Source organism: Prionailurus bengalensis, chromosome B1 (genome assembly GCF_016509475.1).
Source record: "Prionailurus bengalensis isolate Pbe53 chromosome B1, Fcat_Pben_1.1_paternal_pri, whole genome shotgun sequence".
Taxonomy (NCBI): domain Eukaryota; kingdom Metazoa; phylum Chordata; class Mammalia; order Carnivora; family Felidae; genus Prionailurus; species Prionailurus bengalensis.
In genome coordinates, this window is record NC_057344.1 from 34,578,521 (window position 1) to 34,650,609 (window position 72,089).

At 44.6% G+C, this 72,089-nt stretch overlaps 1 protein-coding gene across 1 annotated transcript; it reads left to right on the forward strand.

The window, feature by feature from the left end:
• Positions 1-20,815: 20,815 nt before the first annotated feature.
• NKX3-1 (NK3 homeobox 1) lies at positions 20,816-25,232 on the forward strand. Its single transcript, XM_043561443.1, has 2 exons — positions 20,816-21,150; positions 22,244-25,232. The coding sequence occupies exons 1-2, from the start codon at positions 20,874-20,876 to the stop codon at positions 22,660-22,662; spliced, it is 696 nt and encodes a 231-aa protein (XP_043417378.1). The 5' UTR covers positions 20,816-20,873; the 3' UTR covers positions 22,663-25,232.
• The last annotated feature ends 46,857 nt before the right edge of the window (positions 25,233-72,089 follow it).

Here is a 72,089-nt window from a genome sequence, read left to right on the forward strand (position 1 = left end):
CCTGCTTGTGCTCTGTCTCTCTCTTTCTCTCAAAAATAAATCAACATTAAAAATGTTTTTTAAAAAAATCATAAGGCAAGGTGAGGGGATGGGTGAAATAGATGATGGGGATTAAGAGTACACTTACCGTAAGGTATAGAATTGTTGAATCACTATACCGTACATCTGTATGTATGTTAACTATACTGGCACATTAACAGTACTGTGCCGGGAACAATCTGTGTATCTCGTGGACCCACGTAGTTCAAGCCCCTGTTGCTCAAGATTCAACTGTACCGTAAGTAGTGCTGCCATGAACATTCTTGCGCATGTCTTTTGGTGAATATACACCTCTGTTGGCTATATTCTAGAAGTGGAAATTCTGGGTCCTGAAGTGTGCATGTGGTCGGGTTTAGTAGGGTCTACTCTTTATCCAAAGTAGTTGTGTTAAGGGGCGCCTGGGTGGCGCAGTCGGTTAAGCGTCCGACTTCAACCAGGTCACGATCTCGCGGTCCATGAGTTCGAGCCCCGCGTCAGGCTCTGGGCTGATGGCTCGGAGCCTGGAGCCTGTTTCTGATTCTGTGTCTCCCTCTCTCTCTGCCCCAACCCCGTTCATGCTCTGTCTCTCTCTGTCCCAAAAATAAATAAACGTTAAAAAAAAAATTTACAAAGTAGTTGTGTTAATTTACATTTTTCACGAGGACTGTTTGAAAATTCGGGTCCTTCCATCCCTCAACACCTCTCGTCAATTTTCCTTGTACTCAGCTTGTTTCCTCGTTTCTTTTACTTTCGTGTCCAGAACATGGCAATGCAGGCCGGTAAGGTGTGCCCCGTGAATATTTGTGCACTGGTGTCGTTGCCTGGAACCACTCACTGGAGAAGTGGAAGGAAAATTGAAGAGGGGCATAGTCAGTGGGCAGAGAAAAATAATAAATGCTTATTAAGCCCACGCTAAGTGCCCACACTAAATGCTTGACATGCATTATATTAATTAATCACCATAATCCCTCCCTAAATTCTAGCGCCCAAAGAGTCCAATAAGCTCCCAAATTAGGAAACTGAGCCTCAAAGTGACTAAGAAACTTATCCCAAATCACCACCAATGATAGAGGTAGAACTTGAGCCTCCAAAGGTCATTTACTTTCCATTATACTGTTGCCATTTCACCTGCTTTCTCAGCCGCTGCACCTCACTGTGCTCTAACTACCTAAACAGACAGGTGTAGTTGCTGATGATTGAGCACTCATCACATGCTCTCTGACTGATCTTGGTGTCGTCCTGAACCTGCTATTTCCATCCCAACCTCAGAGAGCATCACCAGAGGGAAAAGGTCTGGCCTAACGAGCACCTTCAGATACTGGAGACGTAAGAGATCACAGAGATTCCCATGGCATCCTGTTCTCCACTGAGGGACATTGGCATTCAGAATAAGTCCCGTAAACACGTTACTTAAAAGCATTGCATATAACCCAAGAACATCTGGAGATAATGGCACCGATGGAGTAATCCACAGCCACGGTTTGCAGTACTGACGCTTCCCACCAGGGGGCACCATTGCCTCCAGTTTCCCGTCATAGGGGGAAAAAGGGAATTCCCCAAATTCCTTGGGACTCCACGCAACGCCTTCGCTTTTGGCTGTAAGCAACGTTTCAGATTTCTTTTTCAGGTCAAGCCCTTTGCCTTCCTGTTTGGATACTGACAGTTGGGAATAGACGGAGTGAATCAATAGACTGAGGGCTCCAGAGACTCCAGCTGTTTGCCATGGCTTCAGTGTGTGTGACGAACACCAATGCTGGTGATGCCGGTGGTTGTGAGATGTGTGTTTTCCATGCACAAATGTCCTCTATAAATACTGTCCCTCATTTAATCCCCATGTGTGAAAGTACGATTCCCATACAGCTACAGAAACTAGGGAAAGTGAGGGACTTACCCAAGGTCGCATAGCTTGTAGGTTAGGGGTCCGAATATAACCCCACTGCTCCTGTGTACAAATCCTCTGTCTTGGTTTGAACTTGAGTATCTAAAATAGAACTGTCGGGCTCTGGAATACAACTATTGCTGGTAAATGAGCCACTCCGGCCTCCGGTTCTCCTCCCCAGGCTCTTACTCAAACACCCAGAAGGGAAAGTGATCTGATCGGCTCCTTCAAAACGCACTGCTCCGACCCAGAGCAGAGGTTCTTAACTCCTCCTGAGGGGAGAACTGCTTTGAGAATCCACATAATTGAATCTACTGGATCCTGGCTTAGCTCTGCCACTGACCGCCTCAGCGATGGAGGGCGAGGTGGTTTATCTCTCTGGGCTTCAACTTCACCTTGTGTGAAACGGGGCTGGTTAAACCAGCGGTTATCTGTGACTCTTCTGGGTTGTAAGGGATAGGAACCCAACTCACACCAGTATGAGAAAAATAAAACAAAACAAAAGTCAAGGCAACTTGCCGGCTGGCCCACGTAGCCAAATGGCAGGAAGGCTTAAGGTGAAGCTGGCTAACAGCAGGGACTTGAACTCATCCCGCCTCTCCCCATCCACTTCTCGTCTCTGCTTCGCTCTGCATGGTCAGCTTTGTCATCTTGGGCCGGCTGAAACCATGGCCCGCCACCCAGCTACTGGCTCCTCTGAATCACGTCCTCACGGTTCCAAAACCGAGGAGGAATCGGCATTCTCCTGCCAAGTGCTGGTTGAAGAGCTAAGCTCCTCTGCATCACAGGGGGGTAGGGTGCACCAGGCAAGACGCCAAGGATGGGGGCGCTTTAGAAAAGTCCAGCTCACCTGCCGGATATCTTCTTCTTGAGTTATCTGCCCCAGGGCAGTTCACGTGCCGATCATCCTCAATTGATATAGGTCAATACCAGGAACTCTTAGGTCGTATCAGGAATGTGAGGGACTCTCAGCTCCTCATAAGAGTCGGATTTACAGGGGAGGGGGTAGACTGGCAGTGTGATGTGTTTGCATCCTCTCTTTCTAGGCCTCAGCCTGTGGGGTAAGGTGGGTGCCTCCATGGGTCTAACACTCCATAAATCTAAAGAAAGTGACCCAGCCAGACCCGTCACCCCGAGACGGGGTGCATCATTTCATTCTGTCTGTGAGGGGCCACATTATCATCTCTGAGGCAGCAAATGCAAAACAGGGGCAGTGGAGACACCCCCACGGCCGAAGGCCCCCCACTAATGTCACCTTGGTGTTGCTTGACCTCTCCCGGAGAAGTAGAGTTCATCTCTTAGCAGCGTCCTTGCAGACCACGAACCTCGTAACCTGCCACCCTCTCAAGGAATCCTGACAATCACGGCCCTTTAAGAGCAGCAGCTCTTATCCTTAGGGGAAAAGAAATGGGGCGATGCAACTCTTGCACCTCTCTGCTCTCCTAGACCTGACAGAGAAATGTCTTCCTGACCTACAAGTAGCCTTACCCGCGGAGCCGGGCCGAGGCCCCGGCCCGGGGCGGGGGGTTAGGGGGCAGGCTGTGATGCACCTCCCGGCTCGCCCCTAGGCTGCAGGCAGTGGGAACTGAGCAGTGACACAGAAGGGCTGTAAGAGGAGAAGCACAAGGTTCCACCCAGGAAGGACAAAAGTCAGGGGCTCACGTGCATAAACACCAGGAGTAAGGATCAGCCTGGACGAGTGCACACACCCACGGTCCCTGGGACAGCAGGACACTCCCTGGTGCCAACCACCGCGGCCTCCAGGTCTCCAGTGCTCCTCTGCCAGCTGCTGTAGCCTCTGTTCTGACCTGGCCACCCCTCTGGGTACAAGTGGCCGATACACAGCAGGACTTGCTTTGCTTCCACGCCGCCTACACAAAGCTGTTCCTTGCCTCCCGCTTCGCTTCCCCTCAGCAGCTCCCCTCACCTCTGAGCCCCAAAGGACCCCAGCTTTCAGGACAACTGTGTATCCAGAAGCAGTACATCTGTGACTCATGCAATGATGCTACCCAGGTGGAAAGCGACTTCACACCGATTCCTTCTTGCTCCTTAACACTCTCAGCCTCGAGGCCAGATAAGGGAACTGTTGACAGCGTTTTTCTGGGGCGAGTCGCTGGGAGGCCTGGCCTGCTCTCTGCTTTCTCCATCCTGATGGGGGATGTGACATGACCCCCGGGAGCGTCAGGGACCGTGTTGGCTACAGCTCTCCTTGGTCTGGGACCTGACCTGAGTGCTTCACGAACGTGACCCCATGTGATCCGTGGGACATTTCTGCATGACGTCTATTACCACTCCCATTTACCAGAGGAAGTAACTTAGGCCAGGAGAGGCCAAGAATGTGCACCTCAAAAGCGGAAAACTGGGATTTAAACTCGGCCTCTTGGAGCCTAAAGCCCACCCTGTAGCCCCGTATCTGCGGTTACTTTGTGATACCTCCTGCTTGGGCCCTCTTCTCTTGCCTCCCTCACTACGTCGGCCTTGGAACTGGCCTCCTGATTACCTTCTTGCACTCTGTCATTGTTTCCAACTGCACTTTTTTTTTTGGTAAGTTTTTATTTAAATTCCCGTTAGTTAACATACCGTGTAACATTAGTTTCAGGTGTACAAAGAATGATTCAGAACATCCATACAACACCCAGTGCTCATCGCAACAGATGCACGCTTAAATGTGTTTTCTATAGTTAAGAGTCTGTTGGGGTGCCTGGGTGGCTCAGTCAGTTGAACATCTGACCTCGGCTCAGGCCACGATCTCATGGTCTGTGGGTTTGAGCCCTACATCAGGCTTGGTACTGGCAGCGAGGAGCCTGCTTAGGATTCTCGGTTTCCCCCTCTCTCTCTGCCCCTCCCCTGCTTGCACTCTCTCTCCCTCTCTCAAATATAAATAAACATTTTTTTTTAAAAAAGGGTCTCTTTCTTGTCTCTTTTTTCCCTCTCCTCATCTGTTTTGTTTCTCAAATTCCACATATGAGTGAAATCATATGATGTTTGTCTTTCTCTGACTTTTTTTTTTTGCTTAGCATTACACCCTCTAGCTCCATCCATGTTGTTGCAAATGACAAGATTTCAGTCATTTTTTATGGCTGAATAATATTCCATTGTATGTATATATATTACCGCTTCTTTATCCGTTCCTCAATCAATGGACACTAGGGCTGTTTCCATAATTTGGCTCTCGTAGATACGCTGCAATAAACATTGGGGCGCGTGTGTCCCTTCGAATTAGTATTTTTGTATTCTTTGGGTAAATACCTAGTAGTGCAATTGCTGAGTCTAGGGTAGTTCTATTTTTTAACTTTTTGAAGAACCTCTATACTGTTTTCCAGAGTGACTGCACCAGTGTGCATTCCCAGCAACAGTGCGGGAGGGTTCCCCTTTCTCCACTTCCTTGCCAACATGTTGTTTCTTGTGTTGTTGATTTGAGCCATTCGGACAGGCGTGAGGTGGTATCTTATTGTGGTTTTGATCTGCATTTCCCTGAGGATCAGTGAGGCTGAGCATCTTTCCATGTGTGTTGGCCATCTGGATGTCTTCTTTGGAGAAATGTCTGTTCATGTCTTCTGCCCCTTTTTAGTTGGATGATTAGTTTTTTAGGTTCCGAGTTCTGTAAGTTCTTTATATATTTTGGATAATAACCCTTTACCAGATATGTCATTTGCAAATATCTTCTCCCATTCTGTAGGTTGCCTTTGAGTTTTATTGATAGCACTGCCTTTCTGAAACACAAATTTGATGGTATGACTTCTCTCTATTCCAGTACCCTCCTTAGCTGCCGAGTCACCAATTGTGTCTAGACCCTTCTGTGTGGTAGTCAAGGCTGCTTCTCTTACCAAGCAGATTTCTCCCCCTCCTCTCCACTTACTCCAAACCTCTCAAGGTGTCCAGGTCCCTTTGAAGGCTCACCTCCTCCATGAAGCCTTCCATCCTGAAGCTGCCAGTGCTTGAAAGTGAGTTGAAGAGACCCCTTGTCTAGTGGTTTTGAATCCGGGTTCTGAAACGCTACAGAGGTTCTTGGGACAGCACTGGGACAGACAGATGCTGGGCATGGGCTGGGGAGAGGTCTCCAGATCCCTGCCTCTGGTGAGCAGCCAAAGATTCACCTTTATCTGTCATGTATTTGGGGTCCATGTAAAATGTCATCTGAAAAGGATCCAGCTGCTTATGTACTAACATACATATTATAATAATATAGTAATAATAGCATAATAAACAGCTCCCAGCCCAACCTTCTAATTTTAAAGATATGAAATTCCTACCGCACCTGCTGTCCACTATTGATTTGACACTTAGTACGTACTATCCCTTGCAAGTTTGTCTTTTCCGATAGATGTTTGTCTCCTCAACTAGTATATAAACTCCTCATGGGCCAGGACCAGGCCTTCTGCTTGGTTATCTCCAGGGACTAACAAGGTTTAAGATGTGTTTATTTACCGTGACTATTTTCTGCTTGAGAAATTTCCCTGAACACATAAAACTGCAGCTACCACTAAAGCCCCACCTAATACCTCCCTCTCACTCCCTCCCCAGAGGTAACCACTCCCTTAGTTGGTGTGAACCATTTCGCTGAGTTTTTAAAATCATATAGAAACGCATTCTTATGTTATGTGATCTGTCATTTCCTGAGTTTCGCGGGTACGCTCAGAGACAGGTGTGAGACGAAGGCTGATTTACCATGTGCTCCCCGCTTCCCAGTTAGATTAGAAGCTGCTAGAAGGCAGACAGCATGTCCTAGAACCCCCCTCCAACACACACTCCCCTCCTCAATTTATGTCACACGCTGACTCCAAGGACAATTTCTACGGGTGCCTTGAGGAAGTCACATTGTCTCCTCTGCGGGGACCCTGGCTGGGAGAGCTGCTGGAAAAGATAATACCACCTGTTGGTTAAACACGCGAGATCCCGGTCTCGCTTGGTACGAATCTTGGCTTTGCCGCTTTTTAGCTGAGTGCCTGCAGCAAAGTTAGTCAACTTCTCTGTGCCTCTGGTTTCTTCTTGTGTAAAGTGGGGGTTATTTATAATAGTATCTATTCCTAGGGTTCTTGGGAGGACTAAGTGGGTTAATATAAGAAAAGTACTTCAAAGAGCACACTTTAAGTGTCAGTTAAGTGTTAGCTACCATTGTTTGGTGCTAAACCAAGGATTTCTGTATGGCTGAATCTCACTAGTTTAGAAAGTTCTATTTCATTCAGTCCCTATGCAGTGCAAGGTCACCCTAAAATGCCTGGACATTAAATGGGGCAACCTCCCCTCCCCCCTTGGCCCTGGGCCCTCGCTGGAGGGAGTGGGTTCCCCTATCTGCTAAGAGCAGGCATCTCCCCTGGCCTCCTTCCTCTCTTGTTTTCTTTCCGCACTTTTCCTCCTGCTCAGAACTCAGTGCCAAATGGCTTCCATCCTGTGTGAGGAGATAACCATCAGGAATACGCCAGACCCACTGTGCCCATCAAGCCTAGTTTCTCAGGGGACTTGAACCGGAATCTGCAAGGAGAGGCCAGTCCCGCAAACCCAGCCGCTCCTCTCAGAACACCTGGTTAGGCTGGGCTCCTGTCACCCCACTCCACCCCCTGGCCCCACCATGTCTCCTCCAGCTGGGGCCGGTCCTGCCCAGAGGTCTGGGGAAGAAAGGGTATCATGCTGGATTTGACCCATCAGTTTTTCTACTCACCAATCAGCTACCCGCTAGCCCTGATGAGAGGTGCATGAACAATTGTTGCTGTTTCTTCTTTTAATGCCTTAACATGTCCATTAACATCACAGATTCAAAACAGTGGCGTCGGTTATTTCTTCGTATAAAATGTATGAAATGAATTAAATTATAGAAATTCTCTCTGCATGTGTTGATTGCTTTAAACATTTTATAATGAAAAGCCTCACATGTGTTAGGAGACAAAAACAAAAACTGACCTACGCATTGACAGACAAGTTCTGACGTGGTCGCTAATGTAGAATTTGAGACGAGCCGTTTAGATTCTCAGCACCTCCGTTCCTCCACTTCTAAAATGCTGGTTAGTTGGGCGCCTGGGTGGCTCAGTCAGTTAAGCGTCTGACTTCGGCTCAGGTCATGATCTCAGGGTTCATGGCTTCAAGCCCCGCATTGGGCTCTGTGCTGACAGCTCAGAGCCTGGAGCCTGCTTTGGATTCTGTGTCTCCCTCCCTTTGCCCCTCCCCTGCTCTCACTCTGTCTCTCTCTCTCTCTCTCTCCTTCAAAAATAAATAAATAAATAAATTAATTAATTAATTAAATGCCGGTTAAGGTCTCTCAACATTTAATTCTGTGAATTTTTAAAATGGAATACCACAGTATCTCCTGGTTCTGGACATTTCTCTGTCTCTGGCCTACCTATCTCCCTGCCTTCCAGATGATTCTCTATTTCCTCTCTTCTCCCCACGTCCCTCCAGAGGGGGTAGAAACCTGGATAAATACATAAGTGGGATGGATGGCTTTGCTGATTCCCATGGGGTACCATGAGATGGTCTGGAAAGATCTGCCCTTCCTTCCCCGCCAAACCAGGGTGGCCATTTCCCCTATGGACTGTGAAAACACCAGGACGGCCTTGCCTCCCACAGGGGCAAGACTTGCCTCAGGCCAAATATGAACCCTTGACTCAGTGACTCAATCCCTCTTCAGTGATCTGTGGCTTTATTGTCCCAAATAATTCTCAAGAAAACGTCTGCCAGAGAAGTTCTAGTCAGCGGGTCTGGAAGAAAGCAGTTTTCTTTGTGGGACAGCCTCTCTGGGTCCCCAGGTCCTATCTAGTCACAGGGGTCGGGAGAACCCCCCGGAGAGCCAAGCATAGCCTTACCCCCACCCCTCATCCCACAGGGCCATGCACCTATCCCATCCCCAGAGGTTGGCTCCGCCCCCTTCTCCGACGCTCATCCTCCCTGGATACCATGGGATACCAGGGCACCATCCATGACAGCCTGCTCGGTTTTATGGGGGGCATCCGGAGCTGGGGAAGTGGGCGAGAGGAGGTCTCAAATTTCTTCCAGCAGCAAGGAGTGTGGGAAGGTCAGAGCCTCCTTCCCTAGACAAACAGCCCCGGTGGGTCTCCCCACGAGGGCCTCCGTTAAGCTGTTGAGCAGACCAGGCACAGAGGGACCATGGCCACCCAGTTAGTGCACGGGGAAACTTCTGCAGACGCAGCCCCACAGCCTCGGGCTCTCCAGAAGCCGGCAGCCATGCAGGGACAGGGGAGGTGACCGAGGTCACTGTTAGCAAAATACTCCTGGGTTCCCAGTGCCCAATAAATCTTCCCCGGCGGCTCTCCTTGGGCGATCAGCACTGGCGAGGGGCATCAGTGATGAGGTTGAGTTGTTAGCTACTAGCCAGGTTTCCCCAAATCCCAACCCACGTGGCCACCATGCAGAGAGGCCTGCGGGGGACCTGGCTTTAACAGCCACAAGTTGGAGGAACAGACTCTTTTAAAAAAGTATTAGGATCGAAAGAGAGAGAGAGAGAGAGAGAGAGAGAGAGATGCCTTTTGCAGGGACAGGATTTGAAACCTGAGTGGGTTTCCGAGTGGGATAAATGGCACAGACACACAGGAGGTCTGGAGTCTTTCAAAGGAAAAATGGAGCAGATCACGTAGGTCCACAGTGGCTCTCACACCCCCTTATAGTATCTTCTACCTTCCCACCTAGAGCGGCTCAGAGCCCCCAGCCCTTCGCTACTCAAGGGATGAAGACGGGGTCTATTTTATTTATTATTTTATTTTATTTTATTTTTGGAAGTTCTTTTTTTTCTAAGTTTATTATTTATTTTGAGAAAGACAGCAACAGTGTGAGTGGGGGAGGGACAGAGAGAGAGAGAGGGAGGGAGAGAGAAGCCCAAGCAGGCTCCCCCACTGTCAGCACAGAGCCGGATGCGGGGCTGGAACTCACGAACCGTGAGAACATGACCTGAGCTGAAACCAAGAGCCGGATGCGTAACCGACAGAGCCACCTGGGCGCCCCGAGGATGGGGTTTGGACCAGCAATGGCATCACTTGGGAGCTGGGGAGACATCCGCTCTCAGGGTGCACCCAGACCCGCTGGTGCAGAGCTTGGATTTTAGCAGGACCCCTGGGGAGTCTGTGTGCACCTCACAGTCTGAGGTCAGAGCACCTTATCCCCTCCTGCCACCCTTCCCCGAGCCTGGTTTTCCTGGGCCCTGGGCTGGTCCCCTTACCTGTTCTCTCCGGCCACGTCTCTCACTTCCTGCAGCTCCGCACTCTGACAACCACCACTTGGAAAATTAAAGTCTGACCCATTCATGCCACTGTGCCACGGAGGGTAACTTCAAGTGTCGCCAAACTCACATAGCATTTTCACGCGAACACACACGCATCATGTTAACCCAAACACTACACAGAAACACGTGGGGTGCCGAGTGCCATCAGTGGGCTGGCAGTGCCTTTGAACCACTCTGGGGGCAGGTGCCTACGTCCAGGCTAACCTTGTGGAGGGTGGCTTAATTCATTCCCTTGCCCCTCTGCCTATAATGCTCCCATGGGAGATGCTGTGACCTGAGGACACGAGGCTACTGAACGCCTGCTGTGTGCCTAGTGCCTGGCGTGGCCGGGAAGGCACCGGCTTTAGACTCGGAACAATCCGGATTAGCTCTGAGAACCTGGGCACGCCACCCTCAATCTCGGAGCTTCAGTCTCCTTATCTGTAAAAAGTGATCCTCAGTGGGCTGTATAGTGCAGATTAAATGTCTCTAGTGAGTCAGTCCAGAGTGCGCATTCAATATATGTCAGTTTTCTCCCTGCTTTCCTGGTGCAGTGCAGGAAAAGGAGGAGTCGAGACATGGCCCTGACCTTCAATGAGGTTAATGGCAGAACTGGTAAACATGCAGTGGTTAAATTCTCCAAGGCAGTAGAGGGTTAAATGCCCAAACAGGCAGCAGAGCCACGGATGAAGTCTGGGGAGGTCTACAAAACCTTTTGGGTGGGAACTGAACCGGTGAAGGTAAACGAGAGACGAAAATGTACCCGGAGCATGCCTAGAGGCTCGAAGACAGGACTGGGCGGGACCCGGGTGGAAACCATGCTGGAAACAGTCAGTGGAACCAGAAGAGAATGTCGGGGAGGAAGGGGGACAAGAGGAGGCAAGGACGTTGAGGCCCACGTGGAAGCGGTCGGAAGGCGAGGATGAAGAGTTGGGAGATGGAGTTTTTATGGTGTAGACAGCGTGGTGGGAAAGAACCGCAGGACGGGACCCGAAGCATGGTCATCTATTCAACACGCTCTCCTGTCCCTCTCTTCCCCAGTTTTAGGAGGGACTCCTAGGTCCACAATTCCTATTTGCTCAGCCTCGTTGCAGTGTGCCTGGAAAAAAAAAAAGCAAATTTGATACACTGCAGAGGTGGGGCGAGAGCTGAACATGACTAGTAGAAGTAAACGAGCCAGCCCTGGGCAGGCTGCACGCGGGGCTCTACGGCTTTTCAGTATGTTCCTTCCAACGATGCTTAAGGGGATGCTGTTTTTTGCACCCATTTTGCATGAGGAAGCTCAGGCATGCTCAGAAAAGTTAGGTGACTTGCCCAAGGTCCCACAGCTAGAGCCTACTCCATAAGCCGCTGACTTCTTCCAAAATGGCAACACCCCCCCCCCGCCCCAGCTCTTCTGGGGTTCTAAGACACATTGGAAGCTGCTTCTAAACGATTCTTTTCGCCCAGTGGGCAAAAAAGTCTTTAGTTCTCCTGCAGGGGGGGCATGAGGATGGGGCGACAAACAGGAGCCCGTCCAGTAAGAAACGGACCCAGCGTTTTAATGTTCCCATCCAGCCTGGAAGGAAAAGGAAGGGGAAAGCCCGAGTTCCAACATCACTGATCTTCCAAGAACATAGAGGAGAGTGTTTTCCCATACATCCACCCCCACACCCAGGAAAGCAGGTTTAAGAATAGCTGGCACTGTGGTGCCTGGATGGCTCAGTCAGTTAAGCACCTGACTCTTGATTTCAGATCCCCACGTTGGGCTCTTCACTGACAGCACGGAGCCTGCTTGGGATTCTCTCTCTCGCTCACTCTCTCGCTCTCTCTCGGAAATATAATTTATTGTCAAATTGCCTTGCATACAACACCCAGTGCTCATCCCAACAGGGGCCCTCCTCAGTGCCCATCACCCACTTTCCCCTCTCCCCCATCCCCCATCAACCTTCAGTTTGTTCTCTGTATTTAAAAGTCTTTCACGGTTTGCCTCCCTCCCTCTCTGTTTGTAACTTTTTTCCCCCTTCCCCTCCCCCTTGGTCTTCTGCTAAGTTTCTCAGGATCCACATATGAGGGAAAACATGATATCTGTCCTTCTCTGACTTATTTCGCTTAGCATAATACCCTCCAGTTCCATCCACGTTGCTGCAAATGGCAGGATTTCATTCTTGCTCATTGCCAAGTAGTGTTCCATTGTATATATAGACCACATCTTCTTTATCCAGTCATCACTTGATGGACATTTAGGCTCTTTCCATACTTTGGCTATTGTTGAGAGTGCTGCTATAAACATTGGGGTACAAGTGCCCCTAGGCATCAGCACTCCTCTATCCCTTGGGTCAATTCCTAGCAGTGCTACTGCTGGGTCATAGGGTAGGTCTATTTTTAATTTTTTGAGGAAACTCCACACTGTTTTCCAGAGTGGCTGTACCTCTCTCTCTCCCTCTCAAAATAAATAAACATTAAAAAAAAAAAAAGCACGTTGGCACAATACCAAGGAGGCCTATTTTATACTGAGGATGGTAAGAGTCTTTACCATGAGAAATTCAGTCTTCTCTCACTGAGGCACATCTAGATCCGTTAGACGTGGGGCAAGGGGCCCGGGACTGGTGGCTATAAAAGGGAAAGGGAATAAGAGAAAGGTCAACCTCCAACCATCTCCTTTCTGTCAGGAGCAGGTGGCCTTACGGGAGCGAACACTGCACCCAGACATTTACCCCTGAAGCTGTGCCACCAACCAGGCTAGACCCTGGGATTGTTCCTCAACCCTCCTCACCTCCATCTGGACATCAACTGGGACTGCTACCTTCTGCGAAGTCTGATCAACCTTGTTGGCTGATGCAAGGTGCATAGTCCTTTGCGTTGCGGTGGTGGTTACGGTCGACGCATCTTGTCCCTTTCTTGATCTTCTTGTCTTCCAGAGTTAGCAAAGCCAACATCAAGTGTCTTCACGGAAGACACACATCATGATGTAGGGAGACAGAGCATCCGCTGGGCGTGGCTACTCCCAGAGGCCTTGCAACAGATTTTAAAAGAAAAATGGGCGCTGTGAAAATGGTGCGTGCCAGCAAAGCATTTTGTATTAACCGTGTTTGTTATTGTTTGTATTTTCTGATAGTCGGACACCTTGGGGCCTTGACGACCTGCGGAGGGCCAGCCACTCTCAGGGTTAGCAAATTCCCAGGAGTAGCAAACAACTTGCCTGCCAGCGTGAATTGCAAACCAACCAATCCTGCGCCCATATCCCCAACCCCCTCTGTTCTCCAGCTGTCGCCCACCAAGCCAATATCCTTCCTGCCCCAAATCCCCCCAGGGCCAGGTACCAGACAAGTAGAGACCATCCCTAGAGCCCAGAGCCTGCTGAAATTACTGAAACCATCCAACCCTAAGCCTTTCCCATTCCATCCCACAAAAACCACAATAAAGGCTTGAGTCCATGCTGTCCCCTTGCCCTTGCTGCCTCCCGACCCCGGTGATTTCCCAGGTGGCCCTACACTGTGTCACGCCTCCTGTTATTAGGGACCTGTGAGTATAAACCCTCCCTTCACGACAGTCATTTATTTATTTATTTGTTTATTTTGACTTTTAATGCTTATTTAATTTATTTTGAGAGAAAGGGTGGGAGCAGGGGAGGAGCAGAGATAGGGGGAGAGAAAGAATCGCAAGCAAGCTCTGCACTGTCCACGCAGAGCCCGACGTGGGGCTGGAACTCACGAACTATGAGATCACGACCTGAGCCGAAATCAAGAGTCAGATGGTTAACCAACTGAGCCAGCCACCCAGGCGCCCCATGACAGGCATTTCTGTGTCTGCACGTGTTACCATACATACTCGTCTAAAACAAATCCTGGGGACGTTTTAAAACACATTTTATACAGGACAATTCTTTTTTTCCTTAACTTTATTTATTAACTTGGAGAGAGAGAGCACGGGGAAGGGACAGAGAGAGAGGGAGAAAGGGAACCCCAAGCAGAATCCACGCTGTCAGCGCAGAGCCCAGTGTGGGGCTCAGACTCACGAAGATCATGACCTGAGACAAAGTCAAGAGTCAGCTGCTTAACTAACTGAGCCACCTGGCGTCCCTGTACAAGACAATTCTATAAACTCTGTTCCCACTTTCCATTCTGGAAGGTGGCACTGGAGGCAGGAAGGGGTCTGGTGGAAGGTGATACAATGGAAATGTTGGTGCCAGGAGTTCATGAGCCTGGACTTCCAGTTATAGTTCCATGGTCTCTGTAAACCTCAGGTTCTTCCCTAGAAAACCAAAAAATTATATTAGATGATTCCAAACTCTCAGCATCTTTGGATCTAGACGGCTTCTAATGTTAATTTTTGAGATAGAAAGGGAGAGACAGAGACAGAGCGTGGGTGGGGCAGGGGCAGACAGAGAGGGAGACACAGAATCCGAAGCAGGTTCCAGGCTCCGAGCTGTCAGCACAGAGCCCGATGCGGGGCTCGAACTCACAGACTGCGAGATCATGACCTGAGCCAAAGTCAGAGGCTTAACTGACTGAGCCACCCAGGCCCCCCAAATCTAGATGGCTTCTAAAATCTGTTAAAGGAGCAACATATGAATGCTTATACTATAATATGAAGCTGGGAGGAAAAAACAGGATACAAAATCACGCTTATCCTAAATCAGAATATGGCTGAAGAAAATATACAAGAAGGACTTTTTTTTTAATGTTTATTTTTGAGAGAGAGAGAGAGTGAGCACAGGCATGCAGGGGAGGGGCAGAGAGTGAGGGAGAGAGAGGATCCCAAGCAGGCTCGTTGTGTCTGCACAGAGCCTAACTCGGGGCTCAAACTCACAAACCATGAGATCAGGACCTCAGCCAAAATCTAGAATCAGATGCTTAACCAACTGAGCCCCACAAAAAGGGCAATTTTAATGAAGGGATGAAATTATGGGTCTAAATGTATATTTCAATTTTTTGAATAAAGGTCTCGAAGTTCATATCAAAACAGATGGTGGGGTGCCTGGGTGGCTAAGTCAGTTACGCATCTGACTCTTGGTTTCACCTCAGGTCATGATCTCACAGCTCTTGAATTCGAGCCCCACATCGGGCTCTGTGCTAACAACTTGGGATTCCCTCTTTCTCCCTCTCTCTCTACCTCTCCCCCGCTTGTGCCCTCTCTCAAAATACATAAAAAACAAAACAAAACAGAGCTGGGAATCCTCTCTTCATTTCTGCGTCCTTCCGTAAACGCCTCTGCATTCATTTTTAGAAGGCGGAAGTCCAGAATGGGACTAATTGGGCTAAAATCAAGCTGCCGGAAGAGCTGCATTTCTTCTAGAGGCTCCAGAGGAGAATCTGTTTCTTGCCTTTTCCAGTTTCTAGAGGCCTCCTCCATTCAATGGCTCAGGCTCCCCTTCCATCTTCAAAGTCAGCAAAGTGAGTCTTTCTCCCTTCCCGTCACTGTGAGCTTGCTTTGGTGTTACATCTCCTTCTCTGGCTCAGACTCTCTTGCCTCCTTTGATTTGTAAGAACTCTGTGATCACACTGGGCCCACCGGGAAGATCCAGAATAACCTTCCCATCTCAAGGTCAGCTGATTAGCAATTTTACTGCCACCTGCAGCCTTAACTCCCTTCTGTTATGTGTATGGCACGTTCACTAGTTCTGGGGGCGCCTGGCTGGCTCAGTCGGTTAAGTGGCCGGCTCTTGGGTTTGGCTCAGGTCATGATCTTGTACTTCGTGAATGTGAGCCCCGCATCGAGCTCTGCACTGACAGTGCGGAGCCGACTTGGGATTCTCTCTCTCCCTGTCTCTCTGACCTTCCCCCACTTGTTTTCGTGCTCTCTCTCTCTGTGTCAAAAATAAATAAACGTTGATGAACATGGATGCAAAAATCCTCAATAAGATATTAGCCAACCGGATCCAACAATACATTAAAAAAATTATTCACCACGACCAAGTGGGATTTATACCTGGGATGCACGGCTGGTTCAAAATCCACAAAACAATCGACATGGTTCCTCACATCAATAAAAGAAAGGACAAGAACCATATGATCCTCTCAATAGAGGCAGAGAAAGCATTTGACAAAATACAGCACCCTTTCTTGATAAAAACCCTCAAGAAAGTAAGGATAGAAGGAGCATACCTCGAGATCACAAAAGCCACACACGAGCGACCCAACACTAATATCATCCTCAATGGGAAAAAACTAACAGCTTTCCCCCTATGGTCAGGAACAAGACAGGGATGTCCACTCTCGCCACTGTTATTCAACATAGTGTTGAAATTCTTAGCCTCTGCAGTCAGACAACACAAAGAAATAAACAGCATCCAAATAGGCCAGGAGGAGGTCCAACTGTCACTCTTCGCAGATGACATGATACTCTATATGGAAAACCCAAAAGATTCCACCAAAAATAAATAAACGTTAAAAAAAAAAAAGCTCCAGAGATTTGGAGGGGGACATGCAGAGAGCGGGTATTATTTGTCTCTGAATTCTATTCCATCTAAAGAGTCCTAATGCAACTCTTCTGTGTCTTCCTGATTGCCCTTACTCATTGTCACCTGTGTCACGGCCATGGCAAGGGGAGAAGGGTAGACCTTACACTGATTTGCCTTGGGGCCTTGCCGTCCCTTATGGATAATGCTGCCAGCCTGGGAGATGCCTCCCAGTGTCTAAAGCTGGACATCCAGCCAGCAAACATTTATTGAGCAATTTCTGTGCGTCTGATCTAAGCCAGGTGTTAGGGACAGTACGGATATGAGGATGATATCGTCCCTAAGCAAGGAGCTCACCATCTAATAAAGGAGATGACCCCTCCACATAAACATCCCAAGTACAAAGCACGAAAGGAAGTCCCCGTGAAGCGATTTGAGGGCGAGTGCTGTGAGCGGTGTCCCCATTCCAAAGGGACATCTGAGACCTGAGGTGGCAGAGATGGAGGTGGTGAGCTCAGCTTCCATTCTACAGTTTTAATTTCTGCAATTGTACATTAGCAGAAGGAAATGCCCCCCAGTGAGATATTCACATCCTTTTAGGTGCATTCTACATGCAAAAAATGCTCAAATGTAAAATATCATTTAGACAACTTCTAACCATTCTTTTTTTTTTCCTTTACACAATGGTTTATTCTATAACATTATTTTGCAAACTTGAATCAGTCTCTGACAAACTCGAGGAGATTTTCCCAAGTAGTACAACGTACACTTGTATATTTCTAGGGTAAATGTCTAAACATGGAATGGCCGTGTCAAAAGATATGACCAGTTTTAACTCCGACAGATTTTGACAAGTTGTCGTCCAAATGTAACAAGCTGATCCACTTTTCCTCCAACTTGGCAGGGAAACAACATCCTCCACACCCCGCCCCCCCCGCCAACAACACTGCACGTTATCCGCCTTCTTAACTTCTACCAATCTGATAGGTGGAAAAAGGGTATATCAATGTGGTTTCAATTTGCATGTCTCCAATGATGAATGTGGGGAAACCTTTTTAGTTTAATATACGCCTGTTTATGTTTTAAATTTTTGAGCCATCTGGGGTTTAGTTTGTTATAAGAAGAGAATGTTATTTTTTTCCAAATGGCAGGACTAGTTATTCCATAATTCACATTTCCTCTACTGATTTGAAATGCCACCCAGCTCTAGATTTTAACAATTTCACCTCCACCTCCATTTCACACCATAGGCAAAAATAAACTCAGAATGGATTGTGGATCTTAAAATAAAATATAAAACTTAGAGAAGAGGGGCGCCTGGGTGGCGCAGTCGGTTAAGCGTCCGACTTCAGCCAGGTCACGATCTGGCGGTCCGGGAGTTCGAGCCCCGCGTCAGGCTCTGGGCTGATGGCTCGGAGCCTGGAGCCTGTTTCCGATTCTGTGGCTCCCTCTCTCTCTCTCTGCCCCTCCCCCGTTCATGCTCTGTCTCTCTCTGTCCCAAAAAATAAATAAAGTTGGAAAAAAAAAAAAACCCTTAGAGAAGATAACATAGGAGAGCGTCTTCAGTAGTAGGGGTAAGCAGGTAATTCTCAGGTATGACACCAACGTCATATGTAAAATTAATAAATTAGTAAGTTGGACTCTACCAACATAAAAAAACCTCCTGTGCTGTGAAATATTCTGTTTAAGCGATGAAAAGACAAGCCAGAAATGGGGAGAAAATCTTCGCAAACCACAGAGTCAACAAAGGCCCACATAGAGAATATATAAAGAACTATTAAGGGGCGCCTGGGTGGCTCAATCGGTTAAGCGTCTGACTTCGGCCCAGGTCATGATCTCGCAGTCCGTGGGTTCGGGCCCCACGTCGGGCTCTGTGCTGACAGCTCAGAGCCTGGAGCCTGTTTCAGATTCTGTGTCTCCCTCTCTCTCTGACCCTCCCCCATTCATGCTCTGTCTCTGTCTCAAAAATAAATAAACGTTAAAAAAATTTAAAAAAAAGAATTATTAAAATCCCAAAGAACTAAACAAATATTTCACCAAAGAGGAGATATGGATGGCAAAGGAGCATGTGAAAAGATGTTCAGTATCACTAGCCATTTGGGAAATGCAAGCTAAACATTAAAAACCGTAGTGAGATATCACCTCACACCTCCTAAAATGGCTAAGATAAAAAACAGTGATAATGCCAAATGCTGATGAGGATATGTAGAAGCTCTCATATATTGCTGGTGGAAATCGAAAGTGGTATAACCACTGGGGAAAACATGTTAGTAGTTTCTTACAAAACTAGACATGCAATTACCACGTGACCCAGAAGTTGCCGCCCTGGGTATTTATCGCAGAGAAACGAAAACTCATGTTCGACACAAAAAGCCGTGCATGACTGTTCACAGCACTTTCGTTCATACCAGCGAAAAAATGGAAACACATCGACTGTCCCTCAGTGGGTGGATGGTCGAACAAACTCAGGGAGATCCACACAGTGAGATACTATCCAGCAATGAGAAAGTATTAACTATTAACAACAATATATGTGACAACTGGGCCTCAGAGACATCACACTTAATGATAAAAGCCAGTTGCAAAAGGTTACATTGATACGATGTTTGGTTCCACTCGTGTAACGTTCTCTGAATGGTTAACCTATAGAGATGAAGAACAGATTAGTGGTTGCTGAGGGTCAGAGATGGACAGAAGGGGCTTGGATACACAAACACGAAGAGATAGCACAGGAAGTTCTTGTGTGGTGATGGAACAATTTTAGATCTTGATGGTAGCATTACAGGAATCTATACATGTGATAAAATTGCACAGAGCTAGACACACACAAAAACGAACGCAGGTTTTAAAATGATGAAAATAAAATAACGTCTGTAGTTAACGGTAATGCACTGATGTCAACTTCCTGGTTTTGATATCATGCTGCAGTCACATAATATGTCATTGGGTGGACCCGGGAGTACTAATTTTGCAAACTCCTGTAAATCTGTAATATTGCAAAAGAAAATGTTTGAACTTTTTTTTTTTTTGGAAATGAAAAAAAATGAGAGAAGAAGACCGTATTTGCCAAAGACAGCGTGGTTCTCCTTATACAGACAGCCTGGTTCTCTTTGGCGGTTGCTTTATCCACAATGGCCTACTCCCTCTCTTTCCTCCCCAGACACTCCACATGACCCCCTTGTGAAGTTTCCAGTGGAATGCTAGGTGCCTTAGATCAGGAGGTACAGAAAACTTGCATACATAAAAATAGTTCAAAAGAACACCAGCATACCAGATTCATCAACTGTTAATATTTAACTCATTCACTTTATCAGATGGCATCTATCCATCAACCTATATCATTGTTTCTGAATCCTTTCAGGCTGTTTCTTCCACCGTGGGCCTCCCCCTAAGCACTTTCATGTTTATTTCCCAAGAATATTCTCTTACACAGTTACAGTACTTACTATTCATTTCAGTAATTGTTTTTCTTTTCTTTTTTTTTTTTTTATTTAAGTTTTAGTTAGTTAACATACAGTGCAATATTGGTTTCAGGAGTAGACTTCTCAGTGACTCATCACTTACATACAACACCCAGTGCTCCTCACAAGTGCCCTCCTTAATACACATCACCCACTCACCTCCCTCCAGCAACCCTGCTAGTCCTGTCTTTAAGAGTCTCCCATGGTTTATTTCCCTCTTTTTTTTCACCTCCCATATGTTCACCTGTTTTGTTTCTGAAATTCCACATGTGAGAATCTCAGTAAATTTAACACTGATTCAATACTTTAATCCATCGTCCTTATTCCACTTTCATCAACGGCCCCAATAACGTCCAGTACAGAATCCAGCCTGGGGTCGGGTGCAGCACTGAGTTGTCCTGTCTCTTTGAAAGCCTTAGGAGATCCGGTTTTGCTACCCATCTCTCCTTGTCACGCAACCCCAGAAGTTGCGTCTGTAAACTGGGTCGTAGTAATTTCACCACCCTTCGTGAGCAAAGGCGCTTTAAACAATCTATGAGAGCTAAATCGGGTCTGTCTCTTCTGCATCATCCTTCCCCAGAAGGTCTAAACTTCCGATGTGGGTCGGAGCAGAGCAGACCCTCCTTATTCGGAGCCAGCGGAAAGATCGCAGGGCAGAGGGATGCAGGCCAGGGGCGAGGAGAAGGAACTGGGGGAGGAATCCTCCAGGGCAGCGGTGACGGAGACCCCGCGAGGGACTCCCCTCTCCACCCCCCTCACCTGGAGCGCCGGCGGCCAATCCGCGGCTGGGCCCGGCTGGCCGCGGCCAATGGGAAGGCGGCGCGGCGCGCTCCCCCGGGGCTATAAGTGCGCCGGGGCGGCGGAAAGTGAAAGTGGTGCGGACGCCGCGGACGCAGCTGACGCCGCCGGGGCTGCAGCCGAGCCGCCGGGATGCTCAGGGTTCCGGAGCCGCGGCCCAGGGAGGCGGGGGCGGCCGGCCAGTCCAAGCCGCTCACTTCCTTCTTCATCCAGGACATCCTGCGGGACGGCGCGGAGCGGCGCGGCGGCCACACGGGCAGCCCGCAGCCCCCGTGCCAGCCGGACGCGCGGCGAGAGCTGGAGCCGGAGCCCGAGGGAGGAAGAGGCGGCTCTGGGGCGCCGGAGGACGAGTGGGGCGCCCGGCCGCGCGCTGCGCAGGAGGCCGACAAGCCGGCGGCGAGCGAGCCAGGTGAGGCGGCCGGGCTGGGCCAGGGTGCGGTCCCGCAGGAGGGGCGGGCCGGCCTGGGGGCCGCGAGGGCGCGAGGGCGGGTCCGAGGCGGGACGGGCGCAGCCCCGGCTGCAGGGATGCGGGGCCCCGCGGCGACAGGCCAGGGGACCCCGCCGCCTCCCGCCGCGGGCGCGCCTCGGAAATTAACCCCGAGCCCGGCCGTCCGAGCGGCGCAGGGTTTTTGCATGGGCTGGACTCGCCGGGCACGGCGCTCTCAGCCCCGCGGGCTCTGGCGCCCCGGGCTCCCCTGCGAGCGCGCGCACCGCGTCCCCAACCCCAGAGTCCCCGGTGAAAACCCTGCCACCCGCTCCCAGCCACCGCGCGACCCTCGATCGGCGCCCGCCCCGCACTGCCTCTTGGCAGTTAACGATTACTACCATATAACAAATAACTGATCGCAACTTATTACTATCAATAAATTAGGGTTTGACCAGGGAAGACCCCCTCTGCTTCCCAATTCCATGGGCAATAAAACTGAGTTTGGAAGGCCCCTCGGGCCTTCAGGAAATATAACACCGTTGGACACCTCTAGACTACTCTTATTTCCTTTGCTGTCACTTCGGATAAGGCATCCTACAGGCTTGTTTAGAAAAAAGGGGACTCAAGTCAGAGAATGAACTTGTCCTTAGCCCCTGCCACCTCTCCTATAGCGCAGACCCTCTCCTGCCACCTGGAAGTTAACACTGATGTCTTTGGGTCCTGCTTTACCAGGTGTTTTATTTCTGTGTCTTGCCTGGGTCCCTTCTCCCACCTCAATACACTGATCCGGGACCCTGTTTAATTCTGCTGGACGATATGGCAGGAAGTTCCACCACTAACCTCTCCTAACTTTGGGTTCTTGATGACTATTAGAAAACGAATACATAATATACGGATTCAGTCACTCCCTACTAGGGAGAGTTCCTTAGTCATGTGAAGAAAGCGAAATGTATCCAAGATGACACTGGGCCGTTTGTTCACTACCAGGGAGATAAGGGTGTATTGAATTCCGTTCTCTACCCTCTAACATGTAACCTTTTCCTTCCCATCCCTCCTTCTCCCTTCTCCTCTCCAGATGGACACTTTGAGGCTTATCTATTGGACTATGAAAACAGTGCAGGCGCCTTGCCAAGCCTTCCCCAAACCCCGAAGCAGCCACAGAAGCGCTCTCGAGCCGCCTTCTCCCACACTCAGGTCATTGAGTTAGAGAGGAAGTTCAGCCACCAGAAGTATCTGTCAGCTCCTGAAAGGGCTCACCTGGCCAAGAACCTCAAGCTCACTGAGACCCAGGTGAAAATATGGTTCCAGAACAGACGCTATAAGACCAAGCGAAAGCAGCTCACTTCGGACCTGGGAGGCCTGGAGAAGCACTCCTCCCTGCCGGCTCTCAAAGAGGAGGGTTTATCTCAAGCCTCCCTCATCTCCATGTGTAACAGCTACCCTTACTACCCCTACCTGTACTGCTTGGGAGGCTGGAACCCGGCTTTCTGGTAATGCCAGCTCAGATGACAATCACGAATGATCAAAAAACACTGCCTTCCCCAGCGTGTCTCTCTGGATGGCAAAAGGGACCAGGCTCAGGGAGGACAGAGGAGCAAGAGGTATGCAGGCCGAAATTGTTGGAGGTTTGCATGGACATCCTAGGTTCTTCACTGGGGGGCTGGTGAAAGATCTGGGACAGTGACTAATATCCAGATGGCTCCCTAACACATAAAATGGGCCATTTTTGCTCTTAAAGACCTGCGTGAAGTGGGGAGGGACAAAGTCTAGTGCTGTCTCTAGCACTTTCTACTTCCGTATGAGCAGTCCCCATCACTTCCGAGGATGTTGTTTCAACTCCATCCTCTTGTGTAACTGAGCATCAGCCTGGAGGGATGCAAACCTGAAGGGAAACAGGATGGCCAGGATGAAGGTGTCACCTCCTGAATCCTGAATCACACCTAAGTTCAAAAACCTCTCGTTGGCCTTGGTTTACAACGAAGGTTTCTCCCTGTCCCTGTGGGAGAGTGGAAGCCAGAGGCTCTTACAGAGAAACCGGTCCTGCTCAGCACAGATCAGCATGGGATATGGAGATGGGTAGAAGGAGGTGAAAATATAAGCTTCTTATTATTCCTTTTTAAGTAACACGCCAACCTTAAGTATTCACAGGGTGGCCCAAGTAGAACAGGAAGCACTCACCGTGGTTTTAGGACAAGCTGTATAAACAGAACTCTGCTGCAAGGGGTGGGCCCGGGCCAGAAGAGTCTCCACATGTCTGAGACAGCAGCCTGAGGAGGGCCCTCGGCACTGCTGCTGGGCGGCATTACATTTTTATTAATAAAGGTTCAATAAAAGCCTCCCCTGGACCTTTTTTACCCCGGACCTGAGAATTCGAACGAGAAATTTCCTGGAGTTTTTGGGCTGTAATTCAGACTACATCATGGCAGATCACATAATCCTTTTCCTGTAAACTCCTGTCCTCCCTCCCTTCTTTTATTTTTTGTTCCTTCTCCACAACAATCACCCGCTGAAGGGCTTCTTTTCAGTCCAGACTTTTAGTCTGGCTGCACCTAACATATACACCTTCCTTATTTAGCCTGAGATCTGTTCTTTATCCCCCCTGCCCTCCCCCCGACAAGGCTTTATCTCTCCTGGGGTTAAAAAAAAAAAATTAGTGGAGGGGGCTGGAGATTCTGATTTAGCTAAAAGACATGCTTTTTTTTTTTTTTTTAACTAGCAATTATTTAAAAAAAATATATACAACATTAAATCCCAAATCCTATTTAAAGACTTGACAGCTCTAAAAGTTCACTGCTACCTTTATAAACTTTCTGGTGGCTCTGTTGTTACAGTTCAAAGTCTGACAGCCCTCTGGGATCCCCAGAGGAGAAGGCAGAGAAGGTAAGAGGTGTTGGGCTTTCAGACACAAAGAGAACAAAATGAAGAACCGGGCATCGTTGAGCCGTCCGGTGGAAATACAGGGTTCACGGGCAGGGTGCAGAGAAAAGGCAGCTGGCACCTTGGGGAGCTGGGTCTCCAGCCACAAGCTGAGGGGGCACTTTGCCAGAAGGGGCTAAGAGAAAGGAAACAGTTTTCAAAACATTATAGTGGCGTCCATCACCAGACAATGAAACTGTCCAAATACTTTGGGAACTGCGTTTAATGCCTATAAAGAACGGGTCCCCCAAAAGAGACAACTAGTGACTTCAGCAAGAATGAGAAGAAGGCAAAGCAGAAATTGGGCCACCCTTCTGTTCCCACCCGATTGTTTAAGGTGACCTGGCAGAGGGGAGACATCAGAGTAAAAGAAGCCAGTTACTAATGAGGTACCCTGAGGCCTGGAAATCTCTTGATCCCACTACTTAATTCTGTTTAGCGAGAAACCATTCAATTTCCTCCTATTAAAAGGGCCGATTTACTGTTGGTGGCAAAACTGCCAGAGTTGATAGAAAGTTGGCCCGTTTCACCCCATTTTCTACCGTTTGGGCTCCACGTTGAAATACTGTTAAATGCTCGGCTGCTGACAAGTACTCGGGGCACAGCCAGCGGACTGGCCTAGATTGCTTGCTCTGTTCACATGTCTTTTAAGAGAAGCATTTAGTGCTCACTCCCTGCTCAGTACCCATTCTCACCCACCCTCTCCATTTACTTCTTTTAACCCGCTGTTCTACAAATATTGAACATTGTACCATGATGGCGTGCTGTGTTGCAAAAAAAAAAAAAAAAAAAAAAAAAGTCTTTGTTGAAGGTCATTTGGTCTGTGAATCCGTCTTCCTTTTCCTCCACTGGAGCGAGGCACTCGGCCACATCTGAACTGGGAGAACAAGCACTTGAAGAACTCCCGTTGGGTACCTGGTGGGTGAACTCGAGGGCGCCCCTGGCCACTTCACCCAGACAGCCTGTTTTCCGTTTCGTACGTTAGTTTGGATTCTCCACATGCGTATCAAACCGTGCTGCAGTCTGTGATGGGAAAGCCTGTGACTTGACATTTAGTAAAGGACCCCAGCCAAACTTTATTTTTCTATGTATTTTTTTTTCCAACAGGAGTGTTTTTAAAATAAAGTACTGTGACTTTATTAGACCTATTTGCGTGTGGTTTGAGCTTGACCTATTTGAGGTCAATAGGTTTGACCTATTTGAGCTTGCACACTTGGGGTTACCGTGTTCTCCCTCCCTCAGCTCGCTTGACAAATCTACGGAGACCAAATAATCAAAGACGGTAGCTTAGCCAATGGCAGATGACGGGCGTTTTTTGTAAACGCACTGTCCATCCACACGCACACACATACATAAACGCGCGCGCACACACCCTGGTAAATCCTGTGGAAAGGGAAGCAATTGATGCCTTCGGTTTAAAAATCACCTGCTCCAGCCCCCGCCCTTTCGTTTAAATAGAGAGTCTCAGGTACTTACACGCATTTCTGGAAGACCCTGAAGGGAATATGAAGAGCACAGCGAAACTTCTTTTAAAATTACCCTTTCATCTGCCACCAGCCCCTCCCCACTGCAAGGGGGCTCCAGGGGCTCTCTGGCACATTCCTCTCCCTGGAAATGTCACCTCCATTCAGGGCAGGTAGACCCCTTGGAAGCAACACCTTTCAACTGCAGTCACCAAGTATTGAAAATAGGTTTAAAATAAAATATATACATAACACATCCTTCATCTGCCTGCACTTAAGCCTTCATCAAATCCCACAAGCAGAGTGTCTCATGCACCTGATTACCAGAGAAAAGTGATGGTTCCCCCCCCCCTTCAAGGAAATAGAAGCTTAAAGAGTAAGGTGCTTACTCCAGGTAAAACCTATCATAATTTCAAAGTTTGCTCTAATCCCTTAAGTACATTGTACACACAGGTGGGGCCTCCCGTAGCATGTTCGAATCATGAGACTTAACTCTTTGCATAAATCTGTAGCCATCCTCCCCTCCCCGAGAAGGCCATCAGCTCTCAAATTACAAAGGCTCTCACAGTAAATTAACAGATGTGGATTTTTTTTTTAACCATTAAAAGTAATCCAGGAACTTAAAAATCTCTCCTCTGCCTTCTCTTCCTTGTCGCTTTTCCAACTTTCCCTCAATATCTCTGCTAATCTCACACCCATCCACTTCCAGCAGCTCTCCTGAGCATACCACATGCTTCTGGTATCTGGAATTCCTTTGCAATCTATCTCTCAAGTTACTTCAGGTGCAAATTGCGAGCATCACCAGCTTTGTCACCAGTGGTGGCCCCGTTTGTCCTCCCCAGGCCTCGTTAGGAAGGCCGGAGCCGCCAGAAGAGGAAATGAACGGCCCAGAGCTACACCTGACAAAACGCGTTCCTAACAAAGCGTCTTTCCAGGGTGCTGTTCATGCCACACGTCTTCAAGCTGACCTCGGAGGGACCGGGGGCCACGAAGGGAAAGTCACTTAGCTCAGGTGCCCTGGGATAGAGAGCTGCGTGCAGGTTTACCGAGAGTGCACTCCGAAAATCCACCCAAGAGGAAGTGAGGACGGCACATTGAGGAAGTTGACCCATAATGCAGGTGCAACTGAGGCCCCACGCGACACTTTAAGAGGCTCCAAAGCTGATGTGTCTCGGGTTGAGGAAAGGGGATGGGCACTTGTATCGCAGCATCAGCGACTTCCTGAAAGTGGAGTAACCTTGGGCAATGCAGTTCCTTTCTGGGTAAGGTGGTGGCCCCTGAGAGACACAGTGTGGGTCGTCAGCGTCAATATCCCCAGCAGCTGGGAGGGTGCGTTTCCCCGGTATTGGGGGCTTGATGGAGCACTACAGAACTCACCGTGAGACATGGGGCCCTTTCCTTGCTGGCTATCAGGGCCGTACTCACTGCCATTTTTTGCAATGAGGAAAGCCAAGTCAAAAGGGTCAAACAAGGTTTAGAAGCGCTGAGTTCTGCACCGAGACATGCAGACTCTGCTTCTCCCACAGCCATCACGAATGTGTCACCAGGGCTTGTTTTTCAAGGTCAAGAGTTATTTACTGCCCAAGAAAAGGGGCAGGGCCGATAGTCCCGGGATATGAAGAGCTCCTAGTTTAGTCATAGACTTGGCCTTCATGCGAACTTTCCCAGGCAGACTACCCCGTCAAAAGTCTGCGAGGGAATCTCTCAGCTTCCATACCGTGCCCTCCTCTCACCTCTGCAAAGGCCACCTTCACTTATTCCCTGAGCTTGCTTTGGGCCCGAGATGGGATTTAGGAGAGGTCTCACATAGGTCCCCGTGTGGCCTCTTCTACCTGGGTCGTCACCACCTGTTCCCGGCCAATCCAGGGGCAAGCATAACCCTTACTGGGGAGATAACGGGGTACAGAGGAGGGGTGACACAGAGGAGAGTCCCATATTCTCCCTGGAGTGACTGTAGGACACTTGTAGAAGTTTTTTAAAGGCCTGGAAATCCCTGGTGGTGTGTGGGAAGTGAACGCTGATTTTGCTGTCGTGAAGGTAGGACTCCGGCGGCACTGAGTCTCAAGTATGGGCGTCCTCGTGGTCTCAGTTGTATTTGCTCCTTGGGCCCGTGGTCGCCAGCATTGGCTGAGTGTTGGAACACCCCGGGAATCTTCAACGGCGCAGCCCAACGCCAGCTGCCCTATAATCTCTGGAAGTAGGGCTTGGCCATCAATGTTTTGGAACACCGATGCCCAAGGTTATAAACCCCTTGCTCAACTCCTTTCCAGCTGGTTTCCCTCCTCAGCCTCATAGGTGCCGGGAAGGGAAGAGTGGCTTGGGGTGTTTTTGTTTTGTTTTGTTTTCTTGATCTCTCTCTTTACAGGGAACAGATGTTTAGCTTTTTTTTCTTACTTTCTTCTGAAACCTCCTCCTCTTGGAATGTCTGACATCATCAAAAGGCCCTCCACAATCCGGGAGAGCCCAGCTCATTCCGGTTAATCCCTCACTCAAAGCTGCAGGTACCCAAAAGACCGGGGGGTTGGCTAACCTGGTAATCCAGAAACACTTATTACCCGGCTCCAACCCAGGTCCACCCAGACTGACAACATACTCCAGCTGCCCACGGAAGACAGGAAAGAAAATTCCATCCTCGCCTCTTGCCAAGGAGATCTCACCTGTCCTGGAAGGACAGAGCCTTATTTGTGCACCGCCGGGGACAGGGGTGTCTTTTATTTATTTTTTTAGGGGCGTCCTTTAAATCTGTCAATGAGCGTCACGCTTCCCTGACAACGCATCTATCAGGATTAAGTCATGTCTTAACACTGACATAACATTTACACTTCCTTCTGCCAAATTGGTAATATAAAGCTTTTTTTTTTTTTTTTAAGTGTGTGTGCAAAGTGCATAAGGCAAGAGGATGGTTCAAGGGTGAGGGAGGGAACACGCCTGGTGGCAACGCAGTTTCTGACTAAAATTTGCATACAGTAAACACAGAGCTGGCGTCAGAACTCGTGCTCAAAGCCAGGACGGCTTAAACTGGCCCTAAACAACATCTGAAAATGGGAGTTTGGACGCGAGGTCGCTCTGTAGAGCTCTTTTATGGAGAAGAATGCAGGGAATATTCATAACATGAACTTGGGAGATGGGGAGGAGAAGTCATTCTCTCATGGAAAAGTTTGGAATCTCTCCTTCACTCCATGCCGAGAGTTTGTTTATACTTAGATCCTTGATGATTTTTTTTTTTCCCCTTCAAGGAAAATCTGACTCATCAAAGGCTCATACGCGCAGGTCTTGCGCCCTGCAAAGTGAGGTGTGGAGTGGGTCCTGAGCTCCGCCATGGGCAAAGGAGAGGTGCTTATTTGCCGGTAGCAGAACTCTGGTTGGAGGGACCACATCTTCCTGCCACAAAGCCCAGCATAAAGGACATGGCAGCAGGAGAGACGTCTGAATGAAATTAAAGAAGCAAGACACTCACAGAGGCTGCAGACTTTTCCTTTGTTGTTCCCTTTGTGAAATGTACAAATTGACGGGGTTAAATTGATGATGGAGGCTTAGGCCGAAGGTCCCCCTCAGTGTGACTCATACAACTGATGTCCCTGGGTTTAAATTTTCCTTACCTTATTAATAGGTAGTTGAGATCTATCGTCAATGTTTAAATCGCATCAAGAAATTCCCCTGGAAGGAACTCTTCGGGTCGAGAAGGGAATAGGAAGGGGTGAGGCAGGATGGTGTGGGTGCGGAAAGAGACCTGAGAGACGCCGGTGGTACAGATGTCAAAGTGCTGCAGCCCCTCATTTCCAGAATCCCGACTCCAGATAAATGCCTCTGAGACCTTGACTTCAATTGTGTGCCCCGTTACGGAGCTGTTGCCTTTTTTCCCTTCTGAGTCAGCTCAACTGCACGGAGGAAGCGGTGGGGAGGCACCGGATGGGTAGTTTTCCATGACCCATGGAAGCATCTTCCTGCACATGTGAGCTCACCACCCCTCTCGGTGGCTCCTGATTGACCCCAGAGCAGGGAGATGGCTCTGTGTCCTACTGATGAGGTTTTATTGCAGAGACAGACTGGGAGCATGTCAACTTTGGCATCAGGAAGGAACATACCTGGACCTAGATCTAAGGAAAGGTTCTCATTACAACCCAAGTAGGTTTTATAAAGGCTTGTGTAGGCACACACCCCAGAGGAACGGGATGGGCTTCCCACACAGAGAAGTAGGTTGGTAGAGAATGAGGTACGTGCTACAACAGGAGGCCATGGGAAAGGACTTAAGGAGATCGCTGACCGTAAGCCCCTAAAAATCAGAACTAATTTGATTTGGGGCAGCAACCAAAAATACATTGTGTCCCAGGCAATGGAGCTAAGCATCCATCCCTCCCCTGCACTGAACTGAGAGAAGTCTGATACCAATCAAATACATATGTCTGCTGAGTGGATGAACGAATGAATGAGCCCAGACCTCACCGCGAGCACTGCACTTGGCCCTGAGCCCCATACTTGGAGGAAAACTATAGCAAGTTCAGAAAAGCATAATTCAGAGGACGTAGGGGTTTGAAACATCGCATGAAGAGAATTGAGGAAACTAAGAATGTTTAGTCCGGAAGAGGAAAGTCAGGGCCAGGGGGAGCCGAGAAGAGGAGAGAAGGAACAGACTTCTGTGTTGTCCTAGGTGGAATCATCAAAGTGACACAGAGCTCAGATCAGTAATTTCTGAAAAATCACTGGGCTGATGTGGGTTGTCTGCCACTGGGGAGGTGACAGCTGTTTGGCAACAAGGTCATGAGGAGGTTGGACACGCATGGTGCAACTTCAAGATCCATGCCAGCCCTCTGGTTCTACAATCCTAGGAAGAAGTATTGATTGTAGACTGTCTACCACTTACTAACTGTGAGGTGAGGGGCAGGTCTCCCAGCTCTTCTGGTTTCAGCTATTGAATGGAGAAATTAGTCCTCGTGGTGGTAAACTCAATCAAATCAGCTCTGTAGGTCCCATCTCTGATTCATAAGGGAAACAAACAATGGTGGGACTTCAGGGCCAATGAAGATCAATTGATTGATGATAGATTGGAGGTCAACTGATTGATACTTGTAATTGATATCTGAAATCCCACCCTTCAAGATTCATTCTTGAAGCTTAAGAACGCATCTCCAGCTAAACTATGCATCTTCCCGAGAAAAACTAGTGAATTAGTTTAAAATTGGTGAACGCTTTATCTCTGCATCTGAAGAGGTTTATTAATGTCAACAGAGACCAACTTGTGATACTGAAAAGGGGCCATTATAAAACAGAGGGGAAAGCACAAGAAAGAACGCTGAAAGCTTGAAGAGAAAAAAAAATTTCTATTTCTAAATTTCATCTAAGTTTAGCCCTGCCCACACTGATTGCTTTATTGCTCTGCTCTACATCTAAGGCTCAAAGCATTGCATTCTTTTCATGGAAGCCTTCTGACTTTAGACCTCAGGGTATATATATTTTTGCCTGGGAAATGGATGTCCAGAAAGAGGTAACATTGTTCTAAAAGCAAAAGGACAGAGGAATGACGAGTTCTCTCTATTGTGCCATTCATGTTTCCTTCCCTCCAGAAATCAGTGATCCAGTGAATACAGAGGGAAACAGAAACATCTCCACATTTATTTTTATTTTTATTTGTAACCAAAAATGTCATAACTATAAATGCAGCAAGGTATAATAAACATAGCATGGATTTTGGCTTTAGGACTGACCTGTAACACTGGATACATCCTTTTGTTAGCTGTATGACCTTAAGCAAGTCATTTGCATTTTTGTGGTCTTTGCTATGCCAGTGAGTTACTACTCCGTATTATATTAGCACCTTATTATTGAGCATTGGAGGGTAGGTAGGTAGATAGATGATAGATAGATAGATGATAGATAGACAGATAGATAGACAGATAAGTGGACAGATTTCAAAACAGGCCAGGGAAAATGCACACTCACTGAAGTTACCACAAAAGGAACTGAAGACGATTCTCCAAGATGTAGTAATTCCTCCTACACGGAACTATTATGGTTCCATGGGATTCCATTCCATATGGAGGTTTTCCCACAGGGAAGAACTATGTTCCCTGAATTTATGTCATTAGAGGTGGAGGACTAGAGACCAGGACTGCTCACTTCCATGTCCAAAGCTGGATTGCACAAATACAGACAAAGCAAATAAATCAACAAAAATAGCTAAGAGGCATTTCTAAACATGTCCAGCTGCAAAAATTTATGGCTATTAGCTCTTGGAAAAGGTCATTTCAGATAAGACAACTATTTATACAGGAAAAAAAAGAAACTTCTATTGATTGGTTTTCAGTTGACTATCCCCAGTCTTGGGAGGAGCATGGAGTGGGAAAAAGCCTACGCCTAGCCACTTTGCTCTCTGCCAGTGCCTCGTTCACTAAAGCCTTCCAAAATTTGGGCAAGGGAGAGAGCCTCTGAGCTAGCCAAAATTCAGTGTGTTATGACCATGGAGATGTGGTTCCCCCCCCCCCATTTCTTTTCATTTCTTTTGAAAAAGAGAGAAAAGAGCTAGCCAAGTTTTCTTACATGGCCAAGGTAGATATCTGAGTACTGAGAGGTAAGAACTCCACTAACTAGGAAAATAAGACTTCCTCTTTGAATCGATACAGTGAATGAATCTACTGCTCAAAGGTTGTGTATCCTTAGGGAAGTTATTCACCTCCCTTTACCTTGAAATCCTCACCTATGCCATAGTCTTTAAGGACAGTCTATTTTTAATGATTTCTCTTCCATTTTTGACGATGTCAAACCCTTTCCATCACCATCAGTTTGAATAAATTAAATTGTCAAAGTGAAGTTTGCATATAAGATGTCATCCAAGCATATTCCCAGCAATATGTCACAGTGCCCAGCCCATTGTAGGTTGTGCTAAATTTGTACAATCTACTATATATATATATATATATATATATATATATATATCACATGACTGTTGATAGAATCAAAGAAAATAATGCTGCTAAGTTTAAAGGTTCCTCAAAAAACTGCAAATAGAACTACCCTACGACCCAGCAATTGCACTACTAGGCATTTATCCACGGGATACACGTGTGCTGTTTCAAAGGGACACATGCACCCCCATGTTTATAGCAGCACTATCGACAATAGCCATAGTATGGAAAGAGCCCAAATGTCCATCGATGGATGAATGGATAAAGAAGATGTGGTATATATATATGCAATGGAGTATTATTCGGCAATCAAAAAGGATGAAATCTTGCCATTTGCAACTACGTGGATGGAACTGGAGGGTATTATGCTAAGTGAAATTAGTCAGTCAGAGAAAGACAAAAATCATATGACTTCACTCATATGAGGACTTTAAGAGACAAAACAGATGAACATAAGGGAAGGGAAACAAAAATAATATAAAAACAGGGAGGGGGACAGAACAGAAGAGACTCCTAAATATGGAGAACAAACTGAGGGTTACTACAGGGATTGTGGGAAGGGGGGCGGGCTAAATGGGTAAGGGGCATCAAGGAATCTACCCCTGAAATCATTGTGGCACTATATGCTAACTCATTTGGATGTAAATTTTAAAAAATAAAAACATGTAAAAAAATTAAAAAAGAAAAAAAGAATGCTGCTAGGGTAATCTGAGAACTCTAAAGGAATCCTTCCTGTAATATGTGTAATGCAGATGCCGGCTGAGCTGGGATCTCCTGGCTCCTTGAGAGCCAGATAAGCTGAGCTCAAACTCCCATTCATGCCCTGTCAAAACCCAAACCTTCAACAACGTGGTTGCTAATTCCTAGTGGGCTCATTTCATTCTCAGTTTCCGCAGGTGCTATGTCTGCTCTTCTCTGCAGAAGTGAAACTCAAGTTCGTCTTTGAATTCCTAAAACAAAACACAACTTTCACACAAAGCATTTGTAAGTGTGCTAGGCTGCAGTGAAAATAGTTGAGGTGGTGAGGGATCGAAAGTGAATGTTATTCCACAGCAACATGAAGATTTTCTTTTTTTCCTAATAAAATCACCAGTAAAATCATGGTTTAATTGTTTTCTTTTTTTAAGAATATAATTTATTGTCAAATTGGTTTCCATGCAACACCCAGTGCTCATCCAAACAGGTGCCCTCCTCAATGCCCATCACTCACTTTCCCCTCTCCCCCACCCCCCAACAACCTTCAGTTTGTTCTCAGTGTTTAAGAGTCTCTTGTGGTTTGCCTCCCTCCCTCTCTGTAAATTTTTTCCCCTTCCCCTCCCCCACGGTCTTCTGTTAAGTTTCTTAGGATCCACATATGAGTGAAAACATATGGTATCTGTCTTCCTCTGACTGACTTATTTCCCTTAGCATATTACCCTCCAGTTCCATCCATGTTGCTGCAAATGGCCAGATTTCATTCTTTCTCGTTGCCAAGTAGTATTCCATTGTGTATATAAACCACATCTTCTTTATCCATTCATCAGTTGTGGACATTTAGGCTCTTTCCATAATTTGGCTATTGTTGAGAGTGCTGCTATAAACATTGGGGTACAACTGCCCCTATGCATCAGCGCTCCTGTATCCCTTGGGTCAATTCCTAGCAGTGCTATTGCTGGGTCATAGGGTAGATCTATTTTTAATTTTTTGAGGAACCTCCACACTGTTTTCCAGAGTGGTTGCGCCAGTTTGCATTCCCACCAACAGTGCAAGAGGGTTCCATTTCCCCACATCCTCGCCAGCATCTATAGTCTCCTGATTTGTTCATTTTAGCCACTCTGACTGGCATGATGTGGTATCTCAGTGTGGTTTTGATTTTTATTTCCCTGATGAGGAGTGATGTTGAGCATCTTTTCATGTGCCTGTTGGCCATCTGGATGTCTTCTTTAGAAAAGTGTCTATTCATGTCTTCTGCCCATTTCTTCACTGGATTATTTGGGTTTCGGGTGTGGAGTTTGGTGACTTCTTTATAGATTTTAGATACTAGCCCTTTATCCGATATGTCATTTGCAAATATCTTTTCTCATTCCGTCGGTCGACTTTTAGTTTTGTTGATGGTTTCCTTTGCAGTGCAGAAGATTTTTATCTTGATGAGGTCCCAATAGTTCATTTTTGCTTTTAATTCCCTTGCCTTTGGAGATGTGTCGAGTATGAAATTGCAGTGGCTGAGGTCAAAGAGTTCTTTTCTTGCTTTCTTCTCTAGGGTTTTGATGGTTTCCTGTCTCACATTCAGGTCCTTTATCCATTTTGAGTTTATTTTTGTGAATGGTGTAAGAAAATGGTCTAGTTTCATTCTTTTGCATGTTGCTGTCCAGTTCTCCCAGCACCATTTGTTAAAAAGACTGTCTTTTTTTCATTGGATACTCTTTCCTGCTTTGTCAAAGATTAGTTGGCCATACATTTGTGGGTCCAATTCTGGAATCTCTATTCTATTCCGTTGGTCTATGTGTCTGTTTTTGTGCCAGGACCATACTGTCTTCATGATTACAGCTTTGTAGCAGAGGCTAAATTCTGGGATTGTGATGCCTCCCACTTTGGTTTTCTTCTTCCATATTACTTTGGCTATTTGGGTTCTTTTGTGCTTCCATACAAATTTTAGGATTCTTTGTTCTAGCTCTGAGAAGAATGCTTGTGCAACTTTGATTGGGATTGCAAGGAATGTGTAGATTGCTTTGGATGGTATTGACATTTTAACATTATTTATTCTTCCAATCCATGAGCATGGAATGTTTTTCCATTTCTTTGTGTCTTCAACATGAAGATTTTCAAATTAAACATCAGAAATCCCTGATCTTAAATTGTGGAATTTCTAGGGGTTGCTTTAGCAAATGTGGACCGTGACCTCATTCCATCTGTTAATTCCTCCTTTCTTTCTCTTTCCTTTCCTCTTTCTTTGATCCTCCCTCTTGGAAACTGGAAGAGTCTTCTCCTTGTCTCAACCAGGGCATATAGCCACAATTTATGTTTTGTCTCGTGCCTTCATGTATTTTTCCAAAAAATGGCATATTTTTCCCTAAGAATAATTCTGGTGCCTAATAATGATAACTGTCCATTTGCATTACATATAATATTCAAAATGTTGGGAAAGTTTCAGATAGAAGAGTTAAGACCACTTAAAAGAAGAATCTTTTTGGGGTGCCTGGGTGGCTCAGTCGGTTAAGTGTCCAACTTTGGCTCAGGTCATGATCTTGCGGTTTGTGGGTTCCAGCCCCGCGTCGGGCTCTGTGCTGACAGCTTAGAGCCCGGAGCCTGCTTCAGATTCTTTGTCTCCCTCTCCCACTTGTGTTCTCTCTCTCTCTGTCTCAAAAATAAACATTAAAAAATTAAAAAAAGAATCTTTTCAAGTATCTTCAATGGCTTTAGCTGTACCCAGTGGTAGGCAGTGAACAATTAATTTAGAACCTCTGATTACATAAGACTCTAAGCTAGGCCTTCTGAGTCAAAAAAGTTTGAAACACAATATAAAGGCAAAAGACCCAGGATAGCCAATAAAATACTGACAAGAACAAAGTGGACAGACTGACACTATCTGACCTCAAGACTTACTGTAGGGGTGCCTGGGTGGCTCAGTTGGTTGGCCATCTGACTTCAGCTCAGGTCATGATCTCACGGCTCGTGAGGTCGAGCCCTCGTTGGGCTCTGTGCTGACAGCCTGGACCCCGGAGCCTGCTTTGGATTCTGTCTCCCTCTCTCTCTTCCCCTCCCCTGCTCATTCTCTCTATCTTTCTCTCTCTCAAAAATAAACATTTAAATTTTTTTTAAAAAAGTGTGCTCTGGGGGCTCCTGGGTGGCTCAGTCGGTTAAGCGGCCGACTTCGACTCATGTCATGATCTCGCGGTCCGTGAGTTCGAGCCCCACGTCAGGCTCTGTGCTGACAGCTCAGAGCCTGGAGCCTGTTTCAGATTCTGTGTCTCCCTCTCTCTGCCCCTCCCCTGTTCATGCTCTGTCTGTCTCTGTCTCAAAAATAAATAAACGTTAAAAAAAATTTAAAAAGTGTGCTCTGTGAAAAATACTGTTAAGAGAATGAAAAGACAAGCTACAGACTTGGAGAAAATATTTGCACTCATATATTTGATAAAGGACTTGTATCCAAAATATGCAAAGAATCCTTAAAACTTAACAATAAGGAAACAACTTAATTTAAAAATGAGCAAAATAGGGGCGCCTGGGTGGCGTAGTCGGTTAAGCGTCCGACTTCAGCCAGGTCACGATCTCGCGGTCCGGGAGTTCGAGCCCCGCGTCGGGCTCTGGGCTGATGGCTCAGAGCCTGGAGCCTGTTTCCGATTCTGTGTCTCCCTCTCTCTCTGCCCCTCCCCTGTTCATGCTCTGTCTCTCTCTGTCCCAAAAATAAATAAACGTTGAAAAAAGAAAAAAAAATTAAAAAAAAAATAAAAATGAGCAAAATACTTGAACAGGCACCTCACCAAAGGTATATAGATGGCAAATAAACACATAAAAGGTGTTAAACATAATTTGTCATTAAGGAATTTCACATTAAAACCAAGTACCACTACATACCTATTAGAATTGCTAAAATCCAAAAAATTGACAATACCAAATGTGGACAAGGATTAGAAGCAGCAGGACCTCCCATCACTGTTGGTGACACTGCAGAATGGTACAGTTACTTTGGGAAACAGTATGATAGTTTCTTGCAAAGTTAAACGTTGTCTTACCACGTGATCCAGTCATTGTGCTCCTCTGCATTGACCCAATTGATTTGAAAATACATGTTCACACAAAAACCTGCATATGAATGCTTACAGAAGTTTGGTTCATAATTGCCAAAGAGTGGAAGTGACCAGTAGGTAAATAAGTAAAGTGTAGAAAATTCATACAATACAATGGGATTTTATTTAATTACCAAAAGAGTGAATAGGTGGAGCATGGGGAATTTTTAGGGTAGTGAACGTTCTATATGATACCGTAATAGTGGATTATGACATGGTTTTATCAAAACCCACAGAACCGCACCTTACTAAGACAGATCCTTAATGGATGTAAGTTAAAAACAAAAAGTACTTAGGAGGTCAGGGGACCCCAGGAAGGAATGCAGAGGGTGGTGAGAGATTCTAACTCTGTCACGAGTGTATGAAACAACTCACCAAAGGAGGAGGGGTAGGGGAGGTGCTGACCTAAGTAGCTTGGAAATGAGTGGAGAGTGTGATGTTAAAGACAGGGTGTGGACAAAGTTGTAAAGGACCAGAGTTTTTGTATGTTATTTAAGATGGTATCAATTCAAATGAGAATGTTATAACTTTAGAGTGTTAAATGTAATTCCCATGGTAAGCCACAAAGAAAACATTTACAGAATATACACAAAAGAAAATAAGGGAAGCATTATTTCACCACATACACACAAAAATCGACTATCCTCAAAAAAAGAGAGTAATGCAGGAAACCAGAGACCGAGAGCTGCAAGGCACATAGAAAGGAAACAGGAAAATGACAAGAGTGAGTCCCTTTCAGTAATTATATTAAATTAAATAATTAAATTCTCCAATCAGAGATTGGCAGAATGGATTAAAAGAGATAATCCAATGGGGCGCCTGGGTGGCTCAGTCGGCTGGGCGTCCGACTTCAGCTCAGGTCATGATCTTGCGGTCCGTGAGTTCGAGCCCCGCGTCGGGCTCTGTGCTGACAGCTCAGAGCCTGGAGCCTGCTTCAGATTCTGGGTCTCCCTCTCTCTCTGCCCCTTTCCCGCTCATGCTCTGTCTCTCTCTGTTTCTCAAAAATGAATTAATGTTAAAAAAAATTTTAAATTAAAAAAAAATAAAAGACATAATCCAAGGATATGCCCTCTATAAGAAATTCACTTTATATCCGAAAGCACATATAGATTAAAAGGTAAAAGTAAAAGGTGCAAACTTTTTTACAAAAAGTAAAAGTACAAGGTAGTCCATGCAAATAGTAACCAAGAGAAAAGAGGTGGCTATACCAATATCAGACACAATAGACTGTAAATCCAAAAAGCAAACAAGAGTCAAAGGACATTAGAGATTAATATAGGTTTCAATAGAGCAAGAAGAGAAGGTATAACCATTTTAAAGATTTACACACCTAATGACAGACCCTAGAAATATACGAAACAAAAATGGACGGAATTGGAGGCAGAAATATGCAGTTCAACAATAATTGGAGACTTTGTACTCCCCACTCAAGAATGGATAGAACAACCAGACAGAAGATAAGTGAGGAAATAGAGGACTCAAATAATACAATAAACCAAATAGATTTACAGACACATACAGAGTTGTCCATTCAACAACAGAATACACAGACAGTCTTCTCAAATGCGCATGAGGCATTCTCCAGAATAGGCCATCTGTGGACCACAGATTAAGTCTCAACAGATTTTAAAAGATAGATATTACACAATGTGTATTCTCTAACCACAACTGAATGACGTTAGAAATCAAGAAAAAAAACCTGGAAAATTTACAAATTTGGAGGAATTAAACAACACACTCTTAAACAACCAGTAGATCAAAGAAGAAATTATAAGAAAAATTAGACAAATGAAAACAAAATGCAAAAGGTCAAAACTTACCAGATGCAGTGAAAGCAGCACAAAGGAGGAACTGTAGCTATAAATGCTTATATTTTTTAATGTGAAGATTGCAAATCAACAACCTTAAAGAGCTAGAAAAAGAAGAACAAACTAAACTCAAGGTTAGCAGAAGAAAGGAAATAATAAAAAGCAGAGGAGAAATAAATAAAAAGAGAAGAACAATTGTAAAAATCAATGAAATCAAAAGTTGGTCCCTGGAAAAGATCAACAAAATTGACAAAACTTTGCCTAAATTGACCAGAAATTGACCAGAAATTTGTGACCTAAATTACTAACGTCACAAATGAGAATAGGAACATCACTACTGATTCTACAGAAATAAAAAAGATTATGACTACTATAAGAACTGTGCATTAACAAATCAGATAACCTAGATGAAATGGACAAATGCATAGTAACGCAAAACTTACCAAGACAAATCATGCAGTAGGAAATCTGAACAGACATAACTAGCAAGGAGACTGAATCAGCAAACAAAAATCTCCTGACAAAGAATAGCCCTGGAGCTGACTACTTCACTGGTGAATTCCATCAAACATTTCAGTAAGGATTAACACTAATCCTTTACAAAAATTTCCCCAAAATTGAAGAGGAGGGACACTTCCTAACATCATTCTGTGAGGCCATCATTGCATTGATACCAAAGCCAAAGACATTATAAGAAAACTAAAGACCAATATCCCTCATGAACACTGATGCAAAAACCCTCACAAAATATTAGCAAATTGAATTCAGCAACATATTAAAAGGATTATATGTTATGGCCACGTATGATTTATTCCTGGAATGCAACATACCGAAATCAACCAATTATTACAGAATTAAAGGAGAAAGAACACGTGGTCATCTCAATTAATGCAGAAAAAGCATCTTATAAGATTCAATACCCTTTCATGATCAATACCCTCAAAAAACCAGGAATAGGGAAGCAATCTCAACATAACGAAAGCCATATGTGAAATTTCATAGGGAACATTATACTCAGTGGTGAAAGACTGAAAACTTTTCCTCTGATACCAGAAACAAAGCAGGGATGCCTGCTTTTACGAATTGTATTCAACATAACACTGGAAGTCTGAGCCAGAGCAATTCAGAAAAAAGAAAGAGAAAAGCACCCAAACTGGAAAAGAAGTAAAATTATCTCTGCTCACAGATGACATGTTCTTACATGTAGAAAACTCTACAAGATTACACACACACACACACACACACACACAGAAACAAGATACAAAATCAACACACACAGAAAAGAGTTATATTTCTTTTTTTAATGTTTATTTATTTTGAGAAAGAGAGAGAGAGCACATGAGCAGGTGAGGGGCAGATAAAGAGGGAGAGAGAGAATCCCAAGCAGGTTCCATGCTGTCAGCACTGGGCTCAATCCCACGAACTGTGAGATCATGACCTGAGCTGAAGCCAGAGTCAGACACTTAACCGACTGAGCCACCCAGGTGCCCAAAAGTTATATTTCTATACACTGACAACAAATAACCTGAAAGAGACGTAAGAAAATTATTCCATTTACAATAGCATCGAAAAGAATACAATACTCAGGAACTAACTTAATCAAGGGAGTAAAAGACTTCTACAATGAAAACTACAAAATGTTACAAGAAATTAAAGAAGACATAAATAAATGGAAAGGTGTCCTATGTTATGGATTGGAACACTTAATATTGTTAAAATGTATTTAATACTACCCAAAGTGATCTACAGATTCAATGCAATCCCAATCAAAATCCAAAGTTTTCTTAAAAAAAAATTAATCCAAAAATCCCTGCAGAATCTCAAGGGACCCATAGCCAAAGTGATCTTGAAAAAGAAGAGCAAAGTTTGAGAGCACACACTTCTTTATTTAAAAACAGCACAGGGGTGTGTGAGGGGCTCAGTCGGTTAAGCATCCAACTTCGGCTCAGGTCACGATCTCACAGTTCGTGACTCAAACTCACGAATTGAGCTCCGCATCGGGCTCTGTGCTGACAGCTCTGAGTCTGGAGCCTGCTTCGGATCCTGTGTCTCCCTCTGTCTGCCCCTCCACCACTTGCACTCTGTCTCTCACACTGGCTCAAAAATAAATAAACATTTAAAAAAAATTTTTTTAATAAAATAAAAACTTAACACAAAATTACAGTAATCAAAGCAGTGTGATATTGCCATAAAGACAGACACATAGAACAATGGAATACAAAAGAGCTCAGAAAGGAACCCTTGCATCTAAGGTCAAATTATTTTTTACCAAGTTACCAAGACTATTCAATGGAGAAAAGGCAGTCTTTTCAACAAACGGTTTTGAGAGAACTAAATATCCACATGGAAAATAAGGAAGCTGGCCCGTACCTAACACCAAATACGAAAATCAACTCAAAATGGATCAAAGACTTAAACAGAAGAGCTAAAACCATAAAACTCTAGGAAGGAGACAGAAAGCAAAATCTTCATGACGCTCGACTTTGAAATGATTGCTTGCATATCAACATTTAAGATTGGGCAACAAAAGAAAAAAAAAGACAAATTCGACTTCATGAAAATTAGGGCATCAAAGGCAGAGTAAAAAGGCAATTCACAGAATGGAAGAAAATATTTTTAATTTTTTTTAACGTTTATTTATTTTTGAGACAGAGAGACAGAGCATGAACGGGGGAGGGGCCAGAGAGAGAGGGAGACACAGAATCGGAAGCAGGCTCCAGGCTCTGGGCCATCAGTCCAGTGCCAGATGCGGGGCTCGAACTCATGGACCGCGAGATCGTGACCTGAGCTGAAGTCGGATGCTTAACCGACTGAGCCACCCAGGTGCCCCAAGAAAATATTTTTAAATGACATAGCTGATAAGGAATTAATATCTAGAATCTACAATTTTAAAAAACTCCTAAAACTCAATAACAAAAAAAATCAAACAACCCATTTAAACATGGGCAAAAGACTTGAATAAACATGTTTCCAAATAAGATACATAAATGGCCAACACACACATGAAAAGATGCCCAACATCACTAATTATTATGGAAATATAAATCAAAACCACAATGAGTACCACCCATTAGAATGGCTACTATTGGGGCACCTGGGTGGCGCAGTCGGTTAAGCGTCCGACTTCAGCCAGGTCAAGCGTCCGACTTCAGCCAGGTCACGATCTCGCGGTCCATGAGTTCGAGCCCCGCATCAGGCTCTGGGCTGATGGCTCGGAGCCTGGAGTCTGTATCCGATTCTGTGTCTCCCTCTCTCTCTGCCCCTCCCCCGTTCATGCTCTGTCTCTCTCTGTCCCAAAAATAAATAAAAAACGTTGAAAAAAAATTTTTTTTAAAGAATGGCTACTATTAAAAAAAAAAAAAACAGAAAACGAGTGTTGGTAAGGATGTGGAGAAATTGGAATCCTTGTGCACCGTTGATGGGGATGTAAAGTATACGGCCTTTGTGGAAAATAGTAGGAGATTTCCTCAAAAAATTCAAAGTAGAATTGCCATATGATCCAGCAATTCTATGGGTCAATACCAAAAAGATTTAAAAGCAGGGTCTTGAATAGATATTTGTACACCCATCTTCATAACAGCTTTATTCATAATAGCTAAGATGTGGAAGCTACCCAAGGGTCTGACAACAGACGAAGGAATAAGCAAAATGTAGGATGTGCATACAATGTAGTATTATTCTGCCTTAAAAAGGAAGAAAGTTCTGACACAGGCCACAGCATGGATGAACCTTGAGAACATGCTGCTAAGTGAAAGAAGCCAGGCACAAAAAGACGAATGCTGTATGATTTCGCTTACGTGAGGTACTAGAATAGTTAAAATCATAGAAAGAGTAGAAGGGTGGTTTCCAGGGGTTGGGGGAGGGAGGAGTGGGGAGTTCTTGTTTAAGGATATAGAGTTTCAGTTTTATTGGATGAAAAGAGCTATGGAGATGAATGGTAGTGATTGCTGCCCAACAGAATGAATATACGTAATACCACTGAACTGTATGCTTCAAGATTCTTAAGGTGGCAAATTTGTTATGTGTATTTTACCACAATAAAAAAGTTGAAAAAATACGAAAGGTAATTAACTACACATAGATACTATATTCTTTTAGTTTTTCAATTTTTTCATGTTTATTTATTTTTGAGACAGACAGAGCACGAGTGGGGGAGGGGCAGAGAGAGAGGGAGACACAGAATCTGAAGCCGGCTCCGGGCTCTGAGCGGTCAGCACAGAGCCCAATGTGGGACTCGAACTCAGGAACTGTGAGATCATGACCTGAGCTGAAGTCTTATGCTTAGCCGACCGGGCCACCCAGGCGCCCCGATACTACATTCCCATTGATAATGTTTCCATGGGGGTACAGTTAAAAAATTCTGATGTTGGGGCGCCTGGGTGGCGCAGTCGGTTAAGCCTCCGACTTCAGCCAGGTCACGATCTCGCGGTCCGGGAGTTCGAGCCCCGCGTCAGGCTTTGGGCTGATGGCTCAGAGCCTGGAGCCTGTTTCCGATTCTGTGTCTCCCTCTCTCTCTGCCCCTCCCCCGTTCATGCTCTGTCTCTCTCTGTCCCAAAAATAAATAAACGTTGAAAAAAAAAATTAAAAAAAAAATTCTGATGTTGTTGTACAAGCGTGCTAGAACCGAACAATTAGGTAAATGAATGGCAGCTACTGAGAGCCAGGTCTCTCCCTCTAGGAGTTAAGAATTCCCCACTGACAGAGATAAGCACAGGGAAGAGGCTGAGATGTTTTATGTGCAACCCTACGGGAGTCAGAAACCTCAGTAAGACCCACATTTAGCTTACTGTGCATATGCAAGGTTATATATGGAAATATTCCTAGATATGTATATGCATGGGTTAGCATATACACAATTTTTTTTTTTTCTGTGTTGGCTTAGAGGGCCTGAAGAAATGACAGTCCACACCTAGCAATGTGCACACCTAGCGTTCAGATCTTGGTTTCTAATGCCATTCTTCACTACAAGAGACCAGGGCCCCTCGGAGAAATGACTAATTCTAGGACCGGAACAGGAAGCACACAGGATGAGCCCGGAGCATCCTGTAGTACCAGAAAGTAAGGAAGCACTAAAATAAAAACAAAAGCAAACAAACAAAAAAAACCCACGATGATGGGGGTACATCAAAAGGACACAGGATCCAACTGAAAGAGCTCTCGATGGCCAAAGCTGGACCAATTTAAGCAATGAAATAGATAAGGTATTTTAATAGGTTGTATTAGTAAAGTATGAAATAAGTATGTAGGAGTCCATACTGATAACAGTGAATGATTTAATAAATAAATAAATTGGGGTCGTAGGGGCACCTAGGTGGCTCCGTGGGTTAAGCATCCGACTCTGGCTCAGATCATGATCTCATGGTTGGTGAGGTTGAGCCCTGCATTGGGCTCTCTGCTGTCAGCATGGAGCCTGCTTCAGATCCTCTGTCCCTTCTCTCTCTGCCCCTCCCTTGCTCTCTCTCTCTCTCTCTCTGAAATATAAATTATAAAAATAAAAATAAATCATAAAAATAGTAAATTAGGAGAAGAGACAAATCTCCTGTGTAGAATTCCATGTAGATACTTTGCCCTCAAGGAGGGAGCAGCATACCTCCCCACTCCTTAAGTATGAGCTATGAATAATGACTTCTTTCAAGAAGTGCAGTTTGGAAAGGGGGAACGGGGTTATTCTGCACTGGAGAAACATAACAAACACTACTGCAGGCACACGATCTAGGTCAACATCAACAGTCATAAGTTGCGTTGACTGTATGTATCCTGGATATGATGTGAAAAAATGGTACTTTGCCACTTCCCTAAAACCCAACATTCCAATCTTATGAGAAAAACATCAGACAAATTTCAACAGAGGGGCATCCGACAATATACCTGATCAGAAACTCTCAAAACTGTCAAGGTCATCATAAACAGGGGGAGAAGTCTGAGAAACTCACAGCCAAGAGGAGTCTAAGGAGACATGAGGACTCAATGTAATGTAGTATCCTGGATAGATCCCAATGGATCTGGAACAGAAAAAAGACATTAGGAAAATACTAAGGCAACGTGAAAGAATATAGAGTAACAAATGTACTACAGTAATATAAGATGTTGGTAATAGAGGGAACTGGAAGTGAGGTATATATGAACTCTACTAGCTTCTCGGTTTTCTTGAAGAAGAAAACTGTTTCAAAAATTAAAGTCTACAGGCATCTGATTGGCTCAATCTGTTGAGTGTCCGACTTCGGCTCAGGTCACGATCTCGCTGTCTGTGAGTTCGAGCCCCGCGTTGGGCTCTGTGCTGACAGCTCGGAGCCTGGAGCCTGCTTCGAATTCTGTGTCTCCTTCTCTCTCTCTACCTCTTTCCAGCTGGCACTCTGTGTCGCTCTCTCAAAGATAAAATAAACATTAAAAAAATGTTAATAATAGTTTACTTGTATTGTCTCATTTCATGCTCATAATAGCCTCATCCGGAGGTGCTATTATTATTGCTGTTATATTTCTGTTTTATACATAAGGAAGCTGAGTCTCAGAGGGCTTAAGTGATGTGTCAAGTCACACAGGTAATGGCAGAGCCGGGATATGAACTCACCCATTCTGATGACCAAGTTGAATATTTAGTTACTTTGTGCAGCGAGGAGCAGTATAGAAGGCTAGAAGATGTCTCCCGACAGCCAGGCGGTTTACACGGCAGCATAGGGATCTGAGCTGAAATAAGTAAGGAGGAAAGGAGATCATTTAAAGCAGAGAGATATCTGTGAGTAAAAGCGGGCTGATACGGTCAAGGCCTCCAGAGCGCTGAGGCTGGCCTCATCCTTGGCCTCCCGTATAATGCGCCTCTCCTCAACGCTGCTAGGTATCGTCCGGTCTAGACCTGGGCGGCTTCTGCCACGACTATATCCAGCTGCTTTAGGAGTAAGGCCTACATGTTCCTATCACACAAACACACCAACGTGGAAATATATGCCTCATACCAGCAAACCCACAAATACTTCCAAGAAATCAAGATTAAATACACACACACACACACACACACACACACATACACCCCACAACTGGAATTGCTAACAGAGCTGTTGGCCCTGGCTGGGGCTTCCTGAGTAGGGTGTCTGCTAAGTAGGGAGACTCCCTCCCAGCCTGGGTGATTAGAGTCGGTCCTGCCCTTCTGTAAGTTTGTGTCCTCAATCCCCAGCCCTCCTAGAACTTGCCTCTTTCTCTACTGTGTTAGAGCCCCCAGGTTTGCCCCTCTGCGCGGAGGGTGCCACTGGGACTCTGGCTCTTCTCAAAAGAAACACTTTGCTATATGGGTCCCCAAGACGTTGGAAAGATCATTGCTCTCACGTCACCCCGGGGGTCCCAAGACCCTCACCTGCAGGGACCTTCTCAAGCAGCAACCCTATAGGCCCGGCCTCCTCTGAGCTCCAAAATGGCCACAGTGCTCGCTGGGAGCTCTCTTCCCGGGAGAGGAAGGACTGCTCTGGGTGAATTCTTTCTTAGATTATAGGCTTCTCTACTCAATACCCTGTAATCTTGATAGCCTTTGTACCCAGTGCGGTGTTTGCACGGGGAAGCCATTAGAAAGGGCCATTCAGGGCTGAAGGTCACTAAATACCACCACTCGAGTTCTAGTTAGCTGCCAGGCCAGGCACCTGGGGCTGAGAAGAAGAGGCCATCCCTGCCCTCCAAATGAGAAGTCCAACATTGACGGTAGGTTGTGTTTTCCTTTGACAAATAATATTGTAAAAGGATGTAAACAGGTGGTCTCTAAAGTCACGTTTATCGTTATCGTTCTCTGATTCTCTGATGGGTCTGAGTTCATTCACTGACCAATCATAGATTAAATATCTTCTACAAGTTGTATACGATGTTCGGCATTTAACTTGCATTAATTTATCCATGACATTCTACCAGATTGGAGTTAGAGGTGCAGCCTACAGCCCCCAAACAGAACAAAGCTGAGTGGCCTACAAGGACAAGGACCCACACTCTGCCTCTTTATTTTTTATTTTTATTTTTTTTAACGTTTATTTATTTTTGGGACAGAGAGAGACAGAGCATGAACGGGGGAGGGGCAGAGAGAGAGGGAGACACAGAATCGGAAACAGGCTCCAGGCTCTGAGCCATCAGCCCAGAGCCCGACGCGGGGCTGGAACTCACGGACCGCGAGATCGTGACCTGGCTGAAGTCGGACGCTTAACCGACTGCGCCACCCAGGCGCCCCCACACTCTGCCTCTTTAAATGAATGCCTCCAACCAGCTGAGCTACCCAGGCAGAGACAGGACATTCTGGAACCACTTGGAATGCAGGCCCAGTTTGAAAACTCTTCATGGGACCCTGAATGTTTGGAAAAGGAAACCAAGCAATCAACTCCAGTTTGGTCCCTAAACCAAGACAATGCAGAAATAGGACCCAGGGGCTTGGGCTGGTTACATTTGCAAGGCTCCACGCCTCCTACTGACCCAGAGAAGGCCAACTCTCCCATCAGAGTAAAGTAGCAAAGTGCAGACAATACAATCTCTCATCCCTGGCAAAGGACCCTGGCAGGGATGTGTTCTGCTTTCAGCCCACTTGTGCTCCCTTTTAATTACAGTGCCTATCGAGAGCTCTCAGCTCCCACGTGCCAGGGTCCTTATAATACTGGACTGTTCTCCAGCTAGCTGGACAGCAACAGAGTAACAAACAAAACTGCTAACCTCAGCCCCTCAAGGGAGTGAGGGTTCCAGCTGACATGACCATCCCAGCAAGTGCTACCGACTTGCTATTTTCAAACCAGAGCCTGCTGCTGTGGGTCAAGAAGCAGGGCTCTCTGCTGCCCTCTTCTCCCCCCAAAAAGTAATTTGCCAGGACAGGGAAAGGTTGCCATAAAACATCCTGGAACTCTGGGAAAGAACAGTGGTTTCTGGCTTTTCAAATCTGTCTTCCTCTGCTATTAGTACCTGAAAGGGGAAACCAAGTGAATTCTGACGGTGATATTGATCTACCTGGAAGATTTTAGCTCACGGATTTCCATGGCTCCTCAGAGAAATGCCTAAGGTCTACATTGGATGGAGCATATGAATCCTTAGATTTGGGAATCTTTTGAATAGAAGGCAAAAGGGAAAATTGGAGAAACAAATGTCCTGGAGGTTTATAGTCCTCTTTGCTGAAATACACATATGCCAAGAGCTTTCATTTTTCCTTCAGAGCAAATGTCAACACTTGAAGCCCTCAGATCTACAAGAGCAGGAGAAACCCAAAGCCTCTGGCTCTAGGAGGCTTCTTGGGAAGGTCAGTACAGAAATAAATAATCTCTAAAGTAAGTAGCTACAAAGCTAGTCTTCAAAACCACTCTCTGTTAGTGTCAGATTGTTATTTAAAATCCTCCTTCAAGACTTTAAATGCGGCAGCCAAAGTAATGTTGCCAGTATGAGTGTTTTGTGGAGATGGTTTCTTTGTACTGATAAGGCCACACACTGGGAGCGGAGCCTGCAGGATCTGAATTTCAGAGAAGAGCTCTGCCCTGGAACGGAGTCGGGGGACTCAGTTCTCCTCCAGACCATTCTTCTCTTCCACTCTGCAGCGAACACTGCTCAGGTCGGTTTCAACTCCAGCCCGGGTATCTGCTGAGCTTTTCATGTATGCCAAGGGAAACGAAATCCCTGTGCTCTGCTTTTCTGAACTTTTAAGGAACTAATATAAATAGTGAGCGCCTACCCCGTTCAAGCATTAATTCCTGTTCCTTGTACTCCAGATCGCACCAAAGTAGCCTGCTATTAATGTTTGGAATGTATAAGGTAATTTTATATTCTTTAATTGTCTTCATATAAATTATTTTAGAGCCCCCCTTCCAGTATCTGTAAAGAAGCTGGGACAGATATAACTGACATCATCAACATAACATGTTGTAACTATCATTATTATTATTATTATTGCTATTGCTATTTAACAGAGGGGGAACCTGAGGTTCAGCGGAGCTGGAACCCGGCTAGGATTACATAGTAAGTCAGGTTGGAGGCCAAGACGGAAGCTGAGTCCTGACTCAGTCTAGCAAGTAAGGAAATACAGAAAACCAAGCCTGTGTCTTTGTGAAAAAACAGTTTATAACAGAGTGGCCCAGAGGCTTTTCCAGAAGGTCTGCTTTAATTCCCAAGAGTGGGTTCTAAGCTGATACCGTGGAGGAGGTTTCTGCAACAGACAGAAGACGGGATAACTTAAACATTTAAGGGTCTTCCAACTCTAGGATTCCGTAACACCCTGTAAGCTGACATAGTGCCTGGTTCACAAAATAAAAGAGTGAGCATTCCACGTTACCATGCAGACAGCCAGTTGTTTGATCAATGGTTCTGAACTTGTAGTTACAGATACTTGGGGTTTGCATCATGATTTCAAACTAACTGAGAATCCCATTGTGAACCAAATAGTCTGCACACCGAGGAGATAATGTTTCTTGAACAGGTAGATGTCCTTATAATTACCAACAGAAATTTACCAAAAGTTTCAGAGTGAAAAACAAAAAACATATGATCGTCTGAAGAGATACATAGGAAAGGCATTTGACAAAATTCATCACTTTTTTACAACAAAAACACTGAACAACAAGGAATACAATGGCATTTCTTCAACCTAATAAAGGGCATGTACAAAAAACCACACGGCTAAGTCCATACTTACTTGTGAAAGACTGAATGTTTTTCCCCTAAGATCAGGAATAAGACAAGACTATTGGTTCTCGTCACTTCTATTCAACATTGCACCGTGGGTTCCATACAGGGCAATCAGGTAAGAAAAAGAAATAAAAGTCATCCAGACTGGAAAAGAAGTACAACTATCTATATTTGCAGATGCTATCATCTTATATATTAAAAACTCTAAAGAATCCACTAAAAACTATTAGAGCTAATAAACAAGTTTAACAAAGTTGCAGGATACAAGATCAGTGAACAAAAATCAATTGTGTTTCTAGATACTTGAGATGAATAATCTGAGAATAAAAATCTAAAAACAATTCCATTTACATTCCGTAAAAAAGAATGAAATGCCTAGAAATCAATTTAATAAAACAAGTGTAAAACTATAAAACGTTGAAAGTGATGAAAGGAGTTCTAAATAAATGGAAAAATATCCCCTGTTCATGCATCAGAAGACTTAACGTTGTTAAGATGGCCATACGTTCCAAATTAATTTGCAGATTTAATGCAATCCCTACCAGAACCCTGGCTGACTTCTTTGTTGAAGTTGACAGGCTGATTCCAAAATTTATACGGAATTGCAAGAGATCCTCTATAGCCAAAACAATCTTGAAAAAAGAACAAAATAGAAAAAGACTCACGCTTCCCAATTTAAAAACTCACTACAAAGCAACAGTAACTAAGACCGTACGGTACTAACATGAAAATAGACATACAGACTAATAGAACAAAACTGAGAGTCCAGAAATAAGCCCATACATCTCTGTTCAACTGATTTTCAACAAGGGTGCCAAGGCCGTTCAATGGGAAAAGAATAGTCTTTTCAACAATTGGTTCTGGTACAACTGAATAGCCACATGCAGAAGAACAAAATCAGACCCTTACTTAACACCATAAACAAAAATGATTCAAATTGGAGTAAAATTCTAAATGTAGGAACTAAAGCTATAAAACTCTAAGAAGAAAATACAGGGGTAAATCTTCATGACCTTGAATTTGGCATGGGATTCTCAGATAGAACACGGAAAGCATGAGAAACAAAGAAATAAGTGAACACATTGGACCTCATCACAAATAAAAGCTGTTGTTCTTCAAAGGACACCATCAAGAAAGTGAAAAGACAACCCACAACCTGGGAGAAAATACTTGCAAATCCTATATATAAACGATTTTCATCTATACTACTAAAAAACCCTTACAACTCATTAATAAAAAAAACCCATTGTAAAAAATAGACAATCTGAATAGATATTTCTCCAAGACAGAGATACAAATGGCCAAGAAGCATATAAAGAAGTGGGCCTGACATCTTTAGGCCTCAGGGAAATACAAATCAAAGCCACAATGCGATACCTCTTCACATCCCCTAGAATGGTCAGATCATAATAAGCGTTGGCAAAAACGTGGAGAAATCAGAACACCGCTGATGGAAAATAACAGGTGCAGACACTTTCGAAAGCTGTCTGACAGTTCGTCAAATGATTAAACAGAGTTTCCATGTAACCCAACAATTCTTCGCCTAGGCATGTACCCAAGAAAAATAAAAATATGTGTCCACACAAAAGCTCGTACATGAATATTTAGATCAGCATTGTTAGTAATAGCCAAAAGATGGAGACAATCCAAATATTCATCAGTTGATGAATGCATACACAAAACGTGGATGTCCATCAACATAATTCCATCATAAAAATGGAATGAAGTTCTGATACATGCTACAACATGGATGAGCCTTATAAAAACATTATGCTAATTGAAAGACACCAGTCTATTGGTTTCTATTATATTAAAAGATACATTGGCTTCCACTATATGTAAAAGACCTAGTATATTATCCCATCCATGTGAAATGATGAGAATAGGGCAATCTATAGAGACAGAAAATAGATTCGTTGTTGCATAAGCCTGGGGGAAGAGAATAAAAAAATGGGAGGGTGATAGCCAAAATGTATGGAGATGGTGAAAATATCCTAAAGTTGACCATGGTGATAGTGGCACATATCTGTGAATATAGTAAAAACCATTGAATTTGTATACTTTAAATCGGTGGATTGTATAGTATGTAAATCATATCTTCATAAAGCTGTGTAAAAAAGAAGAAATAAGAGTGGTCTTTGTATTAGGGCTTTTCTGAACTGATAGATTCTAAAGTATACCTACCATTGTACAAGGATCCATGAGATTTTTTAATGTTAGAAGGATTTTTTTTCATGTAAGTCATACAATAAAAAATGGCAAATTGAATTTTATCAAATTCAAAATATCTGCACGTCAAAAAACCCTATTGAGAAAATAAAAAGGCAAGCTATAGACTGGGAGACAATATTTGCCGTACATGTATCCGGCAAAGGACTTCCATACAAGAAAATATAAAGAACTCTTAGAGCTCAATACAAGACAACAAACAACCCGATGGAAAAAAAATGGACAAAAATGTGAATAGACAGTTCACAGAAAATCTATGCTAATGGACAAATTACTCAGGGAAAGATGCACATTACTAGTCATAGAAAAATGTGAAGTAAGACCACAATAAGATACGACCACATACCAACTGGTGCTTTTGCGAGGGCGAGACACAACCAGAACCCGCACATTGCTGGTGAGAATAGAAAACGGCACAACCGCTTTGGAAAATTTGGCAGTTTCTTAAAGTCAAATATACACTTAGCAGACGATGCAGCAATTTCGCAGTTAGGCATTGACTCAAAACATGAAGACATAGGTTCACACAAAGACGTATACATGAAAACTCATAGCAGCTTTATTCATAACAGGGAAAAACAAAAGGAAGAGAAGTCTAATCTATTAAGTGCTAAAAGTCAGGTCATTTCTTGTCTGAATCTGGGGGTGGGGGTGGGGCTGACTGAGAAGGGGCACAAGGGAACTTTACGGGGTGATGGAAATAATCCTGTTTTTTCATTGTGGCAGTAGTTACGTAAGTTTACTAACTGCCAGTACTTATTGAACCGTACCTTTAAATTTTTTTTATGTTTATTTATTTTTGAGAGAGACAGAGAGAGAGACAGACAGACAGAGTGTGAGCAGGGGAGGGACAGAGAGAGGGAGACCAGAATCTGAAGCAGGCTCCAGGCTCTGAGCAATCCTGTCAGCTCAGAGCCCGATGCGGGGCTCGAACTCACGAGTTGCGAGATCATGAGCTGAGCCAAAGTCGGACGCTCAACTGACCGAGCCACCCATGAGCCCCAAACTGTACCTTTAAAATGGGTACATTTAGAGGGAGGGAGAGAAGAACATGTGGAGCACAGGGGAGTTTAAGGCAGTGAAACAATGCTGTGTGATAGTATCATGGTGGACACATGGTGTCACATGTTTGCCCAGACCCACAGAAGGCACAACACCAAGAGTGAACCCTAATATAAACTGTGGACTTTGTGTCAGTGTAGGGTCATTAGTTGTAACAAATGTGCCCGTCTGGTGGGGGATGCTGAGAGTGGGGAAGGTTGTGCATGGGGGGAGGGGCAGGGGTAATTGAGCAATCTCTGTACTTTCTACACAGTTTTGTTGTAAACTTAAAACTGCTCTGAAGATTTGTTTAATGTGTACATTTGATGGCATATTAAATATATCTCAATACAGTTGACTTTTAAAGTGTTTTTCTTACTCAAGAATGTTGACTTTCCAGGGATTGGAAGAACAAATATTGTTAAAATGTCTACACTACCCAAAACAATATACACATATAATGAAATCCCTATCAAAAATACCATTAGCGTTTTTCACAGAGCTAGAACAAAGGATCCTAAAATCTGTATAGAACCACAAAAGACCCTGAAGAGTTAAAGCAGTCCTGAAAAAGAAAAACAAAACCTCGTGCATCACAATTCCAGACTTCAAGCTGTATTATAAAGCTGTAATCATCAAAACAGTATGGTACGGGCACAAAAATAGACACATAGATCAATGGAACAGAATAGAAAACCCAGAAATGGACCCACAGCAATATGGTCAACTAATCTGCAACAGAGCAGGAGAGAATATCCAATGGAAAAAAGACAGTCTCTTCAACAAGTGGTGTTGGGACAACTGGACAGCAACATGCAAAATTCTCTTATACACAAAAATATCTTACATCATACACAAAGATAAATTCAAAATGTGAGACAGAAAACCATCAAAATCCTAGGAAAAAACACAAGCAGTAACCTCTTTGACACTGGCTGTAGCAACCTCTTACTACACATGTCTCCTGAGGCAAGGGAAACAAAAGCAAAAATGAACTATTGGGACTTCATCAAGATAAAAAGCTTCTTCACAATGAGGCAAACAACTGACAAACCTAAAATGCAACCTTTAGAATGGGAGAAGATATTTGCAAATGACATATCTGATAAAGGGTTAGTATCCAAAATGTATAAAGAACTTCTCGAACTCAACACCCAAAAAACAAATCACCCAGTTAAAAAATGGGCAGAAGACATGAATAGACATTCTCCAGAGAAGACATCCAGATAGTTAACAGACACATGAAAAGATGTCCAACATCACTCATCATCAGGGAAATGCAAATCAAAGCTATGATGAGATAGGACCTCACACCTGTCAGGATGGCTAACATGAACAACACAGGAAGCCACAGACAGTTGGCCAGGACACAGAGAAAGGGGAACCCTTGTGCACTGTTGGTGGGAATGCAAATTGGCATAGCCACTCTGGAAAACAGTATGGAGGTTCCTCAAAGAGTTCCTCCCAATAACACCATCCCTTTGCAGGCTACCAGGAGCAAGGATTGCTTATGTAGGCACTTTTGTAACAAAAAAGCGGCAACATTTAGTGAAAGAAAAAAATAAAACCAGGCAAACCAGTAATGATATTTATCTGCCAAAGGCTTGGCTATTAGAAATTGTAGGTGTTCCTTGGAGTTCTTTCACCTTTGTGAGAAATGGCGGTCAGGTTTTGAGTTCTTCTTACCCCTGACTGCAAAGTCAGCCCAATGGGCGGTCAGCTGGCTGGGACTGGGAAGGGACAAGGGCCGCAGAATTGGTCGATTGTTCCGTCACTTTCCCTTTCTCTTAGGCCACTGTTCTTTCGACGATTAGAGCACTTCGGAAACATGATCAGCCACAAGTCATCTTAATACAGGTCTTCTGTGTCAGCAACTACCACCAGAAGAGACTCCGTTTTTCCCGTGCCCTCTCCTGTCCCCACGGGCAGGTAGCAAGAGCAGGGATTTGCCTTCTTCCCCATTCCACCTTGTCCCATGTCCCTAGGGCCCAAGCTGCCCCAAGAGGCTGCAAGGGTCAGAAGCAAATTACGTCATGCCGCTATCTGATTCTTCACCTCCACAATATGTTTACTTAAGGGAAACATGTTAAATGAGCTTCCAGAGAAGCTTAAAGGGGAAAAATAATCAAAACACACAGCCTGAGAGGACGATTCACTTTACCTCTGATGTATTCAGGTGGTTACAAGTTCATTACCTACATCGGAGTCTGAGATCTTTTTTTTCTTTGGTTTCTGATGGTGCCTTTCTCACTTCAGTGGCCACCTCTCCACATCAGGCCTGAGGGCACTGATTCAGTTTTTCATTCCCGGAGGAGCATGTCTGTAAATTTACCTAGTTTTACAGTCCGAGAAGTGCTACCTGCTCCAGCCAACAAAGTTAAAACCAAAAACCTCCACCCACGAGTTTTCCTTGTAAGCAAATGACACGTTTCCACCCCACCCCCCTGCCCCAGGCTCAGAACGTCTTGCCTCCTGTGAAGCCGCAGGAGGAAGAATTCAGTGAGGGGAGTAGATCGTTTCCATTGGCAAAAGAGGAAAAATGACAAAAGGTCAAACATCCTTGTGTCTACTCTGATGAAAAGGTGACTTCACTGCTGTTTACCTAATAAAATCTCTCTCCAGGTGAACATACTGGGATGGAGTGTCTTATTTGCACACCAGCCCCCGGGCACTGAAAGCAGAAGCCACTGTACATATAAGCCCCTTTTCAAAGACACACAGGAAAGGAAGGCTTTCGGTAGAACGAAGCCAAGTCCAAGTGGAGAGATTACATTGAATAGTAGGTTGTTGGCTAACCCGTGAGCTTGAACCCATAAACCGCACAGAAAATGCTCTTGCTATTTCGTTAGGGATACACCTCTCCCCGAGAGCTTCATTTCCGATAAGACAGGAGAATGGGATGGTCTGTGGCCCTTGGAAACCCCACCAGACGGGCCAATCATCTGAAGAAAGCCTCACCGCCCTCCTGTTAACGCCAAGCTGGGCTCCGTAGGAGGCATGAAACACGCCAACGAAGGATCACTGCGCATAAATCATTACCATCTCCTTGACTTTCTTCCAACACGCTGAAGCGCAGGTGTTCAGGAAGGCCATGCTCGAAACGCTGTATGAACTTGCTCATTTAAGAGGCTTCCTGTGGCAGACTTTTTGGCTAAAGTTCTGTGGGGATCAAAATCAGGTCAGGCTTAATGGCTCCCTCCAGTTCACCCTCAGTTGGGACACTCTCTGGGGTGCATCTCATTTAAAGAGAGTCAGCGGGGTAAAGTGGAAGGTGCCTTGGCCCAGAGTCAGGAGACGTAGCCCACCGGATTCAGTCTCCCACTGTGTGTCCTGCCCATGTCACCTGGGTTTTGGAGGGTAGTTGACAAATGGGGTGAAAACATCTCTGTCTCTGTCTCTCTCTCTCAAAAAGAAATTAAGAAAACATCCCAACAAATGTTAAAATGCTTAAAATAAAAAAGAATTTGTGCAAACCTAAGACAATGCAGAATCAAAATGGTCAGGGGGGCCAATTTAACCTTGGGCTCCCTTCTCTTATTTTGGGTATCTTTAACCTCTAAAGAACTCCCCAAATTGGCCTTCCTGATATAGGTGCTCTCAGCCTTTGTCTCCTAATGCCACTGTTTTTATTAAGCATCGCCTGTCCCCAGGGCTCTGGGTGACGCTCACTTGCTCAGCAAGTACTGGTGAGAGAAAAGTTTAGTGTGAAATGTCTCCAAGATGCCCTAAAGATTTCACCTCTACAACTGGAGGGCATGGTGGGGATCTCAAGGCAGGGAACTCCCACTAGGCCAAAGCTTTGGGGAGATAGTTGGGGACACTCAACCTTCAAGGCCCTTCAGAATCGTATTACATAATGGACTGCCTAAGCTGCTCAAGCCAAAAGTTATCCTGGAGAGGGAAAATGGTAACCAGTGTCTCTCAAGGGCACACTGGGCCCAGGTGCTGTGGTAGGTACTTTCACGTAATCTACTTCATTTCTTTTTTAATTTTTTTTTTAAATCTTTAACGTTTATTTATTTTTGAGATAGAGAGAGACAGAGCATGAACAGGGGAGGGGCAGAGAGAGAGGGAGACACAGAATCTGAAACAGGCTCCAGGCTCTGAGCTGTCAGCACAGAGCCCGACGCGGGGCTCGAACTCACGGACCGTGAGATCATGACCCGAGCCGAAGTCGGACGCTTAACCGACCAAGCCACCCAGGCGCCCCTAATCTACTTCATTTAATCAGGTGCCCGACGGCTTTCATTTCGTTAGAGGGAGAAGCTGGCTGTTAAAGCTGAGAAAGCCTTTGGAAAATACAGAACCACCCCCCAACTTATATTACAGGTGGCGTGGTTGGGGGCCTCGGTGACTGGGGTGGGGAGGGGGACTCCCCAAGTCACCCCATTGGCTGTGGCAGAGCTGAGTGGAAGCTGGGCGCCAGGCACACGAAGACTAACCCTCTCCCGTGCTGGCATCCTGTCCCAAGCCAAGTCCAAGCAAGACTCTGTGCTGTTGACTTCTGAAGAGCAGTTCTACCGCTGCCCCCCTTCAAAAGCACCGGGAAGATGGCTCGATGATGAATTTTATCAAACATCCTTGTTCATCAAAAGCCCACGCCTACCCACCACGGCATGGGGATTCTCAAAAGTGGTTCCCAACATAAAACGATTCATCCCACACTGAAGTGTGCTATTCTGGTGGTGGGAAGTTCACACATGAATTGGGGTGGCAGGTATTTATGCTGTGTATGTTCAGTGAAAGGGTCACATGGGGTTTGAACTGCTTTTTTCACTCTGCTGCGTGAGCTCAAGGTTTCTATCCACATTTCTCATGAAGCTCCTGGGGCAGAAACAAGGTCACATGATTGGCCGTGATTCATACCGATGGACAGATCCAGACTCGTCAGTGCTTTCTCCATTCCAGTTTCCTGTCTGTGTACCGAACTGACCTCTTTTGAGAACCATCTTTAAAAATGGTGATTATTCATAAGTGCCCAAACTTGGAAGCAACCAAGGTGTCCTTTGACAGGTGAATGAATAAACTGGTGCGTCCAGACGATGGGATATTATTCAGCACTTAAAACAAATGAGCTCTCAAGCCACGAAAAGACACAGAGAAACCTTAAACGCATACTTTTTTTTTTTTTTTAAGTAGGCTTCACGCCCAACGTGGAGTCCAACACGGAGCCCAACACGGAGTCTCAACTCACGACCGTGAGATCAAGATCTGAGCTGAGATCAAGAATCTGATGCTCGAGTCTGACGTTCAACCGACCAAGCCACCAAGCCACCCTTTAAATGCATATTTCTAAATGAAAGAAGCCAGTCTGAAGAAGCTACCAAGAGTCCCCGTGTGTGGGGATTTTTCTCCACAGGATCCAAGCAATTCTCTAATACCAGCGGGGTGTTTCACAATTCAGCTCAATTCTGACACTACTATCTGGCTGAAGATAGCATCAGATTCCACAGATGGAGGGCTCAGTCCCACAAGATGGCCCTCTGTTTCACATGCCAGGTTGTTACCAGTACTTCTGCCAGGCTACACATCGGACATGGAGGTTTCCACCTTCCTTCGGGTTGAGTGGTTTGTTAGAGCAGCTCACACGACTCAGGAAACCAGTTTACTGACTAGATTACCTATTTATTACAAAGGATAGTATTAAAAGACACAAATCAACAGCCAGAGGAAGAGATACGCAGGGTGAGTTTCTGAACAAAGGAGCTTCTGTCCCCGTGGAGCTCGGAACCGGCCACAGTGGCATGTGGAATTGTTCTGGATCGCCAACCTGGAAGCTCTTGGAATCCCCGCCTTTGGGGTTTTTATGGAGGCTTTATTACACAGGCCCGATTGATTAAATCTATGGCCATTGGTGATTAATTCACCTTCCAGCCCCTCTCTCCTCCCCGGAAGTCAAGGGAATGAAACTAAAAGTTCCAGCCCTCCATTCAAGGTTGGTTGCCTGGGAACCGGACCCCTCCATTAGGTACTTTTCCAAAAGTTGCCTCATCAGCATCACAAAAGGCACCTTTATTGCTCTCAATGCTTAGAAAATTCCAAGGATTTTAGGAGCTCTGTGACAGAAATGGGGCAAAGACCCAATATATATTTCTGATTATAAATCACAGTCTCACCACTACATACTGTATGCTTCCAACAATATGACATCTCAGAAAAGACAAAACTTTGGAGGCAGTGAAAAGATCAGTGGTTGCCAGCGTTGAGGGGGGGAGGGAGGCATAAATAAGTAGAACACACAGGATTTTTAGATCGGTGAAAAACTACTCTGCATGATACTATACCGGCGGATGCATGTCATTAGCCATTTGTCCAAACCTATAGAACACACAGCACCGAGAATAAAACCCTAATGTAAACTGGACTTGGAGTGACCGTAATGTGTCAGGGTAGGTTCATCAGTTGTAACCAATGTGCCCCTCTGGTGGGGGTGTGGATAGTCAGGAAGGCAACGACTTGTGTGGGAGGTGGGGTGGTATATTGGAAATTGCTCAATTTCGCTGTGGATCTAAAACTGCTACAAAAAAAAAAAAGTCTATTTTTTTTAAATGGTGAGAAGGGAAATTTTGTATAGGTAGCCTGGATTGCCTCCTCCAACCCCATACTCCTCTCTCCTCCTTTTTGTGCCCCCCATATCCAATTCTCGCAGCTGCCCAGGGCCTACGATCATGCTTTTTGTTTCCCTGTAAGTGATTTGCTTTTGTTTCCCTCTAAATGAATAACATTATGGCATCAGGACTTAATACGTAAGTCTGCACATTTTTAAAGCACTTCAGGAAAAGTTTTTAAAAACAGCAGCTTGACGAAGGCATGCTAGGCCAAAAGAATGAATATTCAACGTGGAATTTCAGGCATTGATGGAGGAGATACTCAGAGGACAAAAGTAAGGAGGAGCTTTCCCTGAGTCCTGTAAGTCACTCTTGGTGCTTATCTCAGAGATAAATTGATAGCCTCCCTGACTGCTGCTGTTCAGCTCAAATTCAAACTCTGTTTATTGAACGCCTACTATGGGCTAGACACAGTAATGGCACTTTGCAATATCCTACTTGGCTTAATTAGCAATAGGCATTCTAATTGAAATTTTACATTCATAAAGGTCAAGTAACTTGCCCAAAGTCACCTACCAAACAGAAAAAAAAAAAAAAAAAGAGAAACTGATGAGTCATGTAGTCAAGACCAGTGTTTGAAGGTCTTTACTGTTTCCACTATTCTCTGTTCCACTCCAAGGAGCTCTTGATTCCAAGGACAGAATATAAATCTGTGCTGTTTGTTGTAATGTGCTGTGGTGTTTGTTGTAATGACCATTGTCCAGGCTAAGTTGTAGGTGAGTGCCCTTAATACAGAAGAAAATCAATGTTTTTAATACTGAAAATTCTGAGTTGATATTAATGCTTCAACTAAAAGGAAATTAACTCATTTCCCCTATCTGCAGGTCAAATAGAGCTCTATACATAGCCCCTACACTCAGAACAGTCTTCTCTCTAAGTCTCAAGGGTAAGAACCCTGACAGAACTCACTTTCGATCAATCAACACATGTTTATCAGGCAACTAATACGTAGGTACTGGGAGGGATGGAACAAACCTAAGACTCAGTCCGTGTTGGCAGCTTGGCTAGGGACTGACACCTACACGCAAAGTGGCAACTAGAAGGAAAGGTGGTACATAGTAGGCGCTAGCATTTGGGGGGAGGGTGCACAAATAAACACCATAAGGGTCCAAAAGCAACACCAATCTCTTGAAGCTGGAGCATTTCGGAAAGTCTTCGGGGAGATGTTCTAGGGCTGGATTATAAGCCGATAAAAGGAGAGAAGAACTAAAAATAAGTCTGTTGGGAGGCTAGGCAATGGGCTCTGCTGGACACAGTGCGGGCAGGAGCAGGGGAGGGGACAAAAGAAGAAGGCAGAACGCCAGGGAAAAAGCACCGAACAAAAGTGGCTTGTTGGTTGTGAGCAACAGGGCCAACGGCTCTAGACTAAAAAGTAGCACCGGGGTTTCTCCCGAAATAAAGTTGGGAAGATTTGGAAGTTTGATTTGGGAGACAGAGGCCCCCCTTATCCACAGTGCTGGTGCCCTGGCTTTAGTTGTCTGTGGTCAACCGTGGTCTGGAGGCAGATGACCCTCCCTGTCGCGTATCATCAGAAGGCCAATAATAGCCTAACGCTACGTCACCATGCCTGTGTCATCCCTACTTCATCTCATCAGGGAGGCATTTTATCATCTCACATCATCACAAGAAGAAGGGTGAGTCCAGTCAAGAAGATATTTTTGAGAAAGAGAGACAGAGCCCACATTCACGTAACTTTTATTAGAGTATATTGTTCTATTTTATTATTAATCGTTGTTAATCTCTTACTGTACTTAATGTATAAGTTAAACTTTATTCTAGGTATGTACGTATAGGAAAAAGCCTAGTATCCATGGTTTCAGGAATCCACTGGGGGTTTTGGAATGCATCCCCCACAGAGAGGCAGGACTACTGTGTAATGAGCTGGACGTGGTATCAGAACGTCCTAGATGTCTAATGGGCAGTTAGGGATTCTAGTTCTCTGTAGGAAGACTGGAGCCAGAGGTAGAGTCTCGGGGTCCTCTACCTAGACACATGGGAACAGAGAAGCCTGCAGAGGAAAGAAATACTCTTAACCAACATTTACAAGATACATTCGATGTTCTAAGCATGTGCTTAACACTTGGGAAGACTCATTCACTTGTCCCAGCGCCATTACATAGACAGAGTACCCTCGTACCATAATTACTCATATTTTTGTAGAGCGAAAAACTCAGAGAGTTCTTCCATTTTTTCCATATTGCTCCGCAGATGGGCAAATGGCGAAGTCGGCCTCAGAACTCCAAACTCATAGTCTTTCAATGCAAGCAAGCTGGCTGACTGGTGACTACCAAGGAAGTGACAGAGGTGAAGTGGGCTTGTTTGCCTCAGCACAAGGCTTGGGAGACTGGCAAGGGCAGACGAGACGGAAAGGGTGCGGAGAGGCAGAGCCCTCCAACACCTGGCGAGGACCTCCTCCCAAGCTGAGCACCAGCACGCCTTCTTTTGCTAAGAACGCACATCCAGGAAAGAGGGTTGGACACTGAAGGAAGGTCCTCTTGATCCTCTCCATTTATCCTCTCAGCCACTTCCTGAGCGAACTTACTTAACTTCCCCAGTCCAGCCCAGTGCACTTTTGAAACAGTCAACCTCCTCCCCCCAAATACAGAGGTACTTCCTTCCCGCTCCCTCAGACTGGTTCGGCTGATGAACTGGGCTCATGGTTTCTATTCTAAACCTTGTTCTTCTTCTGTGAGTAAACTGAGGCAGGAAAGCATGACCTAGAAGACAACAAGCTTAGGTATCTTAAACAAAACCCAAGCCAAGCTTAGCAAAATTATGAGGTGGGGAAAATGTGCTTTTCTTCATCTCCCCGTCATGGCTTTTCTCCCAAATTCCCTCAGGTTCATGCTTTTGATCCAATTGTTGCGGGGGGTGGGGGGGTGGGGTTGGGTCCTTTTTCAGCGTCGTATGCTCAGTTGCTCCCTCATAATCCTTTGAGCAAAACTCTCCTTCATGAAAAGATAATGAATAAAGATAATAAAAGATCATGAAATGATAAACTCATTTACTATCATATATAAAAGACTGATAATGGCTTTATGTGTTATCTCTACCAGGTTTTTAACTCAACCCAAAGCCATTTGATTTGTGCCCTAATTATAAACATCTGAAAGTCGAGTCAGAAAGGAATATTAAAGAAGGAACATGAGGCAACTTTCAAATTACAGGGCTCCTGAATTAGTTTCTACTTATTAGGACCATCACAGCAATGGAAAAAAATACACTGAAATTTAATAACCTAATCACCCATCACATGAGTCGACACAAAGTTTTCCCATGTGGGCAATTTATATCCACTGACAAATATTCAGCAGAGAACTGACTCAGCAAAGCAGTGTTTTGAGAATACACTGGCAAAAGACATGGTCTCTGACTTCAACTAACTTACTAGTTAGTAAGATAAGACTGATGTGAAAAGCAATTAGCACCCAATATATATGCTGGAGATGTTAAGTATAACAGACGTTCAAGTGAGAAAGAAACTTCTAGAGTCTACAGTGGGCCTTCACCTGGCAGTTAAACCTCACTCACCTGGCCCTTCTCACTGCACCTTCCTACCCTCACATATCCTCCCTCTGAACATAAATAAAAGGGCTTGATAAAATATTTTAAAACCTAACCCTGAAACGAATAAAACATTGTATGTGAATTATACTTCAATTAAAAATAAACAAATGGGGCGCCTGGATGGCTCAGTCGGTTAAGCATCTGACTTGGTCTCAGGTCATGATCTCGTGGTCGGTCTGTGAGTTCGAGCCCTGACGTGGGGTCTGTGCTGACAGTTCAGAGCCTGGAGCCTGCTTCGGATTCTGTCTCCCTCTCTCTCTGCCCCTCCCCCACTTGCTCTCTCAAAACTTAACATAAAATAAAATTTAAGAAATATTTAAAAATATTTTCCTGTAAATCTCTAGTGTATCATGTTAAGTGAAAGAAGCCAGACTCACAAGGCTACATCTTGTCTGATTCCATTTATATGACATTCTGGAAATAGCAAAACTACAGGGACAGTAAAAAGTTCACCAGGGGAGGGGTTGACTACAAAGGGGCAACATGAGGGAATTCTGGAGGGTGCTAGAACTCTTCTTTAGATTCACTGCGGTTGATTCTCAATTTATGTATTTGTCAAAGCCCAGAACCGCACACCAGTAAGAGGTAGATTTTACTACAAATAAATTATACCTCAACTGAAAATAAAAACTAAGCCTAAAAATCCCTTTTTCCTAAGTGTATGGATGAATTGTCAGATGAGTAAGGATGGTCAGGTACCAAAAGCTAAATGAGAGTGGGGATCTGGGGAGGTAAGAGACGTGTGGAACCTGGACTCTGCCATTTTCTGGTCCTGGTTTAGTTGACTTTTGGTTGATGTGGCCCTGAGGCTGATGGAAGGCAGAAAAGAAAGCCCAATTTGGAAACTCTAAAAGCATAATTCTTGTATGAAAGTAGGACCCCGATGGGTTCCACCTTCAGTTAAGGGTGAATTAGAAATAAACCTGCTTTCAGGGGCATCTGGGTGGCTGGTCAGTTAAGTGCCTGACTTCGGCTCAGGCCGGGGTCTCATGGTTTGTGGGTTTGAGCCCCACGTAAGGCTCTGTGCTGACGGCTCAGAGCCTAGAGCCTGCTTTGGATCCTGTGTCTCCCTCTCTTTGCCTCTTTCCTGCTTGCTCTCTCTCTCTCTCTCTCTCTCTGTGTCTCTCTCAAAAAAAAACATTTAAAAAATTTAAAAAAAAAGAAAAGAAAAAAGAAAAGAAAAGAAAGATACCTGCTTTTCCCAGTGCTTCCACAGGGAACTACTTGAAAAGTTGTCTCAAAACTTAATGCTCAGTGGAAAAGAAAAAGAAAATACCCCTTGGGAATTAATAGCCTCAGGAAAGTGTTTGTTTGTTTGCTTCCTTGTTTGTTTTGCAGCCAGAAAGCACACTCTTGGGATAGACCAATATATCTCAAGCCAAACGTTTCTTTAGAATGTTTTTGACCTGGTAGAATCTTCCAAATGCTTGGACGAAACAAATTTGAATTTCCTCCTTTAAGGAATTTACCTTCAGCCCAATCTTCACGGAATTCCCTAAGCTAAACTTCCAGGGGGTATGACTCAGACAAAAAAAAAAAAAAAAAAAGTCTCAAAATACACAAGAAAACAAGGCACCATGAGCGAGACCAAGCACAAACAAGGCACAGCTAAATCAGACCCAAAAGCTTTAACCACTTTTGACAAAGAACCAAGTACAACTTTGAGGAGTGAAAACATTTAAAGGTTTAAAATGAAAATTTAATGAAGAAACTTGTAGCATATCAAAAGCCACTGAAGAAAGATTTGGTGAACTTAGATCTTAAAAATTCTCCAAATGCATCACAAACGGATAAAGGGACATAATGTACAAAAGAGAGATTAAGAGACATGGAAGACGAGGTGTGAAGATTTAACAGATGTGTAATCAGAGTTCCAAAAGAAGAGGAGACAGTATATGAAGGGATAAATTCTCAGAATTTTCCAGAACTTATAAAAAGACTGTAGCCCGGAATCTTCAGGAAGAAAAAAAGAAAAATGCATAAAAACCAAAAAGAAATCTATACCCCCCCATCCCCTGGTGCATCACGAGGAAATTGCAAAATGCGAAAGACAAGATCATTACAACTCCAGAAAGAAAATAACATTTAATTTTAAAAAACTAAAAGAAAATAGAAAGCAGATGGCTATGTTCTGAATGTTTCTGCCCCCTAGACTCCTATGTTGGAACCTATTGCCCAGTGTGATGGCGGGAGGTGAGGTCTTAAAAGTGATTAGGTAATAAGGACAGAACCCTTATGAATGGGATTAGAAGCCCTTGTTAAAGACTAGACAACTCTCTTGTTCTTTCTACCATGTGAGGACATAGTGAGAAGACACCATCTATGCACTAGAAAGTGGGTTCTCACCAGACACTGAATCTGCCAGCACCTTGATCTTGGACCTCCAGCCTCCAGAGGTGTGAGGCATAAATTTCTGTTGTGTAAGTCCCCCCATCCAGGGTATTTTGTTATAGCAACTTGAACAGATTAAGACCCTAGTCCAAAGAATTCAGGAAGATTAACTTCAAAGGGATAATAATAAAGTTGACAGCCAATTTCTTAAAATGAGCCAAAAAGCCAATAAAGTAATATCTTTAAAATGCCTAAGGGAAGGCAACACTTAGAAAATTTTAAAAGGGCATCTGGGTGGCTTGGTTGAGCTTTTGACTTTTGATTTCGGGTCAGATCATGATCCTAAGGTCATGAGATTGAACCCTGCATGGGGCTTCCCGCTAAGCATGGAAACTACTTAAAATTCTCTCTCTCTCTCTCTCTCTCTCTCTCTCGCTCTCTCTCTCTCTGTGTGTGTCTCTCTGCCTTTCTCCCTCCCCTACGTAATTCAGAAAAAAGAAATCCCAAACAGAAGCTTTGAGATACCAAAAGAATGACAAGCAAAGAAAGCAATATGTGAGTAAATCTTAATATTGATTAAAATAACAATAATCATGTCAGTGGGTTTTAAACAAAAATAATAGCTTGTTAGTCAGGAGAGAAGTTTACTACATTCATGTTCTAAGGTTTTTATATAGATTTGGGAGACAGTAAATATTGATTAACTTTAGATTTGCGAGTTAAATTATACATCTTAATTTTTTTAAATATTTATTCATTTTTGAGAGTGAGAGCGGGAGTGGGGGAGGGGCGGGGGAGGGACAGTGGATCCGAAGTGTCACTGCACTGACAGCAGTGAGTCCGATGCAGGGCTCTAACTCAAACCGTGAGATCATGACCTGAGCTGAAATCAGATGCTCAACTGACTGAGCCATCCAGGCACTCCTATACATATTAATTTTATAGAGTAACATCTAAAAGAATAGAAATGGCACATAATTTCCAAGCAATTACAATAGTGGGTAAATTAACATACATCAGTAGACAGATCAAGCAGACAAAAAATAATCAGAAAGGATATTGAACTCCTGAATAACAAAATTAATCAACTTGATCTACTGGATAAAAATAAAACACTCCAGAAGACACATTCATTTCAAGCACCTATAGAGTATTTATGAAAATTGACCACATACAGATAGTGATGTCAATTTTATGTGTCAATTTGATTGGTCCACGGGATGTCTCAATATTGCTAAACATTATTCTGGATGTTTCTATGAGGATGTTTTTGGATAGATTAACCTTTTTTTTTTTATTTTTTTTTTTATTTTTTTTTTAAATTTTTTTTTTCAACGTTTATTTTATTTATTTTTGGGACAGAGAGAGACAGAGCATGAACGGGGGAGGGGCAGAGAGAGAGGGACACACAGAATCGGAAACAGGCTCCAGGCTCCGAGCCATCAGCCCAGAGCCTGACGCGGGGCTCGAACTCACAGACCGTGAGATCGTGACCTGGCTGAAGTCGGATGCTTAACCGACTGCGCCACCCAGGCGCCCCAAACCTTTAAGTTGATAGACTGAGTAAAGCCAATTGCCCTCCCTAGTGTGGAGGGGCCTCATCCAATCAGTTGAAGACCCAAATAGAACACAAAAGCTGATCCTCCCCCTAGAGATAATTCTTCCTGCCCAATAGTCTTTGAACTAAAACACTGACTTTTTTTTCCCTGTCTTTGGATTTAAACTGAAATACTGACTCTCCCTGGATCTCAAGCTTGTTGGTCTTTGAACTGAAACTACATCATGACCTCTCTTGATTCTCAGGTCTTCATGCTCACACTGGAACTAAAGCCTTGGCTCCCCTGGGTCTCCAGCTCACCAACTTACCCTGCAGATCCGGGGACTTTCCAGCCTTCACAACTGCATGAGCCATTGCTTATAATAAATCACAATCTCTCTCTCAACATAGATATAGGTGCAGATGTAAATAAAGGTAAGTCTCAGCAAATTTCAAAAGATTTGCGTCTTTGACAATAGTGTGATTCAGTGGGAAAAAAATTACAGAGGAACAGTAGAAACATTTGATGGGCTTGAAAATTAGAAGATATACTTCCAAATATTTCATGGATCCAAGAAGAGAATAGAAATTAGAAAATATTGGAACTGTATTAATCAGTTGTGGGCTGTCATAACAAAATGCCATGAACTACATGGCTTAAACAACAGAAATGTATTCCCTTACAATTCTCTTAGACTGGAAAGTCTAAGATCAAGGTGTGGCAGTATTAGGTTTCTGATGAGAGCTCTCTTCCCGGCTTGCTGATGGCCACCTTCTTGCTGTGTCCTCACATGGCTGGGGGGTGGAGGGGAGGGGAGCTTGGTCTGGTGTCTCTACTTATAAGGACACTAATGCTATCAGATCAGGGCCCCACTTTTATGACTTCATTTAACCTTAATTGCCTCCGTATAGGCCTTGTCTCAAAACACAGTCACTTTGGGCATGCACGATTCAGTCTATAGCAAGAACTGAACAATAAAAAATATTAAATATCAGAATTTATGAGTGTAGCTATTGACTGATAATTATGTAGAGCTTTCAAAGTAAATACAAGGGAGGAGAAAAAGGTTGAAAACGAGAATCTAAGAAGCCATCTCTAGAATATAGAAAAAGTAAAACAATATACACCCAAAGGAAGTAGAAGAAAGACATAATAATGACAAAAATTAACAAATATATAATAGAGAAGACCAACAATGCCAGAAGGTGTTTCCCTGGAAAAACTAATAAAGTTGGCAAACTACTGGCAACATATAATCACCAAAAAAGAGAGAAAGAAAGGAAAAATAGAGAGAGAGAGATGTAACTGTAGAAACAACAAAAATCTAGAGATATTAAGAGAATATTATTAACAAATTAATTATGAGTTATCAACAGATTACACGTACTCAATTATCCCATCCACATGAAAACCTGCATATAGGTGATAATGTACAGTTTCATAATTGCCAAAACTTGGAAGCAACCAAGATGTCCTTCAGTGGGTGAATGGATAAACTGGTACGCCCAGATAATGGAATAGCATTCAGGGCTAAAAAGAAATGAGCTATCAAGTCATGAAAAGACATAGAGGAAACTTAAATGCATATTACTGATTTAAACAAGTCAATCTCAAAAGGCTATATATGGTAGGATTCCAACTATATGACATTCTGGAAAAGGCGAAACCATGGAGATAAGAAGACGGTCAGTGGTCTCCAGAGATTTGGATGTGCAGCAGTGGGGGTAGGAGGGGAGACGAATAGGCAGAGCAAAATGGATTTTCAGGGCAGTAAGACCAAGTTGGAGGAGCAGCATGGAAGTTCTCTGCTTCTCTCATCCCTGAAGTGCAGCTAGATCAGCACCAAACCATTTTGCACACCTAGAAAATTGATCTGAGGATTAACACAACAGTCTGCATAACTTGAGCCGCGGAACTCGGCAGGTACACGGCAGGGACAGGTGAACTGGGGGAGAGAGAAGCTGTGGAGGGTATGAGCGGTTTCTGCAGAGAGAGAACAGAGATGTATGTGGGGGGGGTGGTAAATACAGGAAAAGCACTCCCCCCGAAAGTAGTTGGAGAGAAAGAGAAAGAGAAGGGCAGTGAAACTACCCTGTGTGATACTAGAATGATGAGCAGTGTCATTTTTCATTGGTCAAAATCCATAGATTGGACAACACCAAGAGTAAACCCTAATGTAAACCGTGGACCCTGGTGGTTATTATGTGCCGATGTAGGTTCATCAACTGTAACAAATGTACCACTCTGGTGGGGGATATTGACAGTGAGGGAGGCTGTGCATGTGTGGGGCCAGGGGATGTATGGGAACTCTGGACATTCCATTAAATTTTGCTGTGAACCTAAAACTGCTCTAAAAAATAGTTGATTTAAAAAATCCATTATAACTCCAAAATCTTGGATCTGAATTGGGACTCCAAGAAACAAATTGTCATTCTAGACATCAGCAGCCATCAGAGAGAAAATAAAAATTTTTAAGAGGCGACATGTACAATACCCTAAAAAATTTAAAGATGTACCTAAGAATAAATCTACAAGAGATGCCCATCCCTTTGTAGAGCAAATACAAAAATCTTATTGAAAGACATTAAAGGATATCTACATTCATAGAAAGTCATACTATATTCATGGAGAGAAAGAATTCATACATTAAAAGTGTTGTCAAGTTTGACAAAATGATCCTAAAATGTAAATGGAAGATCAAAGGACCCGTGATAGCCAGGGCAGTCTTAAAGAACAAACTGGAAGGACCTTCTTCTGAATATCAAGAATTAATATAAAGCTCTAATAGTTAAGGCAATGGATACACAAACTGACTAAGAGAACAGAATTATGGAAACCTGATTCAAGACAGAACTGGCCCTACAGATCAGCGGGGAATGGATGGTGATGGGAAAATTGGATACCCATATAGAAACATTGAAATTGGACCCTATCTCACACCATTCACAAGAATCAACTCCAGGCCGATTAAAGACTTAAATGTGAAGAACAAAACTAGAACACTTCCAGAAGTCCATGTAGGAGAATATAGTTAATACCTAGGGGTGGAGAGGATTTCTTACCCCAAAACAAAAGTGTAAATTATAAAGGACAATGGTAAAATGAAGCACTTCTATTAATTAAAACATCATTAAAACATTAAAACATCATTAAAAGAGTAAAAAAGCAAACCTAAACTGAACACATGCGTCAGTTTCAATATCTACGTCATGAATATTTAAGGAATTGCTAACCGTTAAAAAGAAAAGTAAAAATAATCCAAAAAAGTGGCGGAGGGGGCGGCAAAAGACTCAAGCAGGCGCCTCATGAAGAGAAAAGCCAGAGAGCCAGTAAAGGCAAGAAAACAGATAATCCACCTCGTTAGTTAGTAATCAGAGAAATGAAAATCTGAACTGCAGTGAGAGAGATTCCCCACCTACAAGACTGGCAAAAATTTAAAATTCTTTCAACATCAGGTTCCTGCAAGGATGTGAGCAACTGGAACACTGGGAGGCGGGCAAACCGATACAAATTTTTTGAAAGACGAATTGACATCCTCAGTGATGCCACAGATGCACAAACCTTGTGACTCAGCAGTTTCTCTCCTAGATCTGCACCCTAGAGAAAACTCCGGCAAGCCCAGGGGAGAGAGGGGGAAGAATGGCTAGTAGGCGTCTTGAAGAACAGCAAAGCACAAATAACTCAAGTCTTCATTAAAGGCATCATTATTAAAACATTAGGGCATTTTCTTATAGTGACCTACTATAGAGCAGAGAAGTAAATGAACTACCGTTTACATGCTGCAACAAGGTTGAACTTTAAGAACGTGATGTTAAGCAGGAAAGCCAATCAGGAGTCAAATCGCGGTTGCTAGGGCTTAGGGGTGGAGGAAGTGGGGAGCTGCTGATCCATAGGCATAAAGTTTCAGTTATGCAAGGTGAGTAAGTTCTAGAGATCTGCTGGAAGACACTGCACCTGTAGTTAACAATACTGCACTGAACACCTCTGGTGAGGGGCGCCTGGGTGGCTCAGTCAGTGAAGCGACCGACTCGGCTCAGGTCACGATCTCGCCGTTTGTGGGTTTGAGCCCCGTGCTGGGCTCTGTGCTGACAGCTCCGAGCCTGGAGCCTGCTTTGGATTCTGTGTCTCCGTCGCTCTCTGCCCCTCCCCTGCTCATGCTCTGTCTCCCTCGCTCTCTCAAAAATAAATAAAACTTAAAAAAAAAAAAAATCTGGCGAAAGGGTAGAGGGTATGTTAAATGTTCTTACCACAGTTAAAAAAAAAGAAATAGTGTAATAAACATAGATGAAAGATAAAAATAAAAACAAGTCAAAAAAAAGAGTGCCCACAGTCTCATGTAAGGGTATGCAGTATCATGTAATGATTACATATTCTTCAAATAAAGATAAATCTGAACAACGTATTGTTTAGGGATGCTAATGTGTTTGGTGAAACTGTGAAGACAAGTTAAGGGATAATAAAAAAAAAGGCAGGATTCCTTTCTGAGTGTAAGAAAATAGGATGTGGTTCAGGGATGTGTACAGGGGAACTTCAAAGGGAATGGTAATGTAATGTTTATTACACCGGATGTGGGGTCATATTTATTATATTTATGTATTGTGTTGCATCTACTTTATGTTCAATTACCAGAATTTTAAAAATAAGCACTCATTCAACAAATATCTGTTGAATCACTACCGTGTCTCAGGCACTGTTCCGGGTGCTCAGGATACATCAGTGAATGAACCATCCCTCACTTCTCACCTAGTAGGCAAGGCACAGCGATGGGAGCACAAATCACAAACAATAAACGTTCCAAATACGCAAACCGTGTGGCACGTTCCAAGATGAGACATTTATGAAAAAAAAAAAGGGTTGAGCAAGATAAATGGGAAAGGGGTGTGGATGGGAAGTTTTGTCAAGAAACTATCTTGGGGAAGAGCAATCTAGGTAAAAGGAAGGACCACATGAAGGCTCGAAGGCAGGAAAATGGCTAGCAATTTGAAGAATAGCTAGGAGGCCCCTGTGGCTGAAGTGTGGTGTGTGTAGAGGGGAAATAGCAGAGCAGGTGATCAGGGAGGTGCTGGAGAGGGTGGAGGCCAGAGGCGGAGGATGGCTTCAGCTTAGGCAGGGATTTGAGACACGTTAGTTTCCTA

Coding starts and splice junctions, on each gene's coding strand:
- NKX3-1 (XM_043561443.1), top strand. CDS start 20,874: ATGCTCAGGGTTCCGGAGCCGCGGCCCAGGGAGGCGGGGGCGGCCGGC. Junction 21,151..22,243: donor GCCGGCGGCGAGCGAGCCAG/GTGAGGCGGCCG, acceptor TCTCCTCTCCAG/ATGGACACTTTGAGGCTTAT.